This window comes from Salvia splendens, chromosome 19 (assembly GCF_004379255.2).
Source record: "Salvia splendens isolate huo1 chromosome 19, SspV2, whole genome shotgun sequence".
NCBI classification, from domain to species: Eukaryota; Viridiplantae; Streptophyta; class Magnoliopsida; order Lamiales; family Lamiaceae; genus Salvia; species Salvia splendens.
This window is the reverse complement of record NC_056050.1, coordinates 25,734,237-25,804,757: the sequence shown is the minus strand read 5'-3', so window position 1 is coordinate 25,804,757 and position 70,521 is coordinate 25,734,237. Positions and strand designations below refer to the sequence as shown.

Sequence of the window (70,521 nt, the reverse complement as noted above, 5' to 3'; positions counted from 1 at the left end):
ACTAAAAAGGAAATGACTCAATTACCATGAAACATACCGAAATGATTCTACTACTATGAAATAGAGAGAGTCTAATAAGAATGGTTATTGAGCTACTTTGAAAACAAAGTAAAGTTTGTCAGTTTTTAGTTAATTTTTGATCAATTTCATAACTTTCAAATATGCTATATAAACAGTAACTTCCATATTTGTTGGACGTTGCATTGTCTGTCTCCCTTTTAATTTGCAAAAAAATAACGGCGCTTCAGAATCCGCAACCTTCCTAATAAATTGGCGCAAATAAATTACAAATATTATAAAAGTATCATACATTTATTGTTCATTTTTGTTATTTTCATTTGTCTTGTATTAATTGTACAATTTAACTTTTCACCATAAATGATAAGTAGATTCTACATTATACGAACTCATTCCACTCACATTTTATCATAAACTTAATTTATAAAACTGAGATTTATATTCCAATAGCTTTTTCAGTTCACTTTCTTTTACATTTCTTATAACCAGTATGGAAATCAAGATGAATGATTATTGGAGAAATGAGGGAGTATGATTCATTCGGTTTCAAATTTATGGGATTTATCATATTTAAACTTAAATATGATATTATGTTTATTTGTCGGGGAAAATAATAGTGATTTTTACATGATTTGTTGAACGGCGGAATAGATGCCCACTCAATTTTTATGAAAATTGTGAAAATGAAATCGGATTATTATTATTGGTGGTTTTAAAATGTTATTAATTTCCTAAACTAAAGCAATATTTCGTGAATTACAGTAGATGAACTTACAGAAAAAACGACGAGTAACGAAGATGTGAATAATATAATGATTCTAATTGTGAATTTTCAAATAAAATATCGATTTTTAAAAAATATAAACCACTGATAAATCGTTTCTCCAAAGATGAGTAGTTGGAAAATATTTATGTTTCAATTCACTAGGAAATATTTAATGCTCGAATCTAGTGGACCCAATAAAGTAACAAAAAATGAATTTTAGCAATATTTTTTGGGCCGAAAAATCGAGTCTACAAATCTGCTATGGGCTTTGTATATTTCCCAAAAACTGGGCCCAGTTTTATCATATCCCTTTCAATCTAGTCATATCCACCTCATCAAATATCTTAAATTCTCTAAATTATGAGATTTTTTTTTATAAAGTTGGATTAAATTCTGGTCCGTCTCGCAACGGTTATAAATCAATTAAATATATGACATCTTTATGAATATACAATATCTTTTACTCATCGTATCTATAATTTTTGGATGCCAAATCAAATGTTTATAATTTCTTCAATTGCAAACAAATTCAAAATTTTCATGAATTTTCTACTAATTTTCAAAAAAAATTATTGGACATATTTACTACTATAAATTAATCAAACTTTATAGTTTTTCTGCCAATTTTAAATTATAACACTTCATTTGTCTCATGGTAAGTAAAACATGTTCATTTTTTCTCTTTAAAAAAATCAATTATTTAAATTTCTTCTACTAATTTTGACTTTAGTTTAACTCGTATTTTGTTATATATTTATCTATTTTATATTATCTCTCACCAAATAATACTTTCTTTAATGTTGTGATTGAAAACAACACCTCATTTATTGTGGAAGAAGAAAATAAGTACTTTTGTTACTCACTTCTAGTAAACCCTATAAATTTACTCATTTCAAGTGAACTCTATGATAATTGAAAATATTATTTACCTACTCCCATCTAAATCACATGCAAATGGCCGATGATACCGCTTTTGTGACCATGACCTAGCTAGAAAATAGACACCTAAGAGTTTATTTGACTAAATTAATTATACCCAACCAAGAAAGCTATTTAATTATAGTTATACATTGCTTATTCATTATATTTCCATTAAATTATAAATGATGTGGAAACCATAACCAAACTAACCTAATACGATTTGATGGTACCGATCATACAACATGAATGCATAATACAAAATTCGAAAACTCTATAATACCAATGACAAATCTAAGTAGGGCTAGGGCAACCGACCACATAAAAGTCGGAAAATTTTATTAAATATTTTTTTAAAATTATTGGTAAATTTAAGTAGGGTTAGGGTTAACCGACCACATAAAAGTCGAAAAACTCTATTAAATATATTTTTTAAAGTTTTCGTCAATCTCACGACAGTTAAGCCCAATCTCTTTTGCTTCCATTACATGATCATACATAGTTATGGTTTCAGGATTAGTCAATTATACCAATAAAACATTTGTAACAGATGAAATACTACTAGTATAAAAGATCATTGAGTCACCAAGTGGTCAGTGCCGCCTAATTAATCTACCATATTAAAGAAAGAAAATATCTACTTGGATGTCAAGCAACATGCCATCGATATCTACATTATTTCTAAAAATAGTAACTTCTCCTTTGAATCCACTAGTAGAATCTGACTTCTCAAGCATATGCAATTCATCTTTGTTAGGGTAAGGTAGAGAACACCTCTAAGACCCGGAAATAAAATTCATACTCAATAAAATGTTTAGTTCTTTTGGTGCGAGATACTAAAAAGTGGTGCTTAGTCAATTAAGTGAAGAGAATAAAGTAGATAAGGGAAGGGAGAATAAAGTACGAGATAAGTATCATATACAATATTTCATTTTTGTCGAAAGAGAAAATGTGTGACGTGTTGATTAGCTTGGGACGTCCCAAACAAGTATAAGAATCTATTAACTTGGGATGTTGCATAAAATATATTACCGCATTTCTCATTTTCATCTGTCCGCGAATAATTACCGTATTTACTTTTTTCTACTTTTGGTACTCCACATTCCACTAGCTAACTTCATCTAACTCGCATTTAACTAACTTATATCATCTACTTTCATTAAATTTCTTTAAACTCAAGTCGAGTCAAATTGAACCAATTAATGGCGGACGGAGGAGTATTAAACAATACGTCAATCGTGTAGAGTATAAACCTAGAAAATAATATTTTTCCGATCTCATACTTTGGAAATATTTTTGGTGTGCAATGATTTTATATTCATAAAAAATATGGTCCCAAGATTCATTGCATAATGTAGTGAAAGTAGTGTTTTAGGTTCCAAATAAACGCATTCTTGTCAAAGTCCAAAATAGCAAAGATGTCATCACCGATACACATATATATAATAGACTAATAGAGTGATAGATAACTTCAACTCAAATAATCAATTATCAATGGATAGTAAAAGTGGTAAAGGGGGAAGAGCCAATCTCACAAAAGAGGCCACAACAACCAAGAAAGTGGCGAAATTGGCCGTGACAAAGTCCGAAGAGGCGGTGGAGGTGGTGGCGGAGGAGGTGGAAGTGGTGGCGCGGCGGTGGAGTGGATTGGATGAGCAAATGGAATGGGCTAGTTGTTGGTTTCCATTTTGGGAAGCTAAAGAAAATGCTTATGAATCTCTCTATGGAGATGTGTGGGATTCTAACATTTGGGACTTCAAAATTGCTAACAATTCTTCTTCTCCAAAATCGCCATGAGAGATAGAGAGAATTATGGTCTTTATAAAATTTATGTTTTACTAATATTTACCTATCTTGTTATACATGATCAATTTCATTTCATCTAATTTAATCCTCAAGAGAAACAGTTAGCAAATGAAATGAGAGAGGAATACATGTATATCTAAAGTCTTTATCTTCAATTATTTCATGTTGTGTGGTTACATATTTAGACATGTAATCTTTGACCTAGTTGGTAGTATATGCTAAGATATAGTGCCATCTTTTGGGGAAAATATTCAAGTCTAGCTAATAAATTGTTTGAATTGAAATTTCACTTATAATTTATTGTTAATTCGATATATTTTACTTGGGCAGCCTGCATTTATAATTTTTTAATTATTTGTTTGTTTTAAAGAACTGGTGCTATGTTATCTACAACCATATGAATTATGAAATATACAATTTTCTTAAATTGGAGTAAAGGAAATAGGTTAAGAGGATTTTAATGGGCTTTTAATATGAAGACAGGCCCATATCTTTACTGGTCCTTGTAAGTAAGCCTATAGATATGTGGCCCATAACTTTTTGCGGCAAAAAAAAAACAAATATATTGTTTGGTCCGGCCCTTACTTTTCAAAATCTAAAAATAAAAAATAAAAAAATTTCACCCTTATCCCATTCGCTTCATTTCCAACAAAATATAAATTGATATGTGACAATCGATTTTAAACACGTGAAAGTTTTATTTTAAACACGTGAAAGTTTTATGACTATTTATATGGTTGTCAAAGACATTTTCTTAATAGAAAATCTCTAGGAAATCATTTTACAAAGAATATCCCTATATAATACAAATGGTCAAAAACCCATGCTCAAAAGACATACTACATTACTACGTGTATGTTTCAATCATATTTCTTAAGATCTCATTCAGTTGGAGTACCTTATTTGATCATCCATCTAGAATTAAATTGTAAGATTTAATCTCATGAACCAAAAAATCTCATCATGAAGTGGTCGGTGGCTGCCTAAAAACCAAATTGGATAAAGAAAATATCTACTTGAATGTCAAGAAACATCACATCCATATCCACATCATTTCTAAAAATAGTAAGTTGTCCCTTTGAATCCAATATTGGAATCTGACTTCTAAAGCATATGCAATTCATCTCTATGAGGGTCTCTAAATCATGACCTCTTTTTCTTGTAAACTAAAATATTCTGGTCCCAAGATTCATTGCATAATGTAGTGAAAGTAGTGCTTTAGGTTCCAAATAAACATATTCTTGTCAAAGTCCAAAATTGCAAAGATGGCTTCACCACCAATACATATATATATATATGTACATATAGTAAGAGAGATATCTTCAAATCAAAATTTTCAAATAATCAATGGATAGTAGAAGTGGTAAAAGGGGAATAGGCAATGTCACAAAAGAGGCCTCAACCACCAAGAAAGTGGCAAAATTAGATGTGACAAAGTCGGAAGAGGCGGTGGTGGTGGCAGAGGAGGTGGAAGTGGTGGCGCGGCGGTGGAGTGGGGTGGATGAGCAAATGGAATGTGGGCTTGTTGTTGGTTTCCATTTTGGGAGGTTGAAGCTAAAGAAAATGCTTATGAATCTCTCTGGAGATGTGTGGGATTTTGATATTTGGGACTTCAAAATTGCTCACAATTCTTCTTCAAATTCACCATGAGATAGAGAAAGAATTTATAAAAATTATGTTTTAATATTAATTTTTTTACCAAGTTTGTTATACATGATCAATTTCATTTCATCTAATTGATCCTTAAGAGGAACAATAATTAGCCAAAGAAATGAGAGGGATATACATGTACATCAAAAGTCTTTATCTTTAATTTTTTTCATGTTGTGTGGTTAATATTGAGAATTTCTTTGACCTAGTAGGTATATGCTAGTAAGATATAGTACCGACTTTTGGGGAAGAAACTCAAGTCTATCTAATAAATTGCTTGAATTGAGATTTCACATTTATTTTATTAGTATTTTATCTACAACCATATGGAACTACAATTTTCTTAAATTTGAGTAAGAAGATGATTATGGGTTTTCAATATTAATCTCATCGGGCCTTAAAAAGTAGCCCAAAACCTAAATAATTATATCTGACCAGTGAAGTTAATGGCCCATCTTACTAGGACAAAATTAGTATTTGAGTAAATTTTCTTCATTTTGTGGCAACTTACAAAGCACATAAAAATGAAATCACATTGTGTATCAGTACATATATTTAAGTCAAATTGTTACAATAATGATATGTTTTTTTAATTATATATCACCCCACAATTAAATTGAATTTATTATCATCCTATATATAGTACTCCGCACATATTAATATGATTTCAAGAACTTTTTTTAGTATTGAATGTTCAAGGATGTACTAAATTTGTCAATTCATTTCCTTTATTTCCAACTTGTTGATTTGATTTTAGTTTAATGCTACCAATTATAATGATCATCCAAATTAAGTGCTTATAATAGATATTGTTTTAAATTCGATTGTCAATTCAGTAGTACATGTTTTGCCCAAATTGTATGTCAGTCCAGAGTTATACATCAGCTGTCCCATTGCCAAATCAAGTAATTAAATTTTCTGCAGAATTGCAAATTATTTAGTGAAAAAAAATATAATTCAAATGTGGGCAAGAAGAAAATGGCAAATTAGGGAATGAGGCTAATAGCTAGAGTGTAAAATAGAATTAAGTAAAAGACATTCTTGAGATTTAATGTTCTGTAACAAAATGGCCAAAAATCACAATAGAAGACACCAAGAGAGAAACAAATTTAAGGTACAAACTTAAAAGGTTTCCAACCTTATTAATATGTCCACAACCTTATATACATATATTAAATCTCTCTCCACTCCATATATTTTGTGTGTGTGTGTGTGTGTGTGAGAGAGAGAGAGAGAGAGAGAGGGGCACCCCACCCCAATCCACCCCCCTTTTACAGTTTTCAGAGTCAACCAAACAACCCCTGCATTTTTCTAAACAAAACTTTTCAAGAACTTTTTGTCACAAAATCCTAAAAAAAACTTATTTTGTAATGCTGTTGATAGTGCAAACTCTGATAAAATTTTTTGGGTTTTTCCATAAGTGGGCACGTGAATTTTCACTCGTCAATCATTATGCATGTTGTTTATTCCTTAATCTCTTTATAACTTAGGTAATAATTAACATTAAATGCTACATGGATTATTAAATTGTTTTAAAAAATATTAAAACTATTAGTAGTACTAATTTAGCACTGATTGGCTGGTCCTATGTTTAACACGTGAGGAAGCATTCTTGTTTTGATTCTTTGAAATTTTTGGATGAATCTAGCATACAGATTTGAATAGAAAAAAAATACTATACTATATAGTTGTATTAGTATATTATTGCTGTCTTGATAGTGATGTCACTTTATTTTTCTATTATTCTGGTAGTTATATGATTTCATTACATATTTAAGAAGCATAAATTTTCAACTACTTATTTTTAGGTGTCATAAGAATTTTGTCGATGATTTAATTGTTGATTGTTCGTGCCAACATTTATTTTTTCCCAGAGACATCGCCGTCAGTAATAAATCAATATAAATTGTGTGACGAAGCAATGAAGCACGCCACTAATCGATCTGACCTATTAATATACAAGTCGTCGTCCAATAAGTTGTGTGACGAAGGAGAATATAATAGAGTTCAACTACAACATATTCGAGTTTTGTTTTCCGAATCCATCCATATAAATTAGTGACCATAGTAATTAGGAGTACATATCTTAACTAAGAAAATCTAACACGCCCTAATCTAAGCAAGTGATTAATTAATTCCCTAAACCGATCGACAAAGCAATGCTAGTTCGATATACGTTTCCATCAGTGGGTCCCACCAATGCATGTATACATACACCCTTTCCACCCATTCTCTCTCTCTCTCTAGTAGTAGTTTTTATTGGAGTATGTAAAAAGATCAAAGCCGTTAATTCACACTCAAATACTGAAACTGCTGCGTGTGTTCCATCTCTATCGCGCTACAAATTACAGATTCAAAGATAGATAGTTATAGAGAGAGAGAGAAACAGAGTTATCTCAATCTGAGAAATGTGTCTCTAAAACCGGCGGCGATGTCGTTTTCCGGCGGAAAAACACGACTCCACACTTCAACACTAGCGATTCTCCTCCTCGTCATCTCGCTCCTCCACATCATGATTTTTTCCACCCAATCCGCCGCCATCAGGATTTACCCGCCGGAGAAGAGCCAGACGCAGAAATTCAGAGAGTATTTCGACACGAGAATCTCCGATCTCAACAACGCCACCGCCGCCGCAGACGGAAACTACGAAGATTACAAGAGGAAGATAGCGAGCTGCCCAGATCCTCTGCATAATTAGTGGAGTTTTAATTAATCATCTCTTAATTATGTTTAATTTCTTGGAGTTGTATTTTGTCCAAAATACCCACGTTTTGCTTGTCGTTGTTGCAACGCTGGTCAAATTCCGAGGGGTAAACCGTTGGTATTTTGGTAATTAAGATCCTGCTGTATATAGGAGCTTATTTTCTTCCACTTTTATGCTCTTGCTTTATAATAAATCACCATTTAATTACTGTAATTGCTCTTCATTCATTTATATACTTATATGGAGTTGTATTTTACATGTCTATGTGTGTGTCACAGTGTCTGTTCTGTTGATCCTCTTCTTGGTATAATTTGTCGGTTTATCAACAAAATTGTTACACAATACTAATTCAAGAAAAGGGAATGTATATATATGTTGGTTTATCAACAAATTTACTTCACACTATTAATTGAAGAAAAGGGAGTGTATATATTGTTTTTCATTTAAGATCAAATTACCGGAAATCACGAAATTTAGTGCATGATTTTTCGCTCTTTCTTGCAGCATTCAAAATTAGTCAGAAAAATCACGCGGTTTATTTTGTTCGCAATTATCACACCGTGAAATTTTGGGATAAAATTTTATTTGATATTACAGCCGAGAAATGTAGGTGGAAGTCTCTAGCGATGAACGAACAATGTAGTCTATTATAAAAGAAAACAACATCGATTGGTAAAAGAATATCAGCAATATACTATTTCACTTAGTAACTCTATTTTCATTTTGCGAACAAATACAAATTTCATAGTTTTCCGGGATGATTTTTAATTTGCGAACCAGTAGGAATGTGAGTAAAATTCATGGGTCTTCTTTGTCAAATTATATTAAATTTGATCGTAATTTGAGACGTGTTATTAATAGATGTACAATTATAAAAATGATAGGAGTATTGAGAAATTGACACTGTTAGCTATCTTTTTCTTTACAAGAATTTGCTGTATCTTGTAATGCATTTTCACTGAACTGATAGAAAAGCAAACACCACCTTTCACAATTAGGGCAAAAAGATTCTGGTTTTGATCAGATTCTAAAGATTTGGGATTCTAAGGGGATAAAGTGTATGACTTTACGAAGAATTCAGACATGGATAGCAATTATAGTATTGCTTGTAGTCTTAGTATTTCCAATTTAGTCAGAGCATCTGGATTCTTGTCACTTTATAAGCTCATATTTCCACAATGGGTAAGTTTATATTTTGAGGGAAACTTTTTTTGTTTGAAAATACATCATAAGCAAATTTGTGTTAGTTTTGACCTATGTCTCAGATTCCTTGCATTGTCACTGTCTTGCTTCTTTGAGTGACTATGAGTTAATTAGATTTTAAAAAAAATTCATTTAATGTAACAATGGTTAGTAAAAGAAAATTAGTACTCCACTATTTGAAAATGGTAAGGAGAGATTTGAAAATAGTGAAAAATATTCCTGATAAACAAAAAGAAAAGAAAAGAAAAGAAAAGAAAAAGATGAATCATAACCCAATTAATAATGAATGAGGAACCCTTAATGTAATGGAGTAATATTCTGATTGAAGGAATTAATATATGCATGACGTGGGTGCTCCACATTTCTTGGAAGATGAGTCCAATTGCATATTCTATGTTCAATTTTTCATTTTTTGAGTTAGATATTCTAAATTGACAAAATATTTTTTTATTCATGGTATAAAGTTGAAATACATGAGCTTGCAAGGAATCCAACTGCATTTTGTTAGTGGAGTACTCCCTCCGTCCCCGAATAAGAGTCGCTAATTTTCATTTTGGGTCGTCCCCCATTAAGAGTCACTATTCATTTTTACCATAAATGGTAGTAGACCCCACATTCCACTAACTCACATTTTATTATAAAATCAATATAAAAATATGGGTCTCACATTCCACTAACTTTTTCAACCAACTTTTCTCTACATTTTTTAAAACTCGTGCCCGGTCTAAAAGCGACTCCTATTAGGGGACGGATGGAGTATTATTTAAGAATTCAGGAATCCAACTGCATAATTTATTATTGAAGAATTCAATCGGGGTTCTCATATTTCTTGGTTACTTGGGTCCAAAATAGAGCATATATTAGTAAAAAAAGGTTTTATTCTTTGCTAAACTACAATAGTTGCACCGGGCAAGATGCAAACATATATAGTGAGAAATAAATTAATGAATATAATTACCAAAAAAATAATGAAAATTTTAAAAAATGAGAGTTAAGTCAATGAAAAGAAATTAGTCAATTAATCAGTCATATTTTGACAAGACAGTGCGATCCAGAACATCAGCTGAAATGTAATTAACTCAGATTATGTATTTATTAATAATTATTTAGTTTTTTTGAAGTGAACTTTTTGTCTTCTACTCATAAAAAAAATTACACAGACAAATCCATATCAATGAATAAAAACAAATTAATGTCAGGGACATACCGGGTATATCAAGTTTAATGTTTTCATATTTGGAGATTTTATTTAAATTTAAACTTTTATTTGTTGACATAAAAGTTGATGAAATAAAAAGACAGAGAATAGTTTGAGGAAACCTTTTTGAGCTCAGAATTAGTCGTGTTGTTGAGAATTTGGTGCATCAAATTTTTATACTAGAGCATCTCCAAATGCAATCTTGGGGAGGATTTTGCAAATAATAGATACAATTAGCACAATTTTTATATTCACAACTCCACATATTTTTTTGTTAGCAACAATTTTAGCTGATTACAAAACAACTAACAAATATAATTGCAACACTTTTAAAGCACGGACTCCTCGATAAAAACTACTCATTTCATTAGTAATAAACTGCGCGCCTTTATCCGATTACAAAGAAATTAACAAAGATAAGAAACACATGATTTATCATGAAGCAACCATCTGTTGAGGCCTAATCGCAATACTTCTAAACACGAACTCCTCTATAAAACTAAGTATAACCAAAATACGACAAAAGACCATCATAAAAATTAACTCTCAAGTACATCAACCCTAATTATACGGTGATAAATTTGACTAGTACACTACGGGAGTGTTCGGTTGGCAAGATTAAATCTCATAATTAAATATGTATCATGTTTGGTTCATAAGATTGAACCCTTCAACTTAATCTTAGATGGACAGTCTCATGATAATTAGTCATAGCCTCCCCCCTCCAACTAAAATAATCTCACAACTTAATCCTAGATGGATAGTCTTATGATATTAGTCATGGCAACCGAACGCCACCTACACTTATACTATCATATTCAAAACATAGTACTACTACGTACTTAATGAAAGTTTCATTTATCTTGATACTTCTTTTATCCGCTCTTAGAAGTCTCATTTCTTTCTAGCACGAGTTTTAAGAAATGTTAAAAGAATTGGTGGAAAAAGTCAGCAGAATTCTAGTAAAATTGAACTAAAACTTCTATTCGCGGACGGACCGGAAAAACGTGACTAATATTCACTATCGGAGGAAGTGTAAGACATGAATATTCTTTGTGTATATTCCATAAAGTTATCTTAAAATCATGACAAAATTTATCTAAACCCTAAATCACTTATATGCTTTTGACTTAGATGTTTAAGTAATCAAAATCACTTCAATCTTGATTTTGAAGTCCTATCCATAAAACTGCAACTGTGAAGATTTTGAAGAGAGAGAAAGAGAGATTTTGAGGAGAGAGAGAGAGAGATGAAAATCGAGGTAAGAAAAAGTCACGTATTGTGCGGCGGATCAAAGTCGAAAAAGCTGAGTGAGTTTAATTAGTGTTCTGGGAAGGGCTTGTTTGGTAGTGCTTTGGAATGGCATCAAATTGAAATCCTTCTGTCCCATTCTCTGCCAAACACTACTCATTACTATTGGATTTCTATTTTTTTTATTCCTTTATTATGTCTACATGCATTTGCTGGTGCCACCGTTTGTTATTAGTCCGATGATATCATCTAATCAACCATTAATCATGTCTCATTTTGCTTGCTATTGGTTTCAATAAGAAAGTTTCACTTTCAAGTGTCCCTTAAGATATATGAGTATGTTCTAATTATAATCATTAGTTAAAGTCCATTTTGATTGTAATTTTTTATTGGTAAAAATAGAGAGAAATTTGAAGGTCGCGTCATGGTAGACTTGAATTCAAGACTTCTGTTTTCGGACATTAAACACTCTACCATGAAGCCAACTCACGCACATTAATCACACACTTATAACTTGGTAAGCAATTTGCTACATAAATGAAAATCAAATGTTCATTCATTCAAGAAAGGAGAGGAGTAAAAGAAAAATAATCCTAATAACTTTATGCCCAATGTGAATATAGGGAATTATTTGGGCTTTCTAAAATAACTTTAAGCCCAATGGGCTAAATCTTTTGACTGATTTCCTCTTCAACAGGTGGCCTCCCATTAGAGTAAGATAAGATTAAACATAAACGAAAAAGGTTTTCCATGGTATTAGTCTTATAAGGAATACTCATTTTCTGCAAAAGAATATGCATTTATTTCATAAAAATTAGTGTGATGTGAATCTTATTTTTACATTAATTTTATAATAAATTATGAACAAATGAAATGAGTTAGTAGAATGTGATACTCATCTATGAATATAATAAAATGTAAATGTGAAAAACAAACCAAAAAGGAAATATGTGATCTGTATTGAAAGAAATCAAAACCTCTGCATCTAATCGAAAGATGTACAATATCATGGGCTCAAAACAAAGCCCGAACTATATAACGGGCCACTGAAAGATGCTCTTAAAGCCCAAACAAATCGTAGAGCCTTTTCTATTCACCAGCCCAAATAAAGCCCATAGCATTGTCCACAAAGAAACGCCCTCACTCTATAATAATATAGGTAAATTAGAGAGATGTGAAGATATTTATTTCATGAAGAAAAAGTTTTTGAAGATATTTATACTTTTAATTGATTAGTCATTTTCTTAGTAGAAAAGGTCACATCTGCAACTAGCTTATGTTTCCTATTTTTTAATTTATAAATCCAAAAGGTACCGTACCATTCATGGATGTCAACACCTCTCTTATTGTCACAAAGTTCCAAGATTTGAATTTAACATGGAGGGCCATTCTCACTCACTTTTATTCACTTACTAACAATTAGAAATGAAAATGAAAATGAAAATGAAAATGAAAATGAAAATGAAAATGAAAATGAAAATGAAAATGAAAATGAAAATGAAAATGAAAATGAAAATGAAAATGAAAATGAAAATGAAAATGAAAATGAAAATGAAAATGAAAATGAAAATAAAAATAAAAATAAAAATAAAAATGAAAATAAAAATAAAATAAAAATAAAAATAAAAATAAAAATTACTGAATCCCATTTGCCCCTCTTAATTATGTAGTTTTCTTACAATCATATGTGTCTATATCAAGAATGTTACTACACTTACAAGTTTGTGGATGATGATTAGTTGAAGGTTTTTAATTTTTTAGAGTTGTAATTAAATAGAAGTATAATTTTGTATTCATTATTATAAGGAATCTTGGAAGCTAGAGCGATTCCATCAAAAAAATTAATCAATTTAAGTTGGAAAATGAAATATTTATTTACAATATGAGCCGAATTGTAATTAACATGAATTTTAATTACAAGGAGTCTTTGAAATTGAATCGACTCTGTCAATAAAATCAATCAATTTAGGTTGGAAAAAGTTTAGCTTCTGCAAAAGATTAATAAACAATTGCTATACACAAAAAAATTCATTAAGGCAGTTAACAAATAGTTAACACGAAATTTGACAGTTAAAACAAAACCCTATTTATTGATCAAAGCTAAAGCCGCCGATGCCACAAAATTTGCTCTCTTCACAAACCTCCCTTTCATCCTAGGCCTCTTCTCCGCATTCAATTTCCGAACCTCGTACCGTATTTTCTTCGAAAACAACCTCGTCCGCCGCTTCTCTCTGTACCTCGACACCCGCGCTTCTCTCCCTCCGTCGCCCCCCGCACCTGCCTGCTGCCCGCCCATCACCCCAATGTCTCCGTAGACATGTACCGCCCCACACGTGCCCTACAATCGAGTAAAAAAATCAAATTTAGAAAATTTTTAAATGAAATACGTGACATTTATCAATTGGTGCACTAAAATGTAAAATGCTTGATTAAATCATACATACCGCGAAATCGGACAGCCAATCGTTAGGGTTCACCTCCGGTCGCTCCCCGGTCGTCCACGGAGACTTCTCCTCGTCCCACGCCGACATAATTCCCTCGTAGTTTAGACTCAAGAAAATCTTCTTAGCATCATCATCACCACGATCAAAGACTTTGCTAGAATCTTCAAAATTGCTCCCAAAAATTTGCTCCATGCTTATTTCTTTAGTATCCATTTCCTCATCTTCACCATTTATAGGAGAATCATAGTCGAAATTCAACTCGAATGTTTCTCTCCCAACACCAATATATTCACCATCAATATTTAGATGATCAATCTCCTCATCATGCTCAACTTTCACCTTCTCACTCCCCAAACAACTCTCCCTCTCATCATCCAAAATCCCAAGCCCTTCAATGTCGAACGCCTCCTCATCAAGACCTTTCCCTAGCAAGCTCTCAACATCCGCCGCAAATTCGGCAAGATCCAATTCCGACGGAAGAAACCCGTTGAATCCGGGCGCGGAACCCGGCGTGATCTCCCCGTCGTTCGGGTTCCCGACAACGGCCTCGTTCGAGTTCACCGAAATGCACAATTCAGCGACCGACGGGTCGAAAATCGGGACCCGGTAGAGCAATTGCTCCTCGTCGTGCGAGTTCTCCTCGCTCGAGATCTCCGGGACGAGGTGGTTGTGGGTGCGGTCGCTGCTGAGGGATCGTCCGTCAGCAGGGCCGCACTTGGCGTTCTTGCCCTTCCTTGGGGTCCGTGCCTTCCTGGTGAAACCCTGATGCCAGGAAGGCACAGAGATTCTGAGTCCACGGTCAATGGGTTTGACCGAGGACGACACGGTCTTCAGGCGAACTCTCTCATGCCTGCGGGCGAGAGGGTTTGCTGAGTGGACCGTGGAGTCGCACGATTGGCATAGGAATGCATCGTCGGCCGTGCAATACCATGTGGCACGTTTTCTAATGCAGCTATCGCAGGCCCTAATTGATTTGCCTCCAACAATATTAGCCATTTTTTTGTCTGAAGAAACCATTGAATTTCTCTTTTTTGGTATGTGTATGTGTGTATATATATAAGTATGAGTGTATATGAACACTTGGGAAAAAATGAAATTAAAAGCAATCAAGTAAAAGGCTGCAAGGAAAAGGCAAGAAAAAATGTGTTAGAATGTCATGTTTATATAAAGAAGTCCAATTTTTGGGGGCAATAATTTAAATTGGAGTTGGGCCCCACTAGATGCACTTTTGCTCTATATTTCAAAAAATATATATACACTTTTTCCACACTTTTATGGGCTTTGCACTTTTGGGCCCACAAAGGACCTTATCTCTTCTTTGATTGGTTGAAAGACTTAATATTATCGTAATTTTAGGTTGCTGATTGGCTGGATTTCAGATTGCAGGATTCTTGTGAGCTTTTTCATGGATGAGTACAAGTATTAATCCAGTATTTTCAAATTTGTATATTTTTTATTGTGGAAGAAAAAGGCAAAAAAATAGAAGGAAGAAGAAGATTGAATGAGACCCCTTTTGAAAGAATTGTCTCTTTTTGATAATACTGTTCGAAGTCTATAAATCATGGTCCCCAATTCCAAAAAATAATAGTGATGGGAGATAAAATATGGTAATGATTTTGGTGTTCAAGATGGAAACTTTTCTATAATGGAAGTAAAGGTATTCAGATATTTATTGTTAGCCTAAAAATATAAATATTGTTTGCTAGATTTGATTTGGTGATAATTTGTGTATTGACTATTGTTGATGTCAATTGATCTGCAAGAATAATTAAACCATGCAAGAATTTTAAAAAACTCGTTTCTTGAAATCTCTTAAATTCCATATAAAAAACTAATTGCAAAAAAAATAGTTCCCATTATTTATATGCGGCCAAACCCTAAAACAAAGAGGAAATATGAAATAAAATCTAAAAATAACCTAAAATGTGGAAATTAGTAAAATGGCGTTTTCACCTCTCAAACGACTTCCCTTGGAGGCGTGCTGAGTTCAATTTTACACCTCATTTCGCAAGTAATTTTGTGCGAATTGTTAAGTCCGAGATTGTGACTTTTTCAACTTTGTCGGGAGGAATTGCATCAATTATACAATATTATTATGTTAGAATCTTGTAGATATATCAAATATGTATGAGAATTGCATAATTATAAGTTCTAGTTAACACATAAGCATGCTTCAATATAGTACATAGGCAAACTTAATTTGATGAACCTTGTGTAGCAGCTCGACTTAGTAGTTGATAATATTAAAATTATTAATATATAGGAGTACTATAAAATATACATTCACATTATCACATACTGTATTTTTAACTTCTCAGCTGAAATGAGCTACCTTGTTTATCAAAAGATATTTTAGGCATATATGCCTCGAAATTAGAATAATAGTATCACATTCTATGTAACATTCTTGATTTATTTTATCATATAGTTCAACAAGATCACCATACCTATAAATCTACAATATCTCCAACATTTAGCAAAAAATCCAAATTTGCATTTTAATGGTGTAGGTATGGGAAATTCTTGAGAAATCCATCATGTTATCCATACCATGTCTGAAACAGCACATTCTGTTTAAATATATATATATATATAGATGAATTATTGAAAAACTATTCATTTTCTTTTTTAAAATTGGCTCTATAAGCACAGCTATTTTTGCACATAATTTAATTTTTTTTGGTTTCTATAAATGTGAAACTTCAGTTAAGGAACACATAGAGCCACGTCGACAAGAGAGAGAAAAAAGATAGAATTATATCATGAGTGGATAAATATGATGTGGAAAACTCATCCATTTTAAATCTTACCCCTTTTTTTGTTGAAATAGGTTTTTGGCAAGAAACCTGTGAAGGTATGTTACAGTCATGGAGTTGACAATGACACAATTTTCACACACACTGACACACATACATATAACAACATAGACATAGTGTCCAACGATGTGTGGTATGATTTTGCCATTGTCTAACTGATATTTTTTAGATTTACACTAAAATAAATGAACTTATTAAATTAAATAGAATGGTATAGTAGATATTTATTAATTTACACATGTATTAGGGGAAAATGGAATTTAACCAAAGAAATGTCTACTTTCATCTATGTTGATTGACATATTACATATATGGGTGAGCACTGAGCACTTGAACCGGCTTCTAAAAACCGAATTGAATGATTTTGGTCTGGTTTCGGTTCAGTCTGAACTCGAATTAGGGTTTAGTTTGGTTTGGTTTGGTTTGGTTTAAGTTATTGACAAGTTGAGTTCGGAAATAAATTTCATTTTCATTTTCAAAAGCCAATTTCAGCATTTTACTTTTTAGCCCAATAACATATTCTTAAAGCCCAATAATTAATGTTCTTTTTAAACTTAAATAATGAGGCCCAGACCTTATTGTAGATTTCTTGTTGGTGTTTTTTATAAATATTTTATTCGTTTAATTCGAGTTTTTCTTTATTTCAAAATATAGAGAGTAAAAAAACGAAAACGTGCGGTAATCAAAATGAATTCCCGGATTAAAAAAAAAATCAATTAATGAAGGAGAAGTATCATAAAAAAAAAAGTATCATCAAATTGAAACGTTTTAATAAATTAATTGTAGGTATATGGAACAAAGTAAAATAGAAAGAAAACGTAACTTCCAAAAATTCGAATTGACCTAATATATTAAATTTTACTATAATTTTATTTTCTTCTAATTAAAATCTATACATATATAAAATCAGAGTGACCGACTCAATTTTGCCTCCCACTTAAATAAAATTTTTGGCATCCTTATATTAAAATATTACTCTCTCTCCCTAAATAATAGTCTTAACCTTTTAATTTTAATCCGTCCAATAAAATAATTCAGTGTACTTCCATTTTCTCAGTTCTCACCTTAACTAAATATAATTATAGTTGGATTTCAACTATACATATGTAGAGATTTTGAGCTCAATAGACTAATAGGTGAAGGGGGATTTGGAAATTAAGATATATTTTCCTTGTCATGGTTAGGTAATATGTGTTGCATTTGTTTTTATTGTCACTTGTCAGGATTTCAAGTACCCATTGTTAATTTGTCTTAATAAAGTTTTTTTTTTCAAAAATATTAATCAATCCCAAGAATCTTAGTAGATTATCTTGAATAATTAAAGCAAGATTTTTCTTTGCTCGCCCATACCCTATGTTGTTTGAAATTAATGAGGACAATCACCCATGTCCCTATGCATCTAATTTTAGGCATAATATTTTTTACAACCATATTCCATTCGGTCCTTTGCTTAAGCAAGAAAGGTAATGAACCGTGTATGTATACAGGATTATTAATGTGCAAGAGATAGAATTTCTTTCAAAACATATATTCATTTTCATTTTATTTGGTAGACTATATGTGATTTAATATTGTACTATGTATTATTTGGTAGACATATGTGTGGTATAGATTGTTTCTTTTCATATAAGGAAAATTCTAAAATTACCGATGCTAATGAGAAGAAGTTCATCGATTAAGACAACTAAGCCGAAAAAACGACAAACAAATAACAAAAGAAAAAACAACCCTATAACTGACATCCTTGGTAAAACCAAAAGCACTCAAACAAGAGACAAAACAAAATGTTAACTGAAACCAAGAAAAACACCCGCACATACAAATCATCCAACAAATCATTCATACGGTAAGAGCTCGCACATTCCATGACGTAGAGAAAGAGGAACATACCCATAAAATCTCACTCATTCATACTAGTATCTATGCTAATTATATGTTGTTTTTTGAGGTGTAAATTATGTAAAAATTGGAACTAATTAAGCTCCAAAATATAGTAAAAAGTTGGTAACTAAGCTCCAAAATTTAGTCAAATAATAAAGATACTCATATACACAAGAAAAACAAGTCACATGCCGCGAGTTGCAAAGTACCACAATATTCTAACCCTCATGATTAAAGAGTGGAGTTTTATATATAACTATTAATAGAAAGGCATCCAAACATTACAACGTTTTTAGTTCATCAAGAACTTTAACCCAAATAATTTGGAGACGTTGATAACATGATTTACCTAATTAACTAATCTAACAATATTCTATTTATGGATAACAAACTAATTATGCCATTCTATCCATTTCATCCATAGTAAAGACCATTACTAATTACCATTATGAAAACGACCATATAAGGTGACTCTATTTAATTTGATGATGGATTGTCCGAAGGCCGTCGCTAACTCCGGCGTTCGAACAATGACGACGGAGCGTAGCTTCATCGTCATAATAACAATGACCCGTTTATATATTTATTAGTAATATTAGAACTAATTGTAAAATAATGAATTCGTAGTTTATGAGTGGTCCAGAAACCCTAGGAACTTAAAATGAAACAAAACGAAAATACAAAAATTTAAAAAATAATTAGAAAAATAATACAATGACAATTTCACCCTTTAAATGATGTTCGATGACCAAATTCCATTGTTCATCATGGTGTATTGATGAATTTGATTCCTCAACTTGTTTTGCAATCCCTGAATTTTAAGTCATTTCGAGACAGTTAATGTTTTTGGCATTTTCGGTATCATTGTCAATTCCATAAGTTCTTTGATATGCTTTAGGGTTTAAGATAACGCCACGTACACAAATTTGTATCTAAATATGTGTTATTTTATTTCTCAAATAGTTAAATGTCTAATCAAGTCACATACCAAGATATTCTTGGTCACTTGCATATCCATCACCAAAATCTTTTTCCCATTTCCAAAATCGATTATAACAAAGACAACAAATGGTGTCAACTCCATTAATGAAAATTACATCCATAAAAATCAATCCAATTCTTTCCTTTTTCTTCCAATAAAAGGATAAATAACATAGTTAGATGGGCAAAAAAGCTAAAATCTTTTAGTCAAAAAAGTTGAAAGTTACATTTCATAAACACCAAAAACTTACACTTCAACTTAAAACCCTATCAATACCTATATATATATATATATATATATATATAGGGGAGCGTTATTCTCCTTTTTACATCTTAGATCCTTTTTCCTTCTTAATATTACGCGTTAGATCTAAGGCATCAACGGATCAGATTGATTCTATAAAACTGGTTCCGTGTTGCATTATAGAAGGTGGTTGTATGCATTACAGGGTTATTATTGTCATTTGACGGAAAAGTAACTGCCACATTTTGGTATCTGCGAATAATGCACCACATGGTCACGAGTAATGCATATAATTGACTATATAATGCACAATATGTGAACTGCAATGCATACGAATAAGATGTACCATGTTATGATGTTTGGACACACGTTTCTTGTTTCCCCTAAGGGTTTAATAAGCTTAGGGGCTAGGGTATAGTACGTAGACACGTATGTAATCTTCACATGGTAACGAGTAATGGATATAATTGACTATATAATGCACAATTTGTGAACTGCAATGCATACGAACAAGATGTGCTGTGTTATGATGTTTGACACACGTTTCTTGTTTCCCCTAAGGGTTTAATAAGCTTAGGGGCTAGGGTATAGTACGTACGCATTAATAACAAATTATAAAACGATACGAATAATTCACCAAATTGTCACGAGTAATGGATGTTATTAACTATATAATGCACAATATGTGAACTGCAATGCATACGAATAAGATGTACCATGTTATGATGTTTGACACACGATTCTTGTTTCCCCTAAGGGTTTAATAAGCTTAGGGGCTAGGGTATAGTACGTAGACATTACTAACAAATTGTTGTTATTGGAATATACGTATGTGCATTATTTGGTTTAGGTAGTGCATTATGTAGCTGTTAATTGTCATTATCTCAGTATATTATGCATTATTAGAGGTATTGTGTATATGGGTTAATCAACGGATTGAAGATTACATACGTGCATTTAGTAATGTCTACGTACTATACCCTAGCCCCTAAGCTTATTAAACCCTTAGGGGAAACAAGAAACGTGTGTCAAACATCATAACATGGTACATCTTATTCGTATGCATTGCAGTTCACATATTGTGCATTATATAGTTAATAACATCCATTACTCGTGACAATTTGGTAAATTATTCGTATCGTTTTATAATTTGTTATTAATGCGTACGTATTATACCCTAGCCCCTAAGCTTATTAAACCCTTAGGGGAAACAAGAAACGTGTGTCAAACATCATAACACAGCACATCTTGTTCGTATGCATTGCAGTTCACAAATTGTGCATTATATAGTCAATTATATCCATTACACGTTACCATGTGAAGATTACATATGTGTCTAAGTACTATACCCTAGCCCCTAAGCTTATTAAACCCTTAGGGGAAACAAGAAACGTGTGTCCAAACATCATAACATGGTACATCTTATTCGTATGCATTGCAGTTCACATATTGTGCATTATATAGTCAATTATATGCATTACTCGTGACCATGTGATGCATTATTCGTAGCGGTTTACAGCCATTATTAGATTACTATTGTACCCTCATAATGCACAAAATATGACAAATAATGCAACACGGGATTAATTACCCAATGTTGATCTTGACCGTACATTTCTCTAATCTAATGGCTGATATTAAGAAGGAAAAAGGAGGAAATATAGGAAAAGGAAATGAATACATCCCTACATATATATATATATATATATATATATGTATACATGTTCAAATCAAACGATTATTTCAACATCTATTCATCCAAAATATTAAATGAATTCAAACCAAGAAGGCTCCCATTTTAACACAAATGGTGTTCCAATCATGTCTTTTTCCAATCAAGAAGCTCCAATCTCCTACGACGATCTAATCTTAAGATCAATCGGGCCTAACAAGCCGGTGTTCGACCCCATGGTTCCCTATTTCTTTGCACCGGGCCTCGAATGCAACCACAACACTCCTTCCTCTTCCAATGCCGGTTTTCTTGCTCAGGTAGCACAATTAAATATTTTTAATTTTCATTTGTTCGACCTTTGTGTTTTGTTACATTGAATTAGTACTATATTTTTCTTGATTTTATGATAGAATAATGGTGGGAAGAAGAGAAAGAGAGTGGATGAGAAGTGTAAAGAAGTTGTTCATGTTAGAGCAAAGAGAGGTCAAGCAACTGACAGCCATAGTTTGGCTGAAAGGGTATTTTTCATATTTGTACTATTTTTTATTGTATTTATTATTTTTCACATTTTGTTTGGCGTAGAGAATATTTTACTATCACTTTTTTTGTTGGTTTGAACTAGTCAAGAAGAGAGAAAATAAATGAGAAATTCAGATGCTTGCAAGATCTGGTCCCAGGGTGCTACAAGGTAATTAATTTTAAAATTTTATTTTTTCCATTAGAATATTTAATTCCATTTATGATTATATTTATTCTTCTAGTTTATGTTAAAATAATGAAAGAATTAAAATTGTCTGCAGATGATGGGAATGGCTGTGATGTTGGATGAAATAATTAACTATATAAATTCGTTGCACAATCAGATTGATGTAAGATACATAGAGTGTGTATATAAATTAATTAATTATTCTATTACGCAATTAATGTGGATTTTTTTGTGTGTATTTAGTTTCTCTCCATGAAGCTTTCTGAAGCAAGTTTATTGTATGACTTCAACTAATCATCTCAAGCACAACAAGTGAACTCTCTCTCTCTCTCTCTCTCTCTCTCTCTCTCTCACACACACACACACACACACACACTGTCATACACACACTGTCATACACACACACACAATCTCTAAATAGGCTTTTATCCATTCTGAATTATTGATTAAATGCATAGAAGTCATAAGTTTCCTTATTTATTTCATACATTGAAAAGCTGACTAAAAAATCTTTGCTAAAAAAAGTGAAATGAATGAATATACTAATTTTTTTTATTATAGGGAAGCACTTATGGAGAAGCAATGGAGAAACTCAAAAACATATGAGAAATGGATATGAAGGCATTTCAGAGTTCCAAAATTTAAATTTTTGGTTATCATTGATTCTGACATGATTGACTCTATAGTCTATAGTAGTAAGTACTTATATGTTAAATCTATTTAATTTTTTATTGATCGTATAAACATTGCTACGCACTTTTCAATTATCTAGAATTAACAGTATTACATTTACTTATATTGTGATTGCTCCAATATTCACATTTTAAAATTTTCACTTATTTTCATATACATACAGTGAAATAAATAATTTATTCTATTAATTTGAGAAGTCTTCATTTATGATTGGCAAAAATGAAATTAAAAGATCATTTTCATAATGACCAATAAAAACTCGTAATACACTCTCAATAACAGTTAGATAAATTAAATAGGCTAAATTAATAAGCTAGAGGAACATAAGACATATTTAAATATTTGCATAAATATTGAAATGAGGCTTCTACAAGTCGAAATGGAAAAAGGGTCACTCTCTGCCGGACGTGAATATAATACATTAACTTATAACTCTAAAAAAAGTTGCTTTTAATTGAATTTGATAACATCATTTAGTTTGAGATGTTACATATCCATTAAATATACATTCAAAGGTTTGCATTAAAACCAAGGTGTGAAAATGACCAAAGATGTAACTACTTCGTATTTTTGAGTCAACTATTTAATATCTATATAACGTAGTTATGAACAATTCATTAGAGATCATAAAGAAGAAATCGATGCACATATGAATAAATGTGCACTAAGTCTCTACTTAATCTCTATTTAATTAAGAGAAAATGTCAAAACTAGTCGTGAACATATGCTCATTTTATGATTTTGGTCTTATACTTTATCTTTTGAATTTTGGCATCATGAACATTTCAACTCGGATCACAATTGATCCTACACTAACAATTCCGTCAATTTTTAAACGGTTTTAACCCGATTTTGACCGATTTTGATGGTTTTAACAGTCCTATTCGGGTTAAAACCGTTTAAAAATCGCTCAAAATCGGGTTAAAACCGTTTAAAATTGACGGAATTGTTAGTGTAGGACCAATTGTGATCCGAGTTGAAATGTTCAGGATGCAAAAATTCAAAAGATAAAGTATATGACCAAAATCATAAAATTGACATATGTTCACAATTGATCCTACACTAACAATTTCGTCAATTTTTAAACGGTTTTAACCCGATTTTGACCGATTTTGATGGTTTTAACAGTCCTATTCGGGTTAAAACCGTTTAAAAATCGCTCAAAATCGGGTTAAAACCGTTTAAAATTGATGGAATTGTTAGTGTAGGACCAATTGTGATCCGAGTTGAAATGTTCAGGATGCAAAAATTCAAAAGATAAAGTATATGACCAAAATCATAAAATTGACATATGTTCACGATCAGTTTTGGCCTTTACTCTTTAATTAACTAATATAATATACCCTTATAAAACCATTGTAACTCAATTTTGCCTTCTAAACCTCTTCCAAGAAAAAAACATCCTACTGATTAACCCTTTGCCATGCACAAAATGACCAATCATATTTTTCTTTTGCCTCTTTTATTAATCTCAACATATTTCGAGACCACGGTTTCCGCATTTTACGCTCCAGCTAGTGCTCCAATCAGTGCTGAAGCATCAACTAGCGCTCCAATCGGTACTACAACACAGGAACTATTCAATTCGAGCCTCAGGGAAACCCTAGCCCAGGCTCAAATCGCTCACGAACTCATTTCCACCATGGACCCAAGTTCGTTCCACGGTCAAGCCAGAACGGCCTGGGATGACTGCATAGATCTTTACCAAGACTCGATAGATTGGCTCAATCGATCCATCGCCTCTAAAAACAACCGAAACGATGTGCAAACATGGTTGAGTGCCTCACTAGCCAATGAACAAACATGCCAAGATGGATTTCTTGATTTAGGCTTGCCTTCTCTCTCCTCACTATCCCCCTCTTTCAACCTAGCTAATGCTAACTTCACCAAGTCGATTTGCAATGCACTAGTCATTAGTAAGGCCATTTCCTCACCAAGTCCCTTAGCTAAGCACGGCAAGATAAGCGACCGGAAATTACTCCAACTTTCCGGTGAGCTAGAAAGAGCCGTGGATATAGTGGTGGCGCAAGATGGCTCCGGCAGCTATGAAACTATCAAAGAAGGCTTAGCTGCGGCGCGCGCCGCCGGAACCAAGGGAGTTATTGTGCATGTCAAGAAGGGGATTTACCATGAAACTGTGGTGGTTGACAAACATTTGAAGAATTTAAGGATGATTGGAGATGGAATCGATGAAACTATTATTACCGGGAGCAACAGTGTCCGAAACGGCTCCTCAACGTTCCGATCCGCAACTGTTAGTAAGTTAATTACTCCCTCCGTCCCACTTAAAGCGAAACGTTATTACTTTAAATTACTACTACATTCGTCCCTTGCTAAGTGCAAAAAGGAAATAAAGTAGCAGAGAGAATAAATAAAATAAAATAAAAATATTGTTTTTTTTGTCAAAGAAAATAAAATAACTCAATTAATGCTTCAAAACGGAGTAGTAATTACTTAAGAAACGAGGTACTTTTATTGGGGTCAAATTAACTTCAACTTGACTTCTATAAAATAATAATGTCCAATGTTTCTAACAATGCTAGATTGGTCATGCCATAACTTGATCGATACAAATTTCAAATATGTTTGTTTTTCATCGAAATGGGTTGGCTTGAATTGAAATTATTGCAGTCAGTTGTAATTATACTACTGCGATAGGAAAAGATGGGAAAAAATCTACCAATGTTACTTTTATGGTTGTGATGATTTGAATCCCTAACTTATTGATACAAGTTGATAGTCTTATTTGCATTTCATCCCGGTTATATTTACACTATCACTATGAGAGTAATTTTCGATAAGCTAAACAGTAAATCTACAACGTAGGTGTTCGTGGCGACGGCTTCATCGCCCAGGGCATAACATTCGAGAACACGGCCGGGCCCGCGAATGGCCAAGCAGTGGCTCTCCTTTCCACCGCGGACAACTCAGTTTTCTACAATTGCAGCTTCCGGGGCTACCAAGACACCCTCTATGTCCACTCCAACCGCCAGTTCTATCGCGACTGCGACATCTATGGCACCGTCGACTTCATCTTCGGCCACGCTGTCACCGTCATCCAAAATTGCAATATCTACTTGAGGCAGGCTTTGCCCAAGCAGAAAAACACCATCACCGCACAAGGCCGGAAAAGTGCCTCCGCCAACTCCGGCATTGTGATCCACAACTCACGGATCACGGCGGCGCCAGGTGAAGCTCCGGCGGAGAATTATCTAGGGAGGCCGTGGAAAAAGTATTCAAGGACGGTGTTCATAAAGTGTGAAATCGATGATTTGATTGCGCCGGCGGGGTGGCTGCCGTGGAAAGGGAATTACGCTTTGAGGACTTTGTATTACGGTGAGTACATGAACTCCGGCAAAGGCGCAGACACTAGTGGGAGGGTGAATTGGCCGGGATTCCACGTCATTGATAGTGAAGATGAAGCCGCGGAGTTCTCGGTGGGGCACTTTTTGGCCGGAGATTCATGGATTCCAGCCACCGGCGTGCCATTTAATTCTAATATCCGAAAATAAGGGATTTTGATGCGGAATTCTTATTCAAACAATATCTATCCGGTTAGTGTTAAAGTCATACTCCTCCGTCTTACTCTAAGTTTAGCATTTCTTATTCGGCATATGATTTTAAGCAATTTTGTTTTGTAAGTTGAGTGGACAGAATAAAATATAAATAATGATATTTCCATTTTACAAAATGTGTCAATTAGAATAGAGCATCCAAAAAAGTAAAATATGTCACAAGTAGACGATGAGATTACTGAACTTACAAAAAAAACATTGAGTTTTACTGAATTGGATGATGTATTGTAATTGTAATTGTATGCCGTGTTGCTAGGCCTTCCAAATTTACTTCCCTTGCTTACCATAATTGTCGCGCAATGTTACAGTCCGGTTAAACACGAGCTTCCCAGGCGAAGAGTCCGGGTCAACAACAAAGTAGCCTGAAACGAAAATGACTCAACTGTATCATACAAAAATTCGGGTTGGATAGTTACTAGCAGTTTGGCTCATATATTCATGAAATCATCGTTGTAAGTCCCAACTTTCAGGTAAATATGTACGACATTCAATCCGGGAGGTAGGAATCTACCATTAATCAAGAGTCTATAAAGTTTCACATCAAGAATGAGAAGTTGCGGGATTGATGCGCATACCTAGTCTTTCAAACTGAAAACTGTCTCCAACGGCAGCATCTTTGACAGAAGGCACTGCGTATGCATCCTTTATAACAACTTTCGAGTGTGGATTCAGATCGCTGAGCCAGTCATCAAGTTCCGCAGGATTCTGGTCACAACACCAAGCAATTAAAGGGTTTGTATATATAATGCTGCCATGAAAGTTAAAACAGAGTGAAAAGATGACTCAAAGATAAACGAAGAAGTCCCAACCTCAGAATTGAATAGTTTGTCGAATAATCTAACTTCCACCTTAAGAGGCTTAACCCCTGGTGATGATTCTGACACCCAGTGCAGAACGCCCTGTAGAACAAAGTCAGTAATTTAATATTATTCGAAAATCTAAATATTCGTTCATGCTCGTACGGTTATATAAAGGCTTACCTTTGGTTTGCTTTTCTTAGACGGATCGTACTCAGCACGAATCTCATGCACAGTCTCATTGTCATCCCCTAAAACCACGTCTGTGCACTTGATAGGAAATGCATACCTACATTATGGAGAAGAATATTTCAGTGCCATCTGAAAAGTGACTTTAAGAGTGACTGCAAAAAGAGGCACCTAAGGAGGACAGATTTCCCCGGAGCAAGTCCATAGTAATCTTTAGAATCTTTCAAACGAAAATCAGATTGTTCAATGTAAACAATCTTAGAGAAAGGGACCTAAAAAAAGGTAAAGAATAAACATCAAACTGCAGTCAGCAAATATCAATAACACAAGTATGATGTATAAATATACTAAAATTAATAAAAGAAGCAGGATGGACAACCGAAGCATGACACGAAGCACCAAGCCATACCTTATAAAAGGATGATGCATCATCTGCAGGAGCATCTGGCCATTTCTTGGCATCAAGATCCATGACTGCGGCATCCATGTTTGTAATTACTACCTGGAATACATTAAAATAGTAGATGGCGCGTCACGCTCCCAAATTCAAAATTTACAAATGTGCATGCCCACAAGAACTGATGGTGATTCTGGACACAATGCATATAAAAATGGGAAGATACACACCTTCAATGGGTTTAGCACAACCATGGTCCGAGGTGCTGTTTTGTTCAGTTCGTCCCTTATATGGTACTCTAGGAGGTTCAGGCGTATCAAACTATTGTCACTGCAGAACCCAGAATTTACTTTTTCAATCATCAAAGCACATTAACAAACCAAAGGGTGGGATACAATCAACAGATATTTAACCTTCTAGTAATCCCAATTCCTCGAACAAAAGCATTTATTGAAGTAGAAGTTACGCCTCTACGTCTCAATCCAGCCAGTGTCATAAGACGAGGATCATCCCAACCATCGACCCACTTTTCTGTCACAAGTCGATTTAACTGCACGAGCATGCCAGAGAGGATCAGATCCGATTGTGAAATTGAACTACATACTCACAGCCTTTCCTTACTTCAACCCTACACACCTTACGCTTTGACATCACTGTATTGGTAATATTCAATCGAGAATATTCCCATACATATGGCTGGTAGAGACCCAGTGCATCCAATAACCAGTAGTATGAGGCTCGTCGTGTCTCAAACTCAAGCGTGCACAACTGCATGAAAAGATTGACTTAATCATTCAGGAAAAAAACACGTCTAACATGAGGTGTAACAATCAAAATGAAGCTCTTGTTTTATTTGTTAAAGAGACAGACAACAAGAAAAGCCAGTTGAAGTAGAAAATGTTAGCATCCATGTATTTGGTGTGCAAGCATTGAGTATCAAGTAATGCTATAAAGAAAGTGAATATGTAAAATAATTCGACAAGCAAAGCTACTTACCGAATGTGTTATGTTTTCAAGAGAATCAACAACACAATGAGCGTAATCATAACTCGGATAGATGCACCATTTATCTCCTGCATGGGGATGGGGTGTGAACTGAACAGTGGAAAGCGAAAGCACATTTAGCATCACTTTCAAGTTTCTTAAAGTCAAACATCCATACCAAGATACTCACCTTGATACGATAAGCAATTAGATCATACATATTGAAATTATCGCTCTGCATGTCCTGCTTCATTCTTAATGTTGCTTTTCCTTCCTCAACCAACCCCTTCTTCATGTCATCAAACAACTTGAGTGATTCTTCAGTTGGTCTATCCCTCCAAGGACTGTTCATCTTCTTTTCCCTATACTCTTTTATCTCATCAGGTGTCTGCAACAAACAATAAAGAGAATTGTTGTCAGTTGTCACCACTCACCAGGTGTCACACATAAACCAAGAAATAACTAGGATAAAAATAAGATTCGATAACTGAACACAAAATTCATTAGGATATAGAGAAGGAAGAATATACGAGTGCTCAAACAAAAAAATTCACCTGATGATCAACATAAGCATGATCGCGCCGTATCAGCTCCACTGCTAATTCATAGAGCTCTTGGAAATAATCACTAGTGTAGGTGATCTGAAATTTTCAAACTCATCAGATGATGTCCACAAGACCGTCCACCATTTGGGTAATGATATATACCTTAAATGGTTCCCAGCCCATCCATCCAACAATCTCTTCAATATGATCAATATATTCCTTTTTTTCAGCTTCTGGATTGGTGTCATCAAATCTATGTATCAAAATAATGGTTAGGAGACCAAAAATTTCAATTGTGACATTACAGTGTGACATCAAAATATGTAAGACGAAGCAAAGAAGCCTCTTATGACAATTAGTATAGAAGCACTCCTGACCTGAGATAGCAGCCTCCGCCTCGCTCCTTTGCCAGGCCAAAGTCCACAAACATAGCCTAAACAATTCATTAAGGAATAAGAAATTGTGAGAAATTCCAATATAAATATAACCAGAGGATGCTAGACAGATAAATTATTACCTTGGCATGACCTATATGGAGATACCCATTTGGCTCAGGTGGGAAGCGTGTATGTACTTTTCCACCTGTGACCTTCAGATGTTTCTCTAGTATTTCCTTTGAATTGCAAGCTCTAAGCACCGGACGATCACTGAAATATATTTCAGTATGTACCTACAAACCAACAAATTAGGGTTATGAATTATGATGTCATCATAATAAAGCATGGGGAAAGGTATGAACTGGAGTAATTTAAGGTCAAATTTATCACTGAGTTGGAACAGCGAGTAGTGCAACTTTTAAAAACATCCAAAATTTGAACTTTCCCCTTCAGATATCCAAAAGTATAAGCTCACCAAAAGAGATCCAAGTAACTCACACGAAAGATCAAAAGTTCAGATTTTACTACCTTAAAGTTCTCATCAGGTGAAGGAAATATTGAAAAAGGATTGATTTCTTCTTCAGTTGGTTTTTCTGGAGCTGTCACTTCAACAACTGATTTTTCCTGGTGGCACCAAAGACAGTAAAAAGAAACCGAGTGTCATGTACAAAAATTTGCACAATTACTATCATATCAAACAAATTATAATTTTACACAGCTGAATGCTATCTAATATTAATTCTCTCTGGCAATAAGACAAGAGAACGAAAAAAACATATTGTAAGAGATACAGTTATTTATATTAACCAAAAGTTCACTCCATAGTGAAAGACTACATACATTGAAAAGCCTCACCTCTGCTTTTGCAGGCTTCTCTTTTTTCTTTTTTACGGGCTTCTCATTGTCTGAGGCTGTTCTCTCGCCAAGCAGAGCACATAATTTGGTATCAATGATTTTCTGGTGGCAGCAATTGTGCATGTCAGAAAAATAAACAAAACTATGCATAAATACATATCTTAATGTTGTTTTGCCAATTTCTAGCAGGTGTTAATATTACCTTGACAACCTTTGGATCTGCCCATGGCTGTTTCTTTCTCACATGAGCAAACAGTTCGCCAACTGTATTAATATCGTTGATCAGTACACAAGATCATCATAAGAAAACAAATCAAGCCAAAATAGACAATTTCTTATAAGAATTACTCGCATGCAAGTTGAGTTGGATGCAAACTGTTCTATACATCGATTACAAGCCTTATTAATCACAAAGTCAATAACCCATAATGTCCCATATAAGCAAGTTCCATAAAATATAATCATCATCCTGACTAACAACGCCTAAACCAGTTCAAACACAAAGTTCCAGTACTACTTAAACAACAAATATGCATCTCATACAAGGCCATATTATTTCATTAGCATATGTAAAATAAATTAAGCCAACTCTGGATTCTGGAATATGGAATTACCAACCATTTGTTCGATACCGCTGCTCCAAAATAGCAGCTTTATTCTCATAAAAAATCTCATCTACAGCATGTTCAATATCTTCCTCAGAAACCTCAACTCCTAGTCAACACAAGATTCAATTTTTAGGATAAGAGTCATAACTCATAAGACATTAACAGAATAGTAATTAATCAAATAGCATATAGAAGAATAACACTCAAAACCATAGCGGTTCAGATGATTGATAAAGAAAAGTTTTACACCTTCAACATAATAGCTAGGATCTGAAGATAATTAAAGAAGCAAAGATCTGATGGTTCATAATCTTCTTCCGGAAAGGTCATAGAGCCCGCAATCCAACTCAAATTAAAATATACATATTATTATATCTACAATGAATTATGAATCATAATATTGCATCATACCTACACCACACACAGCTTCAAATTCATCAATCTTCAAGTTGTCAGAAGCAATATTAGTAAGAAATATAAAGGCAGCTTCCAACTGGGCAGGACTTTTAATCTGCAGCCATAAGAAACACTGATTAACTACTGGCATACTCAAAAAGTAACTATTCAAGCTTTAACCTCTTACGAAAATACATAAATATATGAGCTTCAGACCTTTAATGAAGTAATGTAGTTAAGCAATGTCCTGCGATGTACAAGCGCATTTGTAGGGAACTTCGTAGCAACCTGCCGAGAAAAGGTAGTATCATTTTATCTTTTCATTTTTTAATATCCATCTCAGTTAAGAAATAGAGTCCACAATCAGCATATGGAAAATTGAAATGCAGACATGCTACTCAATAATGTTCTCACCGTGTAAAGTAGATTCCCAACTGTTCGATCACACCCATCAGTCACAGCCGCCTGCGACACCATACATAGAGTTGAACTTAAAAACAAGCTAACTTGTACAATAACTTACAATGGTACAAAAATATCGCATAAATTGGCAATAGATGATCTTAAATGCTTGACTATGCCTTATCTCCATTGCCTAATCACCATAGAACAAAAAAATCTATGAACATCAACAACTTTATCAAGCTAAAAGCATGTATAGATTTTGTCAGATGAAGTTTGCACCATTGGTTGTCAGCATACATTCTCAAAAAATAAGTACATAATCAAGATGCATAGCTAAATCCAAAACTAACCAATGTTTTACTCAAATAACTTCAATAAATGGAAGAATACCACATGCAAAGATAAAACCACATTCGATAATTAATAAAACTCTCAATCACAATCCATATCACATCTGAGAACCAACGAACTTCTCTTTCTCTTGCAATTACAACAAAATTGCAAAACATTAGGCAGATACTTCAACTATATATCACAAAACCGACATCCACAAACAGAAAACAACACTAGAAATCACACTCCGACAACGCAATCGCAAAAATTGCAATTCTGCAAACGCAGGCATACCTCATGGATGACGGCGGTGAGATTCGCCGTGACCTTATTGTTAGCGACGGTGTTCTTCGCCGTCCGTTCATCTAGCCCTATCTTCAGAAACAAATCCAGAGCCTCGCCGCCGCCGCTTTCAGTCGCGCTCTTCCCCACCATTGCTTCAGCTCAAACTCAACTGTAATTTCTCTCAATTTCTAATTAATGGAGTACTAAAATCCATTAATTATTAAGTTTTATTCATTTTATTTCATATTCTTTTTTTTACGTTTCTTTTTTCGGCGTTAGATTTCTACTGTTTCCTTTTTTTAAATCAGAGGTTTTAATTTTCTCTTACATTTAGAACACATAGTAAAATTTATTTCGAAATTTAACTCTATTTTCTCTTCTTTTTATCTATTTCGAATCTTGAAATTATATTCCTATTTCCTTTTTCTATATTTCGAATCTTGGCATTATTTCTCTTTTCAATGTTTCGATTCTTGAAAAATAGTGGTAGTATCAACATTTAAGACTATATTTTTTGTTATTCAATAAATTTAATTGAATAATGCGAATCAATTCGTAAAAAAAAAGGGCAAAGAAGAACTATTGTGACAATTTGAATAAATCATCTTAATTATTCCCACTAAAATATCGAGTAATACATTAAAATCTTTGGTATAACATCACCGAGATTTTTCTTTTACTCCTGGTTGACTATCATTAAATAATTCTTCAAAATTAATGCTGCAAATAAAAATTAAGATAAGTAACCAAAACTCACTTGAAAAGATTTGCAATAGGATGATAAGGTTAATAATGTTTTAATATAAATATCACTTATAATTAATTATTCAGCTGGAATAAAAACCTGGAAAGCAAAAGTAATTAAAATAAAATAACCCAAAATAAATGACGGGTTGTAATCTTCAAAAACATTTTAGAAAATATATTTGATATACACAGAAATTCCAACCGGCAGTAGGGTTTTGTTGTTTGCTTTGTGGCGTTTCCGATTTGCAGCAGAGCAAAAGCAAAGCCCTCAGATTTGCATATTTTTTTGTCAATTGAAGAGAAAATGGCGGCGAAGAAGCCCGAGCTGCAATTGTACAACACTACGACGAAGGAGAAGGAGGTATTTAAGCCGATTGTTGATGGTAAAGTTGGGATGTATATTTGCGGGGTCACTTCCTACGATCTCAGCCACATCGGCCACGCGCGCGCCTACGTTGCTTTCGATGTTCTCTACAGGTTTGCGATTCCCTCGTGCATGCTTGTTTTGTGCATTTTAGAGAGAGATTGGGATAGTTATGGAGTGAGTGAATGGAAATGGAGGAACTTCTGAGAGGATCGAGTAATTTTTGTGCGTTTTTTTAATCGTTAGGCTGTTGCAATAATTACTTAAGGTTTTTCTAATTTGACTGCTTAGCTGTCGCATTTTATGGAATTGGTGATGAAATGTTGATTTTAGGCTATAATTGTTTGAGTTTTTGCTTCATGCTCTGGCAGAAGGTATCTCTTGATTCATTATACTTGTAAAACTATGAGTTTCTAGGCTTAGTCAGAATTGAGTATTTTGATATGGAGTTTAAGATATGAATATTCTAGATTTGTTAAAGTGCTAAAACAATTTGGCTCTGGGATTGGGAAAACTGATGTTTTCTTTTTACGGTTTTTAGTTTATGGTATCTGTTACATTATTACATAGTCCAGCTTTAGTATTCTCTAACCTATGAACAGCATTTACTTAATATTTGAACTGAATGTTTGTAGATATCTCAAATATGTGGGCTATGATGTTACATATGTGCGGAATTTCACTGATGTTGATGACAAGGTCAGGTCGTAAGTCCAGTTTAGTTGGGTTAAATATATGGAGTGATTCCTAAAGGATTTATTTGCAGATTATTCGTCGAGCAAATGAGGTTGGTGAAGACCCAATAGCATTGAGTGGGCGGTTTTGCCAAGAGTTTCTTAATGACATGGCTGATCTCCAGTGCCTTCTTCCTACCGACCAACCACGTGTTACTGATCATATGGAGCAAATCAAGGATATGATAGCTAAGGTCCTTTGGATTCCTTACATTTTTATCCTTTTAGTATAAATTACAGTCTTTCTATTTTCTAATTATAATGATACTTTATATATCTCTCTGGGATGCATGTGTCTTCATAAATTGATGCAAACTATATGATGTATACATCTCTGCATTGATGTCTTGTTTTGGAGTTTCTTATTTTTCTATATTTATCCTTCTTTAGTTCATCATTAACATTTCTTTTGTTACTTAAATTCTCTATTTTGCAGATTATTAGCAATGGCTGTGCTTATCCTGTTGATGGAGATGTTTACTTCTCTGTTGATAGTTTCCCAAATTATGGTCGTTTATCGGGGCGGAAGCTAGAAGATAATAGAGCTGGAGAACGGGTTGCTGTAGATACGAGGAAGAAAAATCCTGCTGACTTTGCTCTGTGGAAGGTGAGAACTTTTATTTCTTTTCAAAAAATTGTTTCTGGTGAATTACTTACCTCGTGAATCTATCAATGTATTCTCATTATAGGCTGCAAAGCCTGGGGAACCACAATGGGACAGCCCCTGGGGTCCTGGAAGACCAGGATGGCACATTGAATGCAGTGCCATGAGTGCACATTACCTGACACACACATTTGATATTCATGGTGGTGGGATGGATTTGATCTTTCCTCATCATGAAAATGAGATTGCTCAGAGTTGTGCTGCTTGCTCAGGGAGCAAGGTTAATTACTGGATACATAATGGTTTTGTTACAGCAAATGATGAGAAAATGTCAAAATCTGTTGGAAACTTTTTCACCATTCGCGAGGTAAATACTTGAGTTAGTAGCTCCTTCTACATTTCTACTCTATAATTTTTTTAATCATGTTGTGATGATTGGTGGTGCTTTAATCAATTATTCTTTCCCAGGTTACGAAATTGTACCATCCTCTTGCACTAAGGCACTTCCTCTTGGGAACTCACTACCGTTCTCCTGTCAATTATTCCATTTCTCAGATAGAAATTGCTTCAGAGGCTGTTTTCTACATATATCAGGTGAAACTTTCAGGCAACATACACATATCATATATGGACTACAAATTATTGCTTCTGTTTTCAACTTGCTTCTTTAATTTGTTCTTGGTTTTGTTTGGTCATAATATCTACTTTTCTTTCCAACATGAACTCAAGCTAAACATAGATTTTCAAATACTTTTAGCAGCTATGTTGTTCTATATTCTTAGGCAGCAGAAGCTAACCATTGGTTTCTGTGATCGGTGTCAAGGTTTTCTTCATAAGCTAGGTTTTCTTCATAAGCTATCTTACTATCTTGCTTCTTGATTTCGTGCTGTTCCTTTCTTTCACCTTACTCACTCTGTATATTATGAACATTAAAGCCTACAATAACAAAGATTTTATATTTCATACATAGTTGTTACTTAGCATTATATGGGTTGTTTTCGTTATCGACAGACTCTTAAAGATTGTGAAGATGCATTGTCCGCATTTAGAGAAGATGCTGGACTCAACAATCCAAAAGTTCGTATCAGTCCTGCTGCCCAAGAATGCATAAGTAGGCTGCATAACGATTTCAAGACAAAACTAGCTGATGATCTGCACACACCCACCATCCTAAATTCTTCCCTGCAAGAAGCATTCAAATACATCAATACGAGTGTAAACTCATTGAAGGCAGGGATTTTCATCGATATCTCCACTCCCCTCTCTTCTTTTCAGCATAGCAACTTACGTAATACTGACCATTTGTTCATCTGATTACTTCAGAAGAAGCTGCAGAAGCAACCACAATTGTCCATTGTTAAGTCGCTTATTGATCTAGAGATAGAGATCAAGCAAGTTCTCAGCACTCTTGGATTACTTTCCAGTTCCACTTACACTGAGGTACCTCATCGACGACCTTTCTATCACCAGTAACTTTGGCAGCTCTAACGCATTTATTTGTTTTATCAGGTCTTGGAACAACTGAAAGACAAGGCTCTGAAAAGGGCAGAGTTGACTGAAGAGGATATTCTCCAATCAATCGAGGAAAGAACACTAGCCCGAAAGAACAAAGAGTTCTCGAGAAGCGATCAGATCAGGAGTGATCTTGCAGCAAAGGGAATCGCATTGATGGATGTCGGGAATGGCACTGTCTGGAGGCCCTGCGTCCCAGCTCAACCGGAGAGCGCTCAGGCTGATGCCAAAAAGGCACCGCCTGCTCAACCGGAGAGCGCTCAGGCTGATAACAAAAATGCGCCGCCTGCTCAACCGGAGAGCACTCAGGCTGATACCAAAAATGCGCCGCCTGCTGAAAAAGGTCAGCCGGCTTAACCAACCGATAAATAGAAGTTCCGAACAACAGATAGATATTATCCTTTATACTCCCCAGAATTCTGACTATTGACCAAGAAAATTCGTAACTTATTTGTAAGCTTTGTAGCTCTAAATCTCTGATGCATAAACACCGCCATACATTTTTTTTTCTTTTAGAGATATTTTTATGTTCCTTTTTCTTTGGCTTGAGATTTCTACCGTTCCTCTGTTTTTTATCTGAGGTTTTATTTGATGGACTAGTTATGTATTGGGCTCTCACACACAATTCCACATGAGAAATTTTAATTACTCCATATATTTTATAGCAAAACTTCTAGTGAAATTTATTTTACCTCCAACTCTAATTTACTTTTCGTGTATCTAGCAGTAGAAGAATACTATATTCCATTTGCAGTTTAGTAGGACTATTAATAATCTTCGTTTGATTGATACCTAATCTTTGTCAATTATGTGAATACGGATATTTTTATTACAATTTTGTCTAAGTAATGAAATTGAATTTCCTTGTAAAAAGAAAATTTGTTCTAATTGCTTTATTAAAATGTCGAGTAACATGTCAAAATCTCTATCTCAAGAAAAGCACAAACATCATCGATGTAAAAGTATTAGAAATTTGTCATAAGCCTGATACTAGTAATTTTATTATTATTATTATTGACTATAATTAAATAATTTCTCAAAACTAATATTCCACGATATAAAATCTAAAGTTAAGATATTAATTAAATTTCTCTCAAAGTTCATACACACAAAATATAGTCATTAGTCAACCTTTGAGATTGATTCACATTTTCAAAATCAAATTATTTCTAAAAAAGGAATTATATAATTTTTCTTTTTCAAACTGAGAATCGGATTTTATTATTAAGGTCTAACTGCACGTGGAAAGTAAATTGAGAACCTTTGACTATAATCAAAGTTAAATGCCAAAAACAAAAACAAAAACAAATACAAATACAAATACTGGAGAGTATTAGTAATTAGGAGAATATATTCTGTTATTAACTTATTCTTATTAGTCAAATACATTTAACAGAAATTTCAACCGCAGTAGGGTTTTGTTGTTGTTTTCCTTTTCCAGAGCCCTCAAATTCAACAGCTGCAGAATTTTGTGTCAATTGCGGTGGAAATGGCGGGGAAGAAGCCGGAGCTGCAATTGTATAACAGTATGACGAAGGAGAAGGAGGTATTTAAGCCAATTGTTGAGGGCAAAGTTGGGATGTATATTTGCGGCGTCACTTCCTACGATCTCAGCCACATCGGCCACGCGCGCGCCTACGTTGCGTTCGATGTTCTCTACAGGTTCGCGATTCTTCCATTTCTGTTTGTTTTGTGCTTGTTAGAGAGTGATTCGGATAGAGATAGAGTGAATGAATGGAAATGGTAGAGGAATTTTGGAGAGGATCGAGTATTTGAGGAGCTGGTGATCATTAATGTGTTCAATCTCTCTAAACGAGCTGAGCCTAATTGTCGCAACTCGCAATCGTTGAATTGGTGATGAAATGTTGATTTATTGGATATGTAACATGATTTTTGCTTCACATCTCCTGATAATTACTTGTTAAACAATGAGTTTTAAGTCTGAACTGATTATTTTGATATGGAGTTTAATATATTTTATATTCTGGATTTGTTAAAGTTCTAAAAAATTGGCTCTGGGATTGGGAAAACTGGGCTCTTCTATGTTTTTTGTGGCTTTTAGTTTATGATATCTGTTGCATAGTCCAGCTTTAGTATTCTCTACCATATGAACTGCATTTATTGAATATTTGAATTGAATTTTTGTAGATATCTCAAATATTTGGACTATGATGTTTCTTACGTGCGGAATTTCACTGATGTTGATGACAAGGTGAGATCTTATGGTCAGAATTGGATCTAGTGAGTCGGTTACATAGAATTAAAGATAGGGAGCAATGAAGGTTCATAATGTTGAATGCTGTCAAGGGACAAGTTATCGTCTTGTTAAATATCTTTCCTCATGTCAAATTTATGTATATGTTAATTTTAAAAAAACGGTCGTATTGGAAATCGGAAACCTGAGATAAAGTTTGCATGGATTTACATGGCATGTTATTTATATGTATTACACTTTGGTTAGGGGCTGCGTATGTCTATGTCCAATTTAATTGTATTAAATATATGCAGTGATTCCTAAGGGTTTATTTGCAGATTATTCGTCGAGCAAATGAGGTTGGTGAAGACCCAGTAGCATTGAGTGGGCGGTTTTGCCAAGAGTTTCTTAATGACATGGCTGATCTCCAGTGCCTTCTTCCAACCAACCAACCACGTGTTACTGATCATATGGAGCAAATCAAGGATATGATAGCTAAGGTCCTTTGGATTCCTTGTAATTCTGTCCCTTTAGTATATAGTATATACAATATGATCTTTCTATTTTCTAATTTAAATGCACTACTATGTTATATTTCTCTCTGCGTCTGCGATGCCTGTGTCTTAGTAAGTTGATGCAAATTGTATGATGTATATGTGGCTGCATTGATGTCTTATTCTGGAGCTTCTTCTTTTTCTATTTTATCCTTCTTTAGTTCATCATTTACATTTCTTTTGTTATTTACATTCTCAATTTTGCAGATTATTAGCAATGGCTGTGCTTATCCTGTTGATGGAGATGTTTACTTCTCTGTTGATAGTTTCCCAAATTATGGTCGTTTATCGGGGCGGAAGCTAGAAGATAATAGAGCTGGAGAACGGGTTGCTGTAGATACAAGGAAGAAGAATCCTGCTGACTTTGCTTTGTGGAAGGTGAGAATTTTGTTTTCTTAATTCTTATCAAAAAATGGTTTCTGGTGAATTACTTGCCTCGTGAATTTCTTAATTCTATTCTCATTGTAGACTGCAAAGCCTGGGGAGCCACAATGGGACAGCCCCTGGGGTCCTGGAAGACCAGGATGGCACATTGAATGCAGTGCCATGAGTGCTCATTACTTGACACACGCATTTGATATTCATGGCGGTGGGATGGATTTGATCTTTCCTCATCATGAAAATGAGATTGCTCAGAGTTGTGCGGCTTGCTCAGAGAGCAAAGTTAATTACTGGATACATAATGGTTTTGTTACAGCAAATGATGAGAAAATGTCAAAATCTGTTGGAAACTTTTTCACCATTCGCGAGGTAAATATTCAAGTATTTAGTTCCTTCTACTATATACTTTTTGAACCATGTTTGTGATTATCGGTGGTGCTTTATTCAATTATTCTTTCCCAGGTTACGAAATTGTACCATCCTCTTGCACTAAGGCACTTCCTCTTGGGAACTCACTACCGTTCTCCAGTCAATTATTCCATATCTCAGATAGAAATTGCTTCAGATGCTGTTTTCTACATATATCAGGTAAAAACCTTTCAGGCGATGTACACATATTTTTGATGGCTACTTATTGCTTATATTTTCAACTCGCTTTCTTAGTTTATTCCTGGATTTGTTTGGGCAAAATATTAGCTTTTCTTTCCAACATATGAACTCTAACTAAACTTAGATTTTCAGATGCTTTAGCATCTTTGCTGTTCTATTTTTTTAATTCTTATGCAGCAGAAACTAACCATTGGTGTCTGGGACCGGTATTAAGGTTTTCTGTATAGGCTATTTTAGTATTTTGTATTCTTGATTTCGTATTTTGGTTTTGTACTTGTGGTAAGTTTGATGTATTTCACATCATGCACTCTGTATATGAACATTAAAACCAACAATAACAGAGATTTTATGTTTCACAGTGTGTTACTTAGCATTATATGGGTTGTTTTCATTATGGACAGACACTTAAAGATTGTGAAGATGCATTGTCAGCATTTAGAGAAGATGCTGGACTCAACAATCCAAAAGTTCGTATCAGTCCTGCTGCCCAAGAATGCATAAGTAGGCTGCATAACGATTTTGAGACAAAACTAGCTGATGATCTGCACACACCCACCATTCTAAATGCTTCCCTGCAAGAAGCATTCAAATACATCAATACGAGTGTAAACTCAATGAAGGCAAGGATTTTCATAGATATCTCCCCTCTCTTCTCTCCAGCATGTTTGCAACTTATGTAATTCTGGCTATTTATTTGTCTGGTAACTTCAGAAGAAGCAGCAGAAGCAACAGCAATTATCAATTGTTAAGTCGCTTATTGATCTAGAGATAGAGATCAAGCAAGTTCTCGGCACTCTTGGATTACTTTCCAGTTCAACTTACGCTGAGGTACCTCATAATCGACCTTTCTCTCTCCAGTATTTTTTGCAGCTCTAACGCCGTTATTTGTTTTATGTGCCTCAGGTATTGGAACAACTGAGAGACAAGGCTCTGAGAAGGGCAGAGTTGACCGAAGAGGATATTCTCCAATCAATTGAGGAAAGAACACTAGCCCGGAAAAACAAAGAGTTCTCTAGAAGCGATCAGATCAGGAGCGATCTTGCAGCAAAGGGAATCGCATTGATGGATGTCGGGAATGGCACTGTCTGGAGGCCCTGCGTGCCAGCTCAAGCAGAGAGCGCAGAGGTTGATGCCAAAAATGTGCCGCCTGCTGAAAAAGGTCAGTCGGCTAAACCAACCAATAAATAGCAGTTGCGAACAACAGATTTAACCTGTGAACTATGTCAGTAGTAACAAATCATACTATTCTGTATCTGTGATATTTGTATTTTCCTTTCTAATGCAAGAATTTTGACTATTGATCTTGTCCATGAAAATTCTTAACTTATTTGTAAGCATTGATGGATAAACACCACCAATTTTGATTACTTCTCAATTTCCCGTTTCTTGATAGTTTTGTTATATCTGAATCTGGATTATGAGTGTATTTTTTTCTTCTAATGAATTGACATATAAATCGATCAAACCTAATTTCTTTCATTATTCACGAATTTTGAATTATTTTTTCGCCCCATAATAATTGTGAAGAAATTGAAGATGAAACATCAATTGAAGCATGAATAATGAGGAGCTCATGCATCCGTAATTGGAGGACGACAGCACCCGTCAACCTTTGCTACGAGCAATATTGCAATACACGAAGGGGAAATGAATCATGGTTCGATGGTAAAATTCAATGCGTATATCCGGAGAGGGGTTCGATTATGTAACAAGAAAACACATAATCAACTTCAATCTAACTTTGGTTCTGAGTATATGTGTGTATGATTTAAATGTGACTAGGGATTCAAAATTAAGTTTTATGTGTATTTAAATTGTATTTGTATTATTTAATATAAATATTATGTTGTAGTATTTTTCCATTTTATTTTATCAATCTTCAAATTTTGATTTTTATCACTATAATATTAATTTTCAATTCTATATGTTATTATTAAGAACAATTTATTTATTTATTAAATTGATTTCGTTTTATTAAAATCAAATAAATACAAAATATTAAGATAAATAAATTATATGTATATATATGCATAGGGATGTATTCATTTCCTTTTCTCATATATTCTTCTTTTTCTTTCTTAATCTCAACCTTTAATTTTATAAATCGGATGGCTGAAATTAATCACTGATTCCATTAAATTATAATACCTTAATAAACGATTAAGGGTAGATTTGGTACATGATTATTTGATAGTTATGGAAATCCCATGATTCTCTCATGGGAATATACGGCAGTTTTTTTCCAAAAAACACGTCGATGAAGGAAGGTAATGCTGCGGTGTATATGATTTCGAATCTCTATTTTTTTCCAAGGTTTCAATTATCACAATTCTCAAATCTTTGCTCAATTAATCCTCAGGAGTGTAAGGTTGTCTAATTGGCGTTGGATCTACAACTTTCGTTTCTAATCAATGGAAGAAGGTAAATCTCGAAGCTTCACGATTCTGTTTTTATTGCGGATGTTTCTGTCTCAATTTGTAGCAGTTTCATTATCTGATTTTTAACCAGCAATAATTAAGTGTATTGTGTTGCCATGGTATAACATGAGCGCTTGCTCTGAAACCTTCCTCCATGGATTCGCTCTCGGCATGTCGAAGGTATTAGGTTGAAACGAGACATATAATGCACATCTAGATGAAGCATAATGAACTTATGATCATATGTAATGCATAATTCTTTGAACTGCTATGTTTTCGGGGTAAAACGGTTTTTTCTGGTTTGCGATGTGTGGCGCACGTTGCTTTTTTCCCCGTAAGGGTTTAATAATCCTAGGGGCTAGGGTATAGTATGTAAACATTAATAACAACATTTAACAAAGCTTTGTGTCTGACCCAGTAATAAATTACGTAGGTCTATAACGTACATAGTTTAATGAATAAAGTTTTTAACAATAATGCATCAACTGATTAACCGTAATGCACTATATTGTTTGTATAATGCATAATATATTATTTGGAATGTGTATGTTGTACGAATTAAAACAGGTATGATTTTATGCCTCATTTTACTAGGGCTTAAATATCAGTTGTTAGCTTTGGATTTTGGCACACGTTTCTTGTTTTTCCCGAAGGTTTTCATAAGCCAAGGGGGTAGGGTATAGTATGTACAAATAAAAAACGACGTTTTTAATAGTGTGTGTTATACGTATGCATACATCAAGGGTTCGTCCAAGTGAAACATTTGACAGATTGAATGTGTGCAAATCGTGCATTGCTTGGCAGCTTATTTTATTCCAAAGTTGTTATTTTTTGCTGACCCCTTTTTGTTGCCAATTGTGTGCAGTGGTTGTTGTACCTGAATGTTCCGCCGCGATGAAGCCTGTTGTAGGTCAGAAATTCCAATCATTGGATTTTGCTTTTGCTTTCTACGACATATATGCCCGTGCAGTTGGCTTCGATACGCGCAAACAAGCTATGAGGAAGGTTGATGATGTCACGACCTGGTATCAAGTTGTATGCAACAGGGAAGGAAGGAAAAAGGATGGTGAGGATGACCAGCTGAATGCTCGTACTGGTTTCACTATCAAGCGTAGGAAGTTATCTAAGCGGTGTGGTTGCACAGCTAGTATATCCTTCAGGTTTTTCTCGGAAGATGGCTCGTCGTGATACATAATTCACGAGTTCAATGAGATTCATAACCATCACATGGTTGAGACGGAACATCAGCAATTCATGTCTAGTAATCGCAAGTTGGATGATGTTCATCATAAATTTATCCTCGACTGTTCAAGGGCGAATATAGGACCCACGCTTACATTTAAGGTATTGAAGGAGATTCTTGGTGGGTTCGAACTGGCTGGTTGCACGGTTGGGGATATCAGGAATGCCTCACGGGACATCAAAGAATATGCACAAGGATATGATGTACAAATGGTGTTGGATGACATGGCGAGGAAGAAGGAGATTTCCGAGGCTTACACCTATCAGTACGAAGTTAACGAATCTGACCAGTTGGTTGCTTTGTTTTGGTGCGACGGTGTAATGAAAAGAAATTACCACATGTTTGGTGATACTGTGTCCTTCGACTCCACGTACAACACAAATCGGTTGAAACTGACTACTGTGTTATTTATGTTTACTATATGTATCTATTGTATATTATGTGCATTATTACTGGATGTTACTGCTTTACGCATTGCCGCAAGTTGCATTATGATATGTTTACGCTACTGAAGACAATATATATAGTATGCATTATTAATTGATGTACGTGCATTACGAATTACAATATGTTGCATTATGATATATTTTAGATTCTGACTGCAGGTAATTGTCATGTATGCAGGTACTGTATGATCTTCACTCCTTTCACTGGAAAGGATAATCATGGTAGTCCTGTGACATTTGCAGCGGGGCTGGTTTGCAGCGAGAAAACAGGGGCTTTTGCTTGGCTGTTCAGACATTTTGTAGATTGTATGGGTGTAGCACCCAGGATGTGTGGCGCACGTTTAACAATGCATTACGTAGTACGAATACTTACATTATATGTAGATATGACGCACATAAAACTGAGGCGTACCTTATATGTTGCTTAATAAATGTAATGTACAATATACAAATGCATTATGTGGAGGTGCCATTGCATTATTCCTACGCATTGGTGCATTATTTGGTTAAAATTCACAAACAACGTTTAATAATGCATTACGTATTACGAATACTTACATTATATGCAGATATGATGCACACAAAATTGAGGCGTACTATATACGGCTCAGTATATTAGGTGTACAATATACACAAGCATTATTTGGTTATGCCTTTGCATTACGCATAAGGTTTGGTGCATTATTTGGTATATGTTGGTCATTATGAGAGTACATCGTCCACCTAAACAGACCAAAAAAACATAACACAAACAAGCAAATAACATAATACATCCATTAATGGTCGCCAGAGTGTTCACATGATAGAAATCAAAAAATGTTATTTTAAAAAACATTGTTCAGTGTATTCAAGCTTGCAAAAAGGAAATAAAGTGCAAATTCTTCCAACAAATACTAGAAATAATCACGCCCTACAACCCATAATTTTCTACCCACTTTTCGAAATTGAAATTTTTAGGTTTATCTCTCCAGAACTTGGTTGCCTTTTTTTGGTTTGCGGCACCGCGGACATTGTAGGGAGAAGTCAGTAGCACCCTTGCAAATTTGATTCGAAACATTTCAAGACTTTTGCTTCCCTTTGCGGTCAGCCCGCAATCCCAATCTTTATCCTTCTCTCCAAAGTACGTCTCCAAGTGGCGCATTACGTACATCATCGACTGCATCATCGAGTTCCGATCTTACTCGTTTTTCTGAAATTGCACAAACAAAGAATCAAATTCAAACCTTTTCCATACAGTAGAGTACGATATGTGTAATGATGTGTTCGTCATAATGGGTTCATATTAATGCAACCGGCGTACTTAATCAGATCACATGAAAGTTTGCGTAACACATTCGCATAATGCATTAAACATCCCTGATAATGCACTAATAATCACTGATAATGCACTCAATATTACTGGTAATGCCAGTAGATACCACTGACAATGCAATCAATAATAATGATAATGCATTAGATAATACTGATGATGCACTAAATATTACTTAAAATGCATAAAATACTACTGATAATTGACAAAGTATTACTGATAATTCATTACATACTCCTGATAATGCGTTATTATTTCATCGGACTACACATTTTTTCACAGAACCTCTGTACTGCATATTTTATGAAACACAATTCATACATTATGTTCGGAAATTCAAATGACCTTATCACGCATTTCATCCAAAATGCAAATGTACTTTTGTTACCAACAAATTGTAATACAAAACACACAATTTCAGTTCGACAATTAATCTGTAATGCACGTTTTGATAAACATAATGCATAACATATGTTACATAATGCTTAGTTCATATGAATTAAACTCCATATAAAACAAGTATTTTTCAATTTGTAACTAATATACCACAAATAATGCACATAATAACTCCAAAAACCCATGCTTATAGTTCCATAAATCATTGAATATATCTGAAATTATGAACCGTGTGAAGTATTTAGTCATCACACCACACAACATGTATACTGGGGATTTAACAGAATTGCTAAAACCATCACTCACAATATGAAAAAAAAAATATTGATTTGAAGCAGGACGATGTAAAATTATACCTGCAGCCTCTGTTACTTGCGATAGCGGACGACCCCTCTTCGGCATTTTTGATCTGGCAAAACCAACAAATACGTATCATGGTACTGGAATTCATCATTATATAACCGAACCCAAAAACGGGTCTGCGAAATCACGAAACCACCGCTTTGGTCTGCAAAATCACAAAAAAAAGATGCCTAAATCACTCTTGAAACATACCTATTGGAAATTAGTCGGGGTTTCCGAGTCGATTTCAGCGTTGAAAGCTAATTCCCTCGGAAAATTTGGTCGAGAAAATAAAAAATCTCCAAAAGCGGCGCTGGGGATGTTGAAATATGGGGTTTTCGTAGTGGAGAGAGTGGGAGTAGATGTAAGGGTTGTGGGATTAATGACTGATGGAAGAAGGAGAATTGTTGCATTCGAAATCCCGTAAAATTAGCAGTTTCCAAGATTTGGCGGTTCAGCTTCTGTCAAATGGCCAAATTACCCCTGTACTGCATTACGCCAACTTCTATAATGCAACGCGGATGAAAATTTAGTCACACAATCCAATCCGTCGATTCCCTAGATCTAATGGTTATTATTAAGAAGGAAAAAGGATGTAAAAGTGGAAAAGGAGAATAAGGCCCCCCTATATGCATAAGAACATGTAGAAAATTTAAAATAAAAACAGTGAGAAGTTTATTGAATAGTTAAAAATGAGAAAATAATACTATTGCGTTGCGGTATGAAAAATGTTGCTACTCCATATTGGACTGCGTTTGGAGAAAATTAAAATTAAGGAAATTGTTGATGTGATATTGACAAGACAAAAATTTGGTGAAACATCAAAGGATGTCATAAAAGTGTAACAACTCTCACTTAGGGTTCCCTCATAGTAAGCCAAAATCATGTACTTGTACAAGTAAATGTCCCACAAGGTACAACTATGGAGGTACAATCATCCCCACATATCATTCAAGAATCAACAAGTTGATTCGTACCCAAAATTTACTCATTTTTTTGGTTTCTCAATCACTATTTTGGTTTTACCGACAACCCACCAAATTAGGAGTTTTTTTGTTCGATTGTAAGTTGTAACAATAAATTTTAACTTTATTATCACTATGGATTTGAAATAATTTTTACTTTTTGACATGATGGATTTGAATTTCTGCTAGGTCACTACACACACAAAGACTTCTTCGCACACAATATAAGACATGGATGTAATTTTAAATTAAAGGTGCAATTATTTTAAACCCATATAAATGATTCGTGACAATATTTTGGCATGATTGCATAAAAAAATTTAGTTCAAAATCTCATAAAAAGTTTATAGGTGAATAACATGATATAATTAATAACACTAGATGGGGAACTCCATAGTGGGGCGGCTAGTTTTCCAATTAAATTTCAGTAAGTGCTAAAATAGTATATTGTCATTATCAAATCTAGGTAATATAAAGAGAGACATGCCCATTATCTACTTAACTGAAAATCATTACTAGTACATTTTTGTGCTATTTTTGATTGAAGCATTTCCTAGGAATCTGATCCATTATCAATGCCATAATTTACTCCTAAAAAACAAACCCTAATTTGTCCCTGACAGTGCAATCTTGATTAGGGCACACATGCAATTATATTTTAGTTGAAACAAAACATGTACTAATTGGAAACATTTTATTTCTACTTTAAAACCTTACATCATTGTACATCAACTTGATGTTTGTCATGTGACTCATGTCATGTCATGGTCCCAAAATAAAAAACTGACCTTAATTTGCAGTCTTATCAATCAAGAATGTTCATAACATAAATCAATATAATAATAGTATAATTATATTTTCATCATCAAAGTTACCAATATAAGATGCTTGAGTATATATTGAAAAATCGAGCTTAATTACATACTATAATCTTACTATTAATATTCTCCTTCCATCCGCCAATAGAAATTTCTGATTTTCCTTGTAAGTAGAAATCCAATTTCATTAAATCTATATTTCACTATAAAATCAATATATATAATGCACCTATTACATATGTCATTGCTTGAAATCAGGAAAAAGTAAGACTCTTGTTACTGAAAATGAAATTGGACCCTAAAAATATTTTCACACTGTCGGCATAATTAACTATACACTCATATTTGAACATAAATAGATGCTCTCTCTCATTATAATTTTTTGATTGATTTTACATGAGAAGGATGTCCACACACATCAATTCTAACTTTGATTAGGGGGTAAAATAAAAATGGGGGCAACTATAGGGCCCCAAATAACAGCTAGTCGTACGATTTATTTCAGTGGGATAAATATGGGATTGGATTTTCTTGAAATTTCCTTTGCACACAAAAATCACGTTAAATTATCTCCAAAAAAAATATCGTAGGATTGAATAAAATACACTTCTTGCTAAGTCCACAAGCTTTCAAGAATCTCAGATTGTGTAAATCCTTTATTTCTTTTTCACTAAGATCGGCTCGTCAATTGTCACACAATTTTTTTATAAGACATGAAAATGCATATAATCTATAAGCAAATCCCTTATAATTTATTGATGTTTATTCTCATGTAGCCCTATTTTGATAATTTCAAATATTAATCTTGTCCCTACTTATTCTCATCATCACCACTCAACTTCATACTATGAATATATATTTGGAAATTGTGTACTTCTATATCCTAATTAATTAAGTGATATAGTGTAGTCGATCCTTTCCATTATGTAAGAATATGATGAAAAAAGACTTTATGCATGGAAATTATTAAATGAGAAATAAATTGTAAGTTTCCAACTTAATTATTGTCATTGCATTTCGTAAATTTTTGTAAATATGGTTCACATAAAGGCCTTCTTATTATGAGGATGTGAGAAAATTTCAACGAGCATATAAAATCGAGATTCATACATGTCGGATGAATGCAATTGCATTCATCCGACAAGGTGATGCAACCGTCGTTGATGTTCGTGATCGAAGAATTAAAGATGATTCTCACATTCACACGATAAAATGGCTCTTGGATCCTTCCTTACTAACATAATTTCATAAATTTAAAGCTTTAAAGGCAACATGAAGCTAGAGCATGCAATGAAAAGGCACCGACTTAAGACACACCATAAATTTATTAAAAAAAATCTTACTTTCCACCAAAAAGAAGGTGCCATTTTGAACATGTTCCCCTCTCAAATAGCTAATATTATTATTTATTCTTTTAACCCAAAGAAAAATGATAAAAAAAAAGTGGGAAAGCTTGAAAAAGATAAGACTTTTAAATGCTTCATTCTTGGAATTGCATTAACTTGTTTTCGTGCTTACACCTAAGTTTCCTTAAACATAAATCTCATTGGCTTCTCACATCTACCTATATACATACTTTTATGTGTCTATCATTTATTTCCCAATTATTTTTTTTTTCCAACTACATCTGACCTCTTTTCTTCTCAAATTCAAGTAGTTGTTGAAATAATTAACTAATTTAATTCAGACTGCCACATTATTAAAGTACTCGTTTGCAAGCATCCAATGAGACCCTTCAACTCTAATTAATGAAGCTTCAATAATTTAATGTATTGTAAACATATGACGAATATGGAAACACATAGACAAACTGAAAATGGATTAAAAGTTTCCATAGACAAACTTAAAATGGATTAAAATTAAACTTTGAATGAAAGCTTGAAAACCCTACACTGTTCTTTTGTGTAGGTGGAATTGAATAAGTCTAAATTAAAATGATGACAATAATGACTAAACTACCTATACTTCAGTTTGTGGGGTTGTCAATTTAGTGAAAGTGGTTAATAATTTTGTCAATATCATGAAAATCATTATGCCATGTCTTTCTCTTTTATATGGACTACTGCTATATATTCTTATGTTACTTGAATCGTATTCTATTCTGAATTGTCTCGGCGTTATTTATATCATTTTTTGTTATAATAAAAAACACATTTTATAATATGTCTCTCCCCTTTATTATTTTATTTTCTCTATATTTAATCATTAAAATTGTTTTCTTTAATCTTGTATTTAAAAGAAACGTTCCAATTTACAAGAAATGAAGATAGTATAGGACATCAAAACTATACTAATATTTCCAATCCTATTATTGGAAGTAATTTTTAACTCTAACTACCAATTGGATTGAATGTAGTACTTAATACATTACAATGCGGGACCCACAAATTCCGAATTAATTACATAAATTTTATCTAGTGTTAAGTTGAAAAATTAAAGTAAAGAGAGCACTTTTTTTTTAATTTTTTTTAAATGTATCACTAGAACGAGGGGAGTATATTTATGGCTAGAGAGAAGAAGAAGAAAAATAAATCAATAAATCAGAAGAAAAAAATGTACAGAAATATCCGATTGAAGCCGAGAGAGTCCTCACGGCGCGGCTGGAGCCAAGCTGAGATGCAAATCCAGCCCAAACCCATCGTCAAAGCTAGGCCCATTATCACTCGAAAATCTACTCAGCGACGGCCCATTATATCCCAAAATGGGCTTCGAAGAAGGTCCAACACTAGGCCCGCTGGAGGCGGAGGGGCCCGCGGAGAAGACGCATCCGTGCGACACGTGGAAGGGGGGCGGGGCGCGTGGGGCATACACCCACGGCGGCGGCGAGTGGGAGGGGGAGAGGAGGTGGGAGGGCGGGGCGAAGGCGGAGACGATGGGGTTTCGCATGTAGGAGAAGGCGGCGTTGCGCGTGGCTTGCATCTGGGCGCGCTTGAGCTGCTGCCGCTCCTTCTTGTGGGCGTTTTGGTGGCCGCCGAGGGCCTGCGAGTTGGCGAACTCGCGGCAGCAGTATTGGCACTCGTATCGGCGGCCACCGGGGGGATCCGGCCGCGTGGCGGCGGAGGAGTCCTCTTCTTGGTCTTCCTCTTCGGTGACGTGGAAGCCGAAGAGTTTTAAGGGGGCGGTATTGTTGCATGATGGCTTGTTTTCGTAGTCCACCCCCGTCATGCTGTACTAAAATGGAATATGAAGCAAGTAGCTTGGAACGAAGGGAGTATAATAAATGTGTGTTTAGAGAGCAAGAGGAAGCTATGGGGGGTTTTGTTTTATAAGGGGATTATTGTATGTGTGGGGCATTTATACAAGTAAATTTGTGTGTGTGTGTGTGTGTGTGTGAGAAAGAGAGAGTTGGAAATATACCCTACAAACATTTTAAGGAATCCAATAGATTGCACTAGTCGATATATCAACATCATTTTATTTCTTAGTTTCACCTTCTCTTCAACACACTATCATGTCAAGTTACATAAATGCCCTTTTACTTTTAGGGTTCTTGTTTGGATTAGTTATATTCTTATATGTGTATACATAGATTATAACTAAATTTTATTCCATCCGTCCATGATTAATTGACACGAAATACTCAACCCTAATTTTTAGAAAGTAGTGGAAAGTGGCTGAAAAAAGTTAATGGAATGGGGAATAAGATAAATTAGTGAAATAGTATAAAGGTTCATTCCAAAAAATGGTAAAAAGTAAATGAGACAATTAATCGTGAGCAGACGAAAAAAAGAGTACTTCATAATTCACTTGATATATTTTCTTAATAAAAATAATGAGCTTTTAATATTTTGGAATGTGGATTGAGTATAAGTTTTGTTGGCCAATAAACTCAAATTTTATGTAAGATGGCAATCCTAATGTGTTGTTGAAATCTCCCAATGATAGATTTTAATGACAATCTAGTATTGAGTTTTTGTCACTGAAAGTGATGAGATGAAACTGTATCTTTTCTTGTTTTTGCATAATCTAAATTCTTGTACCATTACAAAGCTATCGTTAAGAGCTTTTCAATGGCACCTTTAAAATTATCATCCCATTCCAAAGAAATTTAGACTCATGTCAAATATCAAAAAATTAAAAGATGGTGTATTTTTAATCAATAAAATGAAGTGAATTAAACATCAAATTTTGGATATGGTTCGTGTATTTAAAGACAATTAACTTTTCCCTATTATAAACTAATACACGTCACAATTCGTCAATAATTATGCATAAATCGTTGTTTCTATTATATAGGGTTTTCCCCATAAACAATTTGTCTATCTTAGAAGATCGGCAAAAATGATTTGTATTGTGGAAAAATGAAAATATATTGTGCTAGCCTTATAATATTGAGACCAAGGGAAAAAAGTAGGAGTAGAATGCTAATTAATTTGTGGAGCCTCTGATTTATATGTATAGACTATAGTGTGTGGGGAGTGGAGTGAAGAATGTGATGCATGTGAGCTTTGCAGTATCAAATGATTGAGTTTGCCCCTTGTTTTTGTGTTACTATACATATACCACTTTCTTGCTAGCCAACATTCAAAATCAGACCTATCTATATATTTATAATCATCCATTATTTGAAGCAAACAACTGGGCATCAGTGAAAAGTCCAAGATAAAAAAAACATTAAAATAATATATAGGTTATTTATATTGCAAGATTTGGCAATCCACAAGATTTCAAAAGTGGAAACACCACAAATGAATCTTTCCTATGGTGCAACTGTAGCACTGTTTGGCCAGCTTTGAGAATTAATGCTATCCAATATTATATTCATCATTCATTTTCTAAAAAGGGACTTTAGTAATAAAGCCAAATTGTCAAAAAATTATAGTCAATTCTAATAAATATTTGATTATATCATATTTTTGACAAATTGTCCATACTGATTGAGAAAATTGTCAATGTTATGATATAATTAGATATTTTTAATATCATGGGATTAATTAGAAACTACCTAAATTTAGTGATTTTTCTGTCAATTTATCATCATTAAATATAATCTCATTGAATAAGTACTACCAAACTTCAGTTAAATTTGTAAGGTATTTAGTATTTACCTAACTTCTACTTCATGCCGCCCTTGTGCTTGACCTGTCTTGGAGATACATGGAGAAGAAAGTATAGCATTAAATTTCTTGTCATAAACCACTTATTATGAAGTATACCAGAATTTGTTGGACAATTAAGTAGCAAATTTGCATTTAATTAGACATCAGAATTTGTTGGATAATTTCATACGTACCCCACATGAATAGGCTGAAAAAGTGAGCAGAGTATGAATCTCACTTTTATATACATTAATTTTATACTCTCTCCGTCCCAAGTTACTTGAGTCGTATTTCTTTTTGGGTTATTACAAGTTACTTGAGTCATTTCTATTTTTGACTAAAAACAAAACATCTAATCTCACCTACTTTACTCTTTATTTTATTTTACTCTCTCTTTTTTCTCTTACTTTATTCTCTCATTTACTTTAGTTAACTCACTAAACACAACTTTCTTAACTCACTAAACACAACTTTCTTAAATCAAGTAACGTGGGATGGAGGGAGTAATAAAATGTTATTTATGAGACCTGGTTACCATTTTATAATCAAAGTGAAAGTGGATTTTTTATTTGGAATGGACTAAAATGGCAAAAATGGACTCTTATTATAGGACGGAAAGAGTAGTATTATACTTAGTTTAATTTTATTAAATTTATTCATGATTAGAGATATCGTGAAGCCCATCTCTCTCTTCATTACACTGAGTTGTGCATAAATGAGCAAGAATGTCTTTGTACAAACAACATTGTTTTGTGTGTTTATCAATCTAAACTCAGGAATTCAGTCAGCGCCAGTGTTCCTTTAAAGAAAATTGGCAGAAAATAAAAGCAATATATTAGTAATATCATTAGGAAAAGTTTGGTAGAAAAGCAAAATAAACAAATTAAAATATGATCAATAAGAACATGTTTTAGGTAATTTTTTACTAAATAACACATTTTAGGTCATGTTTTGCCATATAGTCGAAAATCATTTTAAGTCATTTAAATACTCTACCCCACTCTTTTCTTGGATTGGTTTTATGGCTTTTCAATCATTAATTAAGATTTATTATAACATGAATGGTGGGTAAATAATCTACCCCACACTTTAATGTGTAACAACTAAAAAATGTGTATTTTGACAAATTTAAGGTAAATATCGAATTGTACAAGTGAATCATCATATCTTTCGTATGATTAGTGTGGAAATTCAAAACTTTATATATACTCTTACCGTATCTTAATTAAATATGATAATCTTAGTGGAAATTCAAATTTGATGCCGACATTAGTATTTTTACATACGTAAATTTTATGTTTCATGAATGTGTTCGTGAATCATGTGTGAAAGAGTATGAGTTTTGATAAGATGTTAAGTGGAGTGGATTACGTGGTGATGATGAATTCTTGTTGATTTTGTTTGCGTGATTTACGTTGAAATCCATATTGTTTTAGCCTTTTGTCTTTGCTTTCAATGGGAAAGATCTATTAGAATCTTACTAACTACAATACTACATCATGAGGGAGAGAGAAGTGCTTCAAATTTACACACTCACACACATGTGGGTGTGTGTGAAACTCTGCTCTACTACCATATTTTAATCTATTATATTATATCACAAAAAATAGTTACCCTTTTACATCTAATAAAAATAGCTATTGATACTGACAGAATTTTTCTTAAAGTCAAAACACAAAATTATACCAGTTCGCAAATATATAGATATCAGTTGACATCACAAAACATATTACTCCCTCCGTCTCATAATAGATGGCATAGTTAGAGTTTGACACGAGATTTTAGGAGATGTTGTTTTGTGTGTTAGGTGGTGAAAGAAAATAGTAGATTTATATAAATGTGAGAGAACTTTTTCTAAAAAAGAAATTTGACATCTTTTGTGGGACAAACTAAAAAAGAAAGTGTGACATCTATTATGGGACGAAGGAAGTATTATTTTTTACTCAATATCAGTTGTTGATTCATGAATATTAATTTCTGATTCAATATAAGTAACTGATATTAATGTATTCGAGAACTAATATGGTTTTCAGTTCTCAAAATTCTCATTATAAAAAATTTCTCACCGGAACCACTCGTTAGCTACATATTTACATATGGTAGCTAAATTATCCTTAATTAAAGTCACTAAATTTAGTGACATTTTTTTTTATTTTGTGACATACTGCATGGCTGCCACAATAAAATTTAATGACATTTATAATGTCATAATACTTCGAAAAAATCATGTGAAGTTGTGAACTATCTGCAAAATAAAGAATTAACTGAATTATCAATTTGTTCCAAGTGCAATGAATTCAATTTTATTTAGTTAGAATACAAATAGAGACATAAATTTAAAAAGGTCACTTGCTTTTGTCCCATTACCACCTAAGCTAAACCTAATCAGAGTTCCACCTCGAAACACAAGAGAAATATATTATTGAGTTATCTATAGTTGAGAAGTTTTTTGGCAATAGATTTAGGAATTGTAGTTAGGAATCCTACAATAGAAAAATATTTTTTTACAAAAACCTATCTATCTATCTATATAGATATAAACTTGTCGTCTAATTAAGAGAACATGGATCCAATGATTATATATATACATATATATTAGCTAGGAAACCCTAGTTAATATATGATCACTTATACTAGGGGCTCAAGAAGTTGGTTTGACATTTGCAAATCTAGATAAAGACAACCAATTTAAATTGGAAGTTTAATTAACATGTACAAGTTTGCTTAGACTTTCAAGAATTGCTTAAAACTCGAATCTTTGCTCAAATTTGTATAAAGTTGTAGAAATCGTGTAGTGTTGATTTAAATCTCAAATCTCATGCTTTATGGTCTTTTCGTGAACCTGCATATGATTCAACTAATTCCATAAATCTATTGGTTTTACTTAGGTGGTGTAAAAGTTACAACAAAAGAAAGTTACTACTTTTCATATTCCTTCAAATTATGACATAAAAATAGTGAATCTAGACCAAAAATCTTGCAACTTTTGTTTTTCTTAATGCAATATAGTGTGCATAGATATCATAGGTAGGCGGACCCAATCATAAGTTATAGCACAATCCCATATTTTCACTTTATTTTTAGAGCACATTTTCAGAAAAATCATGACCTTAGGTCAAATTATGATTTGTCAGACAACATTGAAATTTGGATTTATCGCAATTATTACATACTGTATTTTTTTTGTGAAATTGTATCTGATTTGCCATCCGAAAATCATACTTGGATGTCACGACCAAATGAGTTAAAAGATAGTATCGTTTATTTATAAAGAAAAAATTGTGTCATTTAGTTAAAAATATCAATAATACGATATTACATGTAGGCGACTAGATTTTTTCATCTAGAAATAATTGCGAACAAATCCAAACTTCGTAGTTTTGTCATTTGAATGTTAAAATTGCGGGATTAACCAGAATTTGACCAGATTTCACAATTTTTCCACATTTTGCCCTTTTTAGATTAAAAGTAGAAAATTTAGTCTTTGTGGGAAACAAAGAACCGGCCCAACCAAAATTCTGCAACACTTAATTTTGAATCATGATATATACAATAAGACAAGATTGTTTGAGGCTAAAATATAGTCAAGATTAGAGAAAAAAAATACAAGCACATGGCCGCCCCATTCTTATAGGGAAAAACATGTTGTTGTCTAAACTTAAACTATTATAAGAACCTAAGAACCTATTGCACGTTGATATATCTAAACATAGATAGATAGATAGATAGATATAGATGATTTAGATATATTGTCTTCGTATAATTATTGTACTCATTTATATCATCATTAACACAATGTAAGGTGATTTTCCATTGAAAATTGAGATTCGGTAGAAATCCTCTTTAGTGTAGAAACATGCTTTTGATTTTTTTTAATTTCTAAATTTTATACTTTAAAATAGGTTTTATGTGACCCACTATTTGCATGAAATTGTGGGTTTGATATATCTTGATTTGTGTTTAATATATAGAAGGAAGTACAAACGATATATGGTTTAAAAAAACTTAAATATTGAGTAATTAAAAGACATAAATATTGAGTGTTTTAATAAGCTAGCAAGCTTGTCCAATCAACTTCTTCACAAGCTTGTTGATTAATCTACTAATGCACTTAATTATTAAACATGATTAGGGGCTTTTCATTGTGGTTAATGGTTTCCATCACCGATTGGAAAATGCTTTTTAAGGACCATAATCATGCTTTTTTTCTTGGTGTTGATTGAAGTAATTCTAGATAATTATTATTCTAGATTGCCTGAATCGGAATATGGCCCACTAAATGTGTTTGTCAAGACAACTAAACCAATGAGAGCTTCTTCAATCAATATCAAGAAAAGATTATTTCAAACATGATCCTATCATAATACAACCATTAACTTTTCTAATCATCTTTGTTCCCTTTTTACAGCCATGACATTGGAAAGATCCAAAAAGGATTAAAGAGAAAAGGAAAAGACAGTGTGATATAAGACTTAGTTTCCAAGTTGTAATCACCCTTTATGGATATGTTCAAAAGCATAGTTAAATTAACCATTTACTTATGTGGGGCTGACTCAAATAGAATCGTTTGAAATCCATTGTTTTATCTTTTTATCAACGTATATAAATATTATACACGTAACATGCACAAATGAAGAAGATTGAAACATAAAATATATAGGTGAAATGGTGGAAAATATATAAAGTTTGGTCAATTTTGTAATCTTAAAAAATGACCTAATATATTATAATTTTGACATTTTTTTCACTTGTCTCACGACAAATAAAATTCGACATCTTGTATATTTGAATTTACTGACTAGATGTGTAAATGTGTAAAAATTAAGATGAGGCTCACTAAAGATATAAAGTTTTTAAGTAGTCGAACACTTTATCCGCACAATATTTTCCATCTACCATATCATATTAGTTTTTCTTAAATCTAAGATTATATAATAGTAGTAATTAAAAAGTACTCTTCCGTCTCACCTTACTTGAAGCGTTTCTTTTCGGCACGGGATTTAAGAAAGTTGTGTTTAGTGAGTTAAATAAAGTAGAAGAGAGAATAAAGTAAGAGAGAAGAGAGAGGATAAAATAAAAGAAAGAATAAAGTAAGTGTGATTATATGTTTTGTTTTTAGCCAAAAAGATAAATGACTCAAGTAACTTGGGTCAACCTAAAATGGAATATGACGCAAGTAACTCTGGACGGATGGAGTATCAAATTTATGATATAATTGATATTTTTTTAAATTACGTTGACCAGAAATCTGATGTGTTCTTTCATAGGAGTAATGAGTCCTCCAAATAAGTATTCCAAGTGATTCTAACCTACTACAAATTGAATACAATAAAGTTGTGGGATTGGTGGAGTTTGCTTTAAGTCATGTGATATGTGACTCTATCCCTTATTTGTAGTTTAATACACATGTCAACACTTAAACAATCGTGAACTTAATTAATTGTGTAATAACTTGGCCGAAGCCTAGATTACAGTCAAGAATGTCTACCATATTTTTAATACATTTGACAGTGAACTCCAATATTTGGGCTTTTATTATTTAAATAATCTTATTAAAGTCCCGTGAATTTAGATCTACTAATTAAGAGTTTTTGTTGGTGGGGTGGGGTGGGGTTGGGTAGGGAGATAGTACGTGTAATAAGACAAATAAAATGTGCTTAGGGTTGCTAACAAAGTGGACATTTAGACGGCAACATAAAAACCACATTAGATGTAAACTCAAAACACATTTGTTGGGGGACACTTGCACATGTCATTGGGATTAATTACATAAAAATGTTCCTTGATTAAAGCTAATTGGGCAGTTTAGAATTATATATACCGGACAAAATAAAAGCTAATTGGACAGTTTAGAATTATATATAGAGGAGAAAATAGTGTTACCATCTAATCATCTATATCTATATACATGGGCAGCGGTTTTTCCTGAGCATTGATCTTTAATTCTTGTTGATTGGACATATATATTTGAGTTGTGTCGTACAGTAAAGTATCTAGTGAGCTACATCTCATATCACCAATTAGTTTCGGATGGAACCTCACTAGTATTAGATTATCTTCCTTTTACGTGTCATTACTATAACTACGGTCTTTTGCGAGTAACATTTACCTAGCAACATGCGAGTATTCACTGAGCACATAATACTTTCCGAGCTCTTTGGGAGCAACAGTGATAAATGAAATTTCGACGGGATTTTCTAGCAATTACTGAGCATATTTGTTTTCGATGATGTATTGGGTACACTATCACTTGGTAAATGTTACCAACTTACCATAATGAGCAAATACATTGTTCAACAATCACTCGATATAACAGTGTTATTCCTAATTGTCGAGAAAATTATTACTACTTGCTAAAGTCAGTTTTTTTGTAATGAGGTACACTTCAATGAATGAAGCATCCCATATAGAAAATGAGAAGTGAAAAGAAATAGACTTAAAATATCTCCTTCTATCATCGGTTGATTTTGGGATGAACTGCATTAGATTTTGGTTGATTTTTCTTTCACATGTCAGGTACACTTCTATGAATAAGACAATACCCAGCCCGCGTAATAGTTTCAAACTCTACTATATATAGTAGTACTATTCTTGAACCCTTGTTCCATATTTTATTAGTACTTTGTATGTATATGTGATCTCTTTTCTCTAAATTAAAAACTTGCACATGTGCGTACGTGCGCTTGCATGTGAAGAACTATGTCATGGAGAAAGACTTACATAAATAGATTTTTAGTTATAAAATGCTCTTCAAAACAAGATGATTAATGAGTTGGGCAACCGATGTTGCAATTGAGATGCAAGTTTCAATTTAAGTCAAAATAGCAAGTTTCCTACCAATTATTTTTATTAACTAATAATGTAGTTACAAGTTAATTATTCTTGTGATTAGGTCATGTCGGGAAAACACTATATACTTATATAGTACATCTAATTTTTGGGGCTAAACAATGTTTTTTTCTACAAATATAGGATCAGATAACATAAGATGGAGTTTAAATAAATGATTAATTCATTTACTGGATTTCCTGTCCATCTGCCATTGTTTAGGGCATATTTCTGAAGTACCAATATATTAGCTTAATTACCCTCTCAAATCGGTTAATCTCACTAAAATAATAAAGCTTAGCAATAATGCAAAGAAAATTATTATTAATTTTCTATCTTATCCCCTTTTTATTAGCTTCATGTGATATTATATTGGTGTGTGTATAAAAAACTATTGACATTTACATTATTGCATACCAAAAGCAAATCCCAATACCAAATAACAATAATGTAACATCAAAACTTTGGTGTCACGCTAGACAAACTGCAAAACCAAATTCGTCAAACCTATATTAATTAACATAGATGATAAATCCGATCTTAAAAAGGACAAGAATGATAGAAAAGAGCAACAAAATCCAGAAAATATGGTACAACTACATAAAGAATTGAAGAAAGAGTTGGAAATCTAGTCACCATTCATAATAAATAATAAACAAAAATTTATGTCATAATCTTTTAAAGGCTATGTCAAAGCACTTTTAATAATCACACGACTCTTGAACCAAATAAAATGGGCTAAAATAAAGAAAATTCTTGATTTGGATTTGAATATTTAATCCAAGGATTCAATTTGCTCCTGCAACAAGCATAATAATATTTGGAAAACCTTGTGCCAAATGCAACTGAAAAAAGCGAAGAATTGAGTCTGCAAACAAAATTACTGTTACAGTGAAACCAGAACAAATATACCCCGCAGACATCTCAAAAACACCTTCTACCACGTCATAAGGACTTCCCACTGCACAGTGAGGGACAGTCGAACATCCCCAAGGAAATCCCGACGGACTTCCCACAATAATAAAAATTCACAAATTCACCAAATTAAACAATTTACGAAATTAAAATTCACCACGATTACGAAATAAAAATTTCATTAAATAAAAAAAGAAAGGTACATTTCAACAAAAAAAACTAAAAAATTACACTTCAATAAATACAAATTCCATCAACAACGACCCCTCCGCTGCCATACTTCTTCAATTATATCGTTCTGGAGTCGAATATTGTCTTGTTTTTGGCGCATGTCGTGTTGGTTATTTTAGTGTAATTGGATTAACTTAATTGATCAATATTGTCATAATGAGACATCATATAAGTTTGGAAGTGCGGAGTGCACGCTTGTTTGAATTCATTATGATTAGACGGGGTTTGAGGGCAGCGCTCCCGAGTTGCGGGGTCCAAGGGGCGGCAGCCCCTGGCTGGGGTCGAGCTGTGTAGAAAATTCATTCGGAAATATAATTTCTGATAGAGAGAGATACTCGTTAATACAAGTGGTGCGAATGAAATGAAGTTCAACGAGCCGTATTTATAGAATTTTCAGAAAAAAATATATAATTATCGGGACGTCCACGCGGACGTCCGTGGGGTCAACGCAATGGCAGACGTCCGCAAGGACGTCGAGACAGACGTCCCAGGAACGCCGCGGAACTCCGGTGTTCGCAGCGGACGTCCGTATCCGCGTCACCTTTGCACAATGGCGGACGTCCTGCGCAGATGTCCGGCACGCCGGTCAGACGTCCGTCGGGACGGGCGCCATTGCGGATGCTCTAAATCGACTATTCTACATACTATCCCAGCTCCAACATCGGGCGACGAAAAGCTCCATGAATAGAGACCTAATTACTTACATTTTACAGCAATAATTTGACAGACCAACCATAAGGAGACATACTCAAGAATAGATGTAACTCCACCGATATAATAAGGGGTGAGCCTTATATAGACAGAAAACTGAGACGCGTAAAACATGGAGAGAATGAACTTCAAACCTCGGAAAGCAGGTATAGAGGTAGCTCCAGTACAGTTCACCTTTTGTCGGAACCTTTGAGGTTAAGGTTGAACCATTTCTTCTTTGAAGATTTATCCTTCGAATCTGAACTGCCCTCTTCACCTCGACTCTCGGATTCATAATCTTCTGCGAGTTTGCTGCTACTTCCATTGCTAAAATGTACACTTGCTGGGAAAGAAACAGTCCTTAAAACAGTGAAAGAAGAGTGGATGGTATCTCTTTGTTTTAGCAGCTCATCAACCTGTCGAAGCAAATACCATAAAAATGGAGAGAATATAAAAAGGGGCAACATAAGTCGGTAAGTAAATTAGAGTTGTCGTACGAGTTAGCTAAAAAGGCTCGAACCAAGAGAAAATATGAAAAGATACAGATGGAGACAAGGTAAAATAGAGCACAAATTTGGGGGTGAAAACAACTCAATTAATCCTACTGAAACAGAAGGTTTCAGATAGAATCATAGAAACACTGAAAATGGATCTCAGAGGCCCCTCTTCTATTAGTGAGTATCAAAGGGCAGTGGTCCAATTCCGATTTTGTTCATAGAAAAACAAAGGCTTCAGAACATTGGCATTAACGTTCGAGAAACTGACAGAACACCCTGTCCCCACCAAACACCTAAAAAAGGACCTGCCTGCCCACTGAGTCACTGCATATCTGTGACCAGCTCAAAGATAATTAGGAAAACCTCAAAGTCAGATTAATTACAAAAAGACTCACTAATATCCTTCCTGTCACATAGAAAATAGCAATATTCTCAAATAACTAAACAACTTTAACGAAATGTAAAGGGAAATAAGCTTCAGAGTTTAGAACTTAGCCAGACAAGAAACAAGAACTTAGAAGGAATCTCGAAATGCAAACTTACAGCCTGCTTTTCCTGAGTATATCTGTTAGTGACTTCTTGAAATCGTGCCAGTGCCTGAAAAGAATAAAGATGACTAGTGGTCATGTGTTGAGAAATACATCCAAAACTCTTAACTAAAATAATTATAAACAGGAACAAAGAAATACCTTCCTATATTCTGTCTCAAATTGCCGTAACTCGTTTCTCTTCCTCAAAATTTGGCCTTCAATATCCCTAAGCTTATCTGTTGTATCCTCATACGTCTTTGCACAAAGGGCCTCAATTGTATATGTAGCAGGTTTGAAAAAGTTGTCTCCTGCAAGAATCACACAACATAATCCCCAATGAGTTCGTGCTTTGTATAAAGCAAACTGTAATATTCGGATTTGAATGCCAAGAAATACAAACAAGGATGACATTAGAAGTTCAAACCATATACAGCAAATATATGAGTTCCAGCTTTGAGTTCTGAGACCTCACAAGGTTGAAGGTCATCCAGTCTTTTAAAGAAAGCAGCTTCTGGGTCCTTAGCCATTGCCAACTACATGACCAAGAAGTATTCATAAATGAAATTGTAGAATATGAGGCCTTAAGTTAAGGGAACAGAGAGTGTACATACCGTATTTATAGTTGAATCCATCCTATACACTAGAAAATGTAAGAAGTACATTCCAGCCGACGTAGCTTTGCCTGCCTTTTCACTATCTTCCTGTATTAATAGTGGTACAAGTCATCAAACGCTACAATTCTCCACTAGGAAGTCATTTATGCTCTAACTATTGTTCTGAAAGTAGAGCTCAAAAGATAACATCATAGTTGGATGACAAAAGTTTAGAAAAAAAAATGTATGAAATTCATCTTAAGCAGCCTTGATTTTTGAAGTTCAATTGATATGAAAGCACATCACCAAGATGGTGAATTTTTAAATCCATAGGAAACAGGATAAAGTCAAGATTAACAAATAGCAACACAATCATAAACATAGAACTGGCAGTTAAAATTACCTGCAATGCCAAACCATATCCCCCATTTGCATCTTGTTCAAAGTAAAGGAGCTGAAAATACATGTAACAGAAGCATTAGAAAGAAACTATAATATATTTATTAGAACAAGAGAAAAAGTGATAGATGACACTTTTTATAACCTTTTTCAGTAAGAATAAGGCCATATCTTAAATATTTGAAGCCTTATTACAGTTACTTTCAAACATAGATAGGAGCCTCTGAAAAGGCGTAAAGGAAAATGAAACATGAAGTAAACTCCAGCTAAGTACTACTACAAGATAAGGGATAAGTAGAAATAAGAACAAGTGTTTCTCTCCGTTACAGATAGCACAGAGTAGGAAGGTACCTTAAATTTGCTTTGGGCAGCTGATGTCACTCTAACTACTATTCCTGACTCTGCTTGTTCATCACTGATAGTTACACCAAAGAAGTGAGCACACTGTTTCTCAACCTGTTTATAAATCATCGGGTAATAGAGCAGTTAGATTAAACATAAAGACAGGGAAGGAAGAGAGTAGCATTATGACTAGATTTTTTTCTGGTAAGAGGATTACACACCTTTCCGCTGACAGAAGTTCCAATAGGTAGAGGTCTAACTGTAACTGTTCCATTCAAAGCCTCTTCGAGAACATTGGCAGAAATTGTAGTCTTGATTGGCACACCCAATTTGCTATCCAAATGAAAAGATTATACTAAGCTTGGAAGTTAATAACAATATGTATAGATCAGATTCTCAGTAAAGAGTATAACCTGAACAAAGCTGCAAACATTGTGTTGACAGTTCCAAGATTAGACAAATCAATCTCCATGTCCATTCCTTCAGCATCAAGGGCCTTATCATCACCAATATCAGATACCACAGAAATTAAAAGATACCCTCACATAAGTGATGGAAAAAATAATGATCAACTAAACAAGACGCAAAATGAAGGTAAGCAAATAAATTCTTATATAACTTTGCTGAGAACCCCATATCCAAGGTTTCCTTTGAGAGAAAGAGAAGAGCAGAAGCTGTGTCGCTGGATAAGGAGTTAAGGGCGCAGATTCTTTTTTCTTTGTGATATTTAGTTTTGAACTATTTCCATTTTACTACTTACTTCATGTGATTTTTGTTTCCATGTTGAAGTATAAATATTGGCTGCAGATGTTTTTTTATGTCATTATGAGCATTCTGTTATAAAAGTTACAGCGCTCAGGCTGAATATGAAGTTAATTGCTTTTAACTTTGAGTTGCTAGGATTTCTGGCAGGAGATCTCATCAAACATCTGTCCAGGTATAAATACACACATAAACTACCTGTTTGGAACATTACCTATATGGCTTATGTGAAAACATGGTACTCTTTCAATGAGTATATCTTGTGATAACTATCGGTAGTATAAAATACTAAAAAAACATAACAAGAATACAGGGAGTACCTCAAATCCTGAATTATCATATTGCCTCCTTTTCTCTGGATCAGCCAGAATACTATAGGAATATGCAACCTCCTTGAAAAGCTCTGAAGCTTCAGGGTTGTTAGCATTCTTATCCGGATGATACCTGACAACCCCAAAAAACTTGTCCTTAACAATTCCAAGGAACGTTCAAAATATACAGTTTGTTGACACATTCTGTGTGGTAGTTTCTAGGGAAAGAGGCCAAAGTTGATTTGAAGTTGAAATAACCAAATCGAATAGCATGTTCAAAAGATCCAATAACAATAGAGAGCTCAATCCTTTTTATTTTAATCAAACCGAAAAATCCCATGACAGTCTTAATTTTGCATTTTATTAAATTTTGCAGGTTTTCAACTTGCAAAATAATACTCAATCATGTGAATGCACAATTTATCAGATTTTGCAGTAAAATAATTCAGAAATTCGACTTAGAAACTCAAAATGTAGCCAGAAAAGCATATAACCGACATGTGCAGATGTACTGAACTCTCTAAATTTGAGAATGCTTCTAAAAACAATATATGAAGATGGAAACAGATAAAAAAAGGTTAAGCAAAGCACATACTTTAGAGCAAGCTTTCTGTAAGCAGTCTTAATCTCCTGATCAGACGAATCCCTAGTAACAGAAAGCACCTCATAAGGATCTCACCGCAACACAGGTGCGGACGGTCCTTCCAATTTTGTCTCCGACATTACTCCTCTTTCCAAAGCTCACCACCAATCTCTAATAGTATTTCCCAAAATTCCTTTCCTCTGAAAATTCACAAATCTCCCGGCAAAATTCCAAGAAAGGACGTCATGGGAGCTCTTATCCGCCATTTGTACCCGCAAAAAAAATTTCCAATGAAGGGAAAGACGCGAGCGCGTCTCGCGTGTATAAATATGAAACACGTGTCTCTCTCTCGCGTGTGATGCGTCGCGTCGTTGTTTATACACGCATGAGGCTCATGCGTGTATAAAGAAGCAGAGACCTGAGACAGAGAAGGATTGGCAGTTCCTGAGAAAATGCGGAGACGAGTATCGCTTTTAGGAACCAGGATGCCGTCAACGAACTGATTGGAAGTGGTCAAGAAGCTTGGAAGCGCAGCGACTGCCGACCGTTAGAATCGCGGCCGAGGACCACCGGTCTCCCATTGTCCTTGCACTTGAGTGACTCCGACAAATTGTTACAGTGCTGCAAAGACGAGCATAAACAAAACAATCGAGCACATTAATCATAAACAAGCATGAATTGCAGAGAGCGGAGCTTACAATGAAGGCCGTAAAAGCCATTTTTCTCCGACGAAATTCAGGTGTGAGGCAAACACGCATGAGCCTCATGCGTGTATAAACAACGACGCGACACGGTGATGCGTGTTTGTTTATACACGCGAGAGAGAGACGCGTGTTTCATATTTATACACGCGAGACGCGCTCGCGTCTTTCCCTTCATTGGAAAATTTTTTTTTGCGGGTACAAATGGCGGATAAGAGCTCCCATGACGTCCTTTCTTGGAATTTTACCCAAATCTCCCCTTCTATAATCCTTCTCCCAACCTCCAACACTCAATCACAGATACTTCAGTATCCGGAAAAACACCCTCAACACTCGCGTTTAACGTACAAACAGTCGCCCTGTCTGCAAATCAGCAAGCAAATGCAATCAAAATTCACAAATTCCAAAATATTTGGGAGATTGAGCTGGAGTAGCTGCGAAATCCAATGCATCGGATCGCTGAAATACGTTTCTCGGAATAAAATGCATAAATCAACAAAGAAATAAGGGTTTGTGAATGACATACAGTAGTACGAAATTGTAGATGCTTGTAAGATCTATTCAGTGCACAAAGCAAATAAAAAACGCTAACAGCTCCAGCTCAAAGATCAATCACAGGTAGAATCTAGGGTTTTTAAGGAATTACCTCGGCTTTTCGAATTCGGGCGGAGAAGATGGAACGATTTCAAAGTATTTTCATCATTTTTTTCCCTTTTCTCTTCCTCGTTTGCTTGCGTCAACGGAATTAGAAATAATACTACTCCTATTTCAGTAATACCTTATGATTTTATCGAATTTGTATAAATTAATTAAGTACTCCATCAATCCCATTACTGAGCCGTTCCTTTTTTTCTGTTGTTTTTAATTCTTTTTCTTCTCTCTATTTTATTGATTATTAGAGCATTCACAGAAAGCGGACACTACCAATAGCAATGCCGCTTTTTTTTTTTTTTTTTTTTTTTCTACAATCACTTCTTATTCGTCTGCTCCCATAAAAAAAATGTCTGCAGCTATAGAGGTTATTTTTTTTAGCCACTTTTCATTTTATTTTATTATATATTTTATTTATTCCCATACAATTTTGTGTTTTAAAAAAATTAACACATAAATTAATACACACACTATCTCTCTCCACTTCATCTTCCCCTCTCTCTCCACTTCATCTTTTCCAAATTTCCATCAGGCCTCTTCACTTCATCTTCTCCAAATTTCTGCCTTTCTCTTCACTTCATCTTCCCCAAATTTTGTTTCCATAACCTATACAAAATTAAACCTCCACAAAATTAAACATCCATAGTTTATAGAATAAAAATTAAAAATCCGGCGACCGCCGCGCCGCTCGGGGACCGGCGCGTCCTTGGCAAATAGTCAGCGATGGCACTTCCGCCCCCGAAATTGCGTTCGCACCGGGGCGGACTCTTCTTCCACTATAAATAGCCGCTTGAGCAGCGTTTCCGGGCCGGCCGGCGCGCCGCCCCTATAGTGGATGCTCTTAACTAGTAGTATTATAGAAGGCGGGTCGTATTAAAATACAAACTCTAAATAATGTACAAACTTCAAACTGTGATATGTACCATAAAAAAATATCAGCAGATGACAAAATAACGCAGGGAGTAATTGTTTATTTATACTACTACTAATTAACATTTGCAGATTTGCTATATCTCTTTCTTTATTTTTTACAACATTTTTTACATTTGCACGGAGTACTATCTTTCAACGAAATAGTTATTTATTATAATTATAATATTATCAAAGATTACTCTTAACATCCCTAAGCCTGGAGTAAATCGTTACAAGAATATATTGATCATTGAGCCTCTTTTCCTTCTCTTCAGTTAAATTCACCAAAAAAACAAGTCAAGATCTGATGATTCTAGCGCAAAATAGTACAATCGCCTCGTTTCAAAATCACACGCCTTGACCCAAATGTAAAAATCTTATAGCCTTTTTCCATATTGTTTTACTTTAGTTTTATAGTCTTTCTTGGCTTCTATAAGAGCATCCGCAATGGGCGGACGATGGCACGCCCGATGGCGCGCATCGTCCGCGCCATCCATCGTCCGCACCCATTGCGGGTGCGTGCCATAGGGCGCGAACGATAGTCGCGGAGGATAGCGCGGACGATGGTCATCGTCCGCGCCATCGTCCGCCCCATTGTGGAGGTCGCGGACGATGGCACGCGGTTTTGATTTTCTATTTAAATCTCGTTTCTCATTCAGTTGTGCACACGAACATATCGAACAGACGCCAATACTATATGATGTACTACTTGGCCGATGTCATCTACCCACGGTGGCCAGTTTTTCTAAAGACGGTCAGTTGCCCAATTGGTGAGAAGAGGGTTTTATTTGCGCAAAAGCAGGAGGCGGCGCGGAAGGATGTCGAGCGGGCATTTGGGGTGATCCAATCACGGTGGGCAATTGTGAAAGGGTCGGCTCGTTTCTGGTACAAGGAGGTCATCGCCGATGTCATATATGCGTGCATAATCATGCACAACATGATAGTCGAGAGTGAAGGCGGAAGCATTACCGACTGGAATGAAGACGACCGTGCATCTAGCTATTCCGGCACATCGACCGACACACCCGATAGAGGGTTACCGTTAGGCTTCGAAGAGGTTCTATCTAGACAGGCCTCAATGCGCAACCAACAGGAGCATGCGCAGCTCATGAGCAACATGATTGAAGAAGTGTGGGCTCGTAACCACCGTCGCTGAGTTTGCGTTTTTTTTAATTCGCATTATAATGTATTAATTTTTATTAAATGAAATTCAGTTTTTGAAATTCGTATTTTAATGTATTATTTTTTAAAAAATTCGTATGGATTTTGTAAATATTAAAAAAATGATGACGTGGCGCGCCATAGGGCGCGCCTTAGGGCGCCCCACTGCATGTGGGAAGGTAGGAGGATAAAACTGCTGACGTGGCGCGCCATAGGGCGCCCCATTGCTGATGCCCTAAATAAATTGAACTATATAACTCCTCCAATTTTATATCGGTTTTATAGAAAAATTGGATTACGTAACTCTATCAACTTTATATTGGTTTCAACTTCGTTTTTTCGTAAGTAATAAATGGGTAATTTATGGTGTATCTCTAAATAAATTAGTACTAATAAGTAATACCCTCCGTCTCTAAAAAAATATAAATAATTTCCTTTTTAGTCCATTTTTAAAAAGTATGAACATTCTAATTTTGAAAAGTCTTTTTTTCTAAATAGGTGGGACTCATTATTCACTAATAATATTTTAATTATTTTTTCTTTCTATTTCTCTTACTTTACCAATTATATACAATAGCTGAACCAACTGATCGTATTTTTAAGAACGGAAAAATACTATAATAAATACATATAATATTATGTAACACGTGCACATTTACCGTTAGCTTTTTAATTACAATTTCTTTAAAGTGATCATTCATGAATTAATTTCGCGTAATATAACATTTTTTAAATATTGATACTGATTTTTTTCCACATTAAATAGTACTTATTCTATTTTTTTATCGATGAGTGAACTCACATAATTTCAACTTTTATTGAAAATATGCAATAACCATCTAGATTTCCCTATGCTCTAATTCTCTCCAAAAACGTTTGTTTTGTTAAATGTTTCAACTTTTGATTTGATTGCACTAAATTGATAAAAAAAAATTAATACCGTTTCAAGACTTGAAATATTCTATGTACGCCATCGTTATTCTCAATATTAGACTATCCATGTTAATATCTCTATTTGCCACATCAGATTTCGTTGGTTGGAAC

The 70,521-nt window shown here is 34.2% G+C and overlaps 8 protein-coding genes, 1 long non-coding RNA gene and 1 pseudogene across 15 annotated transcripts; 5 read left to right on the top strand and 5 right to left on the bottom strand.

The window, feature by feature from the left end:
* Window positions 1-13,516: 13,516 nt before the first annotated feature.
* LOC121778328 (zinc finger protein CONSTANS-LIKE 16-like) lies at window positions 13,517-15,098 on the bottom strand. The gene is made up of 2 exons (XM_042175657.1): window positions 13,959-15,098; window positions 13,517-13,852 (listed from the first exon to the last, which is right to left on the bottom strand). Exons 1-2 carry the CDS (start codon window positions 14,973-14,975, stop codon window positions 13,598-13,600), a joined length of 1,272 nt encoding a protein of 423 aa, XP_042031591.1. The 5' UTR covers window positions 14,976-15,098; the 3' UTR covers window positions 13,517-13,597.
* A 6,532-nt stretch (window positions 15,099-21,630) lies between these two features.
* LOC121779364 (transcription factor BEE 1-like) lies at window positions 21,631-23,007 on the top strand. 3 transcript variants are annotated; one of them, XM_042176694.1, is made up of 6 exons: window positions 21,631-21,869; window positions 21,963-22,070; window positions 22,175-22,240; window positions 22,353-22,421; window positions 22,502-22,570; window positions 22,820-23,007. In XM_042176694.1, exons 1-5 carry the CDS (start codon window positions 21,651-21,653, stop codon window positions 22,550-22,552), a joined length of 513 nt encoding a protein of 170 aa, XP_042032628.1. In that variant the 5' UTR covers window positions 21,631-21,650; the 3' UTR covers window positions 22,553-22,570; window positions 22,820-23,007. The 3 variants fall into 3 exon arrangements, 2 of the variants coding, with proteins under 2 accessions (XP_042032628.1, XP_042032627.1); XR_006045796.1 differs by having other exon boundaries at window positions 22,353-22,570; XM_042176693.1 differs by lacking the exon at window positions 22,820-23,007 and having other exon boundaries at window positions 22,353-22,805.
* Window positions 23,008-24,383: 1,376 nt separating this feature from the next.
* LOC121779237 (pectinesterase-like) lies at window positions 24,384-26,463 on the top strand. Its single transcript, XM_042176555.1, has 2 exons — window positions 24,384-25,209; window positions 25,778-26,463. The coding sequence occupies exons 1-2, from the start codon at window positions 24,384-24,386 to the stop codon at window positions 26,461-26,463; spliced, it is 1,512 nt and encodes a 503-aa protein (XP_042032489.1).
* A 144-nt stretch (window positions 26,464-26,607) lies between these two features.
* On the bottom strand, window positions 26,608-32,898 carry LOC121779814 (glutamine--tRNA ligase, cytoplasmic-like). Of its 3 annotated transcripts, none has more exons than XM_042177254.1 (23): window positions 32,707-32,898; window positions 32,089-32,139; window positions 31,891-31,962; window positions 31,690-31,789; window positions 31,289-31,384; window positions 30,873-30,934; window positions 30,656-30,772; window positions 30,344-30,439; window positions 29,956-30,108; window positions 29,816-29,871; window positions 29,601-29,691; window positions 29,448-29,534; window positions 29,084-29,281; window positions 28,906-29,004; window positions 28,546-28,677; window positions 28,323-28,459; window positions 28,140-28,239; window positions 27,922-28,014; window positions 27,684-27,784; window positions 27,507-27,612; window positions 27,336-27,425; window positions 27,102-27,231; window positions 26,608-26,888 (listed from the first exon to the last, which is right to left on the bottom strand). In XM_042177254.1, the coding sequence occupies exons 1-23, from the start codon at window positions 32,845-32,847 to the stop codon at window positions 26,794-26,796; spliced, it is 2,403 nt and encodes an 800-aa protein (XP_042033188.1). In that variant the 5' UTR covers window positions 32,848-32,898; the 3' UTR covers window positions 26,608-26,793. The 3 variants fall into 3 exon arrangements, with proteins under 3 accessions (XP_042033188.1, XP_042033189.1, XP_042033190.1); XM_042177255.1 differs by having other exon boundaries at window positions 30,671-30,772; window positions 32,707-32,897; XM_042177256.1 differs by lacking the exon at window positions 31,289-31,384.
* A 694-nt stretch (window positions 32,899-33,592) lies between these two features.
* On the top strand, window positions 33,593-37,340 carry LOC121779833 (cysteine--tRNA ligase 2, cytoplasmic-like). Of its 2 annotated transcripts, XM_042177277.1 has the most exons (9): window positions 33,593-33,921; window positions 34,444-34,507; window positions 34,575-34,736; window positions 34,979-35,149; window positions 35,232-35,513; window positions 35,615-35,740; window positions 36,158-36,376; window positions 36,470-36,586; window positions 36,656-37,340. In XM_042177277.1, the coding sequence occupies exons 1-9, from the start codon at window positions 33,749-33,751 to the stop codon at window positions 37,013-37,015; spliced, it is 1,674 nt and encodes a 557-aa protein (XP_042033211.1). In that variant the 5' UTR covers window positions 33,593-33,748; the 3' UTR covers window positions 37,016-37,340. The 2 variants fall into 2 exon arrangements, with proteins under 2 accessions (XP_042033211.1, XP_042033212.1); XM_042177278.1 differs by lacking the exon at window positions 34,444-34,507 and having other exon boundaries at window positions 33,790-33,921.
* Window positions 37,341-38,048: 708 nt separating this feature from the next.
* On the top strand, window positions 38,049-42,193 carry LOC121779885 (cysteine--tRNA ligase 2, cytoplasmic-like). 2 transcript variants are annotated; one of them, XM_042177337.1, is made up of 10 exons: window positions 38,049-38,320; window positions 38,807-38,870; window positions 39,191-39,352; window positions 39,614-39,784; window positions 39,875-40,156; window positions 40,250-40,375; window positions 40,798-41,016; window positions 41,108-41,224; window positions 41,300-41,555; window positions 41,924-42,193. In XM_042177337.1, exons 1-10 carry the CDS (start codon window positions 38,148-38,150, stop codon window positions 41,953-41,955), a joined length of 1,602 nt encoding a protein of 533 aa, XP_042033271.1. In that variant the 5' UTR covers window positions 38,049-38,147; the 3' UTR covers window positions 41,956-42,193. The 2 variants fall into 2 exon arrangements, with proteins under 2 accessions (XP_042033271.1, XP_042033272.1); XM_042177338.1 differs by lacking the exon at window positions 41,924-42,193 and having other exon boundaries at window positions 41,300-41,763.
* A 765-nt stretch (window positions 42,194-42,958) lies between these two features.
* LOC121779612 (protein FAR1-RELATED SEQUENCE 5-like) lies at window positions 42,959-44,262 on the top strand. The gene is made up of 2 exons (XM_042176958.1): window positions 42,959-42,993; window positions 43,679-44,262. Exon 2 carries the CDS (start codon window positions 43,708-43,710, stop codon window positions 43,999-44,001), a length of 294 nt encoding a protein of 97 aa, XP_042032892.1. The 5' UTR covers window positions 42,959-42,993; window positions 43,679-43,707; the 3' UTR covers window positions 44,002-44,262.
* A 989-nt stretch (window positions 44,263-45,251) lies between these two features.
* LOC121779341 lies at window positions 45,252-47,118 on the bottom strand. The gene is made up of 3 exons (XR_006045786.1): window positions 46,763-47,118; window positions 46,564-46,616; window positions 45,252-45,691 (listed from the first exon to the last, which is right to left on the bottom strand). It is a non-coding gene; the product is annotated as an uncharacterized LOC121779341 (long non-coding RNA).
* Window positions 47,119-50,847: 3,729 nt separating this feature from the next.
* Window positions 50,848-51,672, bottom strand: LOC121778719 (zinc finger protein GIS3-like). Its single transcript, XM_042176120.1, has one exon. The coding sequence runs from the start codon at window positions 51,495-51,497 to the stop codon at window positions 50,922-50,924; it is 576 nt and encodes a 191-aa protein (XP_042032054.1). The 5' UTR covers window positions 51,498-51,672; the 3' UTR covers window positions 50,848-50,921.
* Window positions 51,673-62,009: 10,337 nt separating this feature from the next.
* Window positions 62,010-67,611, bottom strand: LOC121780002 (annotated as a pseudogene).
* Window positions 67,612-70,521: the final 2,910 nt, after the last annotated feature.

Bases quoted from the DNA above. Each gene is read 5' to 3' on its own strand.
- LOC121778328 (XM_042175657.1), bottom strand. From the start codon at position 14,975: ATGGTTTCTTCAGACAAAAAAATGGCTAATATTGTTGGAGGCAAATCA. The intron at 13,853-13,958 runs GTATGTATGATT...ACTCGATTGTAG, and splicing joins ATTGGCTGTCCGATTTCGCG to GGCACGTGTGGGGCGGTACA.
- LOC121779364 (XM_042176693.1), top strand. From the start codon at position 21,651: ATGAATTCAAACCAAGAAGGCTCCCATTTTAACACAAATGGTGTTCCA. The intron at 21,870-21,962 runs GTAGCACAATTA...ATTTTATGATAG, and splicing joins ATGCCGGTTTTCTTGCTCAG to AATAATGGTGGGAAGAAGAG. The intron at 22,241-22,352 runs GTAATTAATTTT...AATTGTCTGCAG, and splicing joins TGGTCCCAGGGTGCTACAAG to ATGATGGGAATGGCTGTGAT.
- LOC121779237 (XM_042176555.1), top strand. From the start codon at position 24,384: ATGACCAATCATATTTTTCTTTTGCCTCTTTTATTAATCTCAACATAT. The intron at 25,210-25,777 runs GTAAGTTAATTA...TCTACAACGTAG, and splicing joins GTTCCGATCCGCAACTGTTA to GTGTTCGTGGCGACGGCTTC.
- LOC121779814 (XM_042177254.1), bottom strand. From the start codon at position 32,847: ATGGTGGGGAAGAGCGCGACTGAAAGCGGCGGCGGCGAGGCTCTGGAT. The intron at 31,963-32,088 runs GTGAGAACATTA...TTTTCTCGGCAG, and splicing joins TTGGGAATCTACTTTACACG to GTTGCTACGAAGTTCCCTAC. The intron at 30,935-31,288 runs GTTGGTAATTCC...ATATTAATACAG, and splicing joins GCAGCGGTATCGAACAAATG to TTGGCGAACTGTTTGCTCAT.
- LOC121779833 (XM_042177277.1), top strand. From the start codon at position 33,749: ATGGCGGCGAAGAAGCCCGAGCTGCAATTGTACAACACTACGACGAAG. The intron at 35,514-35,614 runs GTAAATACTTGA...ATTCTTTCCCAG, and splicing joins ACTTTTTCACCATTCGCGAG to GTTACGAAATTGTACCATCC. The intron at 36,587-36,655 runs GTACCTCATCGA...TTGTTTTATCAG, and splicing joins CCAGTTCCACTTACACTGAG to GTCTTGGAACAACTGAAAGA.
- LOC121779885 (XM_042177337.1), top strand. From the start codon at position 38,148: ATGGCGGGGAAGAAGCCGGAGCTGCAATTGTATAACAGTATGACGAAG. The intron at 38,871-39,190 runs GTGAGATCTTAT...GTTTATTTGCAG, and splicing joins TCACTGATGTTGATGACAAG to ATTATTCGTCGAGCAAATGA. The intron at 39,353-39,613 runs GTCCTTTGGATT...TCAATTTTGCAG, and splicing joins TCAAGGATATGATAGCTAAG to ATTATTAGCAATGGCTGTGC.
- LOC121779612 (XM_042176958.1), top strand. From the start codon at position 43,708: ATGAAGCCTGTTGTAGGTCAGAAATTCCAATCATTGGATTTTGCTTTT.
- LOC121778719 (XM_042176120.1), bottom strand. From the start codon at position 51,497: ATGACGGGGGTGGACTACGAAAACAAGCCATCATGCAACAATACCGCC.